This window comes from Alligator mississippiensis, chromosome 4, assembly GCF_030867095.1.
Source record: "Alligator mississippiensis isolate rAllMis1 chromosome 4, rAllMis1, whole genome shotgun sequence".
NCBI classification, from domain to species: Eukaryota; Metazoa; Chordata; order Crocodylia; family Alligatoridae; genus Alligator; species Alligator mississippiensis.
Genome location: NC_081827.1, coordinates 248,944,434 through 249,015,920, shown reverse-complemented (window position 1 = coordinate 249,015,920; position 71,487 = coordinate 248,944,434). Strand labels below are relative to the sequence as shown.

The 71,487-nt window shown below is 47.5% G+C and overlaps 1 protein-coding gene across 1 annotated transcript; it reads left to right on the top strand.

Annotated features, from left to right (window-relative positions):
- The first annotated feature begins 16,569 nt into the window (after positions 1-16,569).
- On the top strand, positions 16,570-69,432 carry MRAS (muscle RAS oncogene homolog). Its single transcript, XM_006269943.4, has 6 exons — positions 16,570-16,664; positions 43,361-43,571; positions 56,029-56,182; positions 60,589-60,688; positions 62,147-62,226; positions 68,528-69,432. Exons 2-6 carry the CDS (start codon positions 43,379-43,381, stop codon positions 68,625-68,627), a joined length of 627 nt encoding a protein of 208 aa, XP_006270005.1. The 5' UTR covers positions 16,570-16,664; positions 43,361-43,378; the 3' UTR covers positions 68,628-69,432.
- Positions 69,433-71,487: the final 2,055 nt, after the last annotated feature.

Below are 71,487 nucleotides of genomic sequence, written 5' to 3'. Positions count from 1 at the left end.
CAGGTGCCCATTTTTAACTCAATCTAATCTCCCCCTAACCTCCCCGAATGTCTGTATGCAGCCTTATACAAATATTTTTTTCCTTCCTTTTTCAAGGGGGTCAAAGCAGCCCACTAACTCTTCTGTGGAAGCTCCCAGGGAAAAGCTGAAGTTAACGTGCATAATCCCCATGGAAGCTGAGTTTATTGGGGATGGAGGATTTTCCCAGCTGTTGGCTATTGGGCCTCCAAGAACATCCATCAACTGAAAATGAAGCTTGGCGGGCTCCTACATCAGCACTTAATAGCTGACAGACGGGGATTTGAGAACAATGCTTTTCTAGGACTACCAGAGCTGGTATTTATCGGGCCCTAGCCATCTCAACCCTTTGAACTTATATGCGTTTACAGTGTGCATATGGGCACTCCCACAGAGTTCAAGGAGTGTATGCATAAGGCAGTCCTTAGGCCTTTAATCTGAAAGGAAAGAGGCTTGTCTTGCTCGTTCTTAAATCTAAATCCCGTGCTAGTTTAATTTCCTAAGAGAGGGCATAACATCCAGTTTCCATATAACTCCCAGCAGGAGGTTCTGTTTGGTTTTCCACTTGCAGTTGCACTGTTTCACTTGCGACCCGCATTTTAAGATGATGTTCCTTTTCCAATCACAGAATTCATTGTGCAGCATCTCAGTTTAGCAAATCCCTCCGGTTTGCTGTTTTCCAGTCTCCAGACTTTTCAGTGCTGTTTTTTCAGTCAGGTATAGCATTTTTGTCCTCGGTTTTTCTCCTCGCTCAGTTTGGAGCGGATGTTTCGGAAGCTGTGCTTAGACGTTGTTGCATCAGGACAGATCCTTGCAATATTTGGGCCCTGAGAGTCAGTGCACCGTCACCTTTTTCCATCCTTGCAATACAACGGGGCCGTTCTGCAATGCTACATCAACAGAGGAGAGCTTAGAAATTCTTCTCTTATGTTAGAGACCCTCATTTTTTAATTTTTTTTTTAATCCTGAAAAACGATATCCAATTTTCCTCGCATCTCATTGCATTGCTGATGCATCTGGTAAATGCTGTTTGTGCCTAGAAATGCCCAAACTGGTTTTGATCCATCTAAATTCTTGAGAACTGGTTTGCTCCAAGGATCGGTTGAGGGCTACAAGGCCTTTTATTTCTGCAGAGCCTGATTCTCATCTAGACTGGCATCTGAGGAAAAACCATCGCTCCGTGACATTGCTTGGAGCTGTGTTTAAAATGAGTCAGCGGCCTCCATCTGCTTCCTAGTGGGGCAGCGATGCTATGGGTGAGACTGGGAGTGTTGGTGGCAGGCCCAGCAAGAATAGAAGCCAAGAACCGAACGAGCCTAGAGCCTGAATGACTGGCTATAGTATGTGACATAGGGTTAATGGATGCCAGTGAACTCAGGGATTTAATACGCTGGTAAAATCTAGTGTAAAAACTCCCATGTGTTTGTTTACGAATGCAAACATTTGTCCTTTCCCCTTTGTGAAGCTTGACTATGGCCAGGGTTCAAAGGATTGAATCAGAAGAACATCACTTTATAGGCAAGCACTGCCCTCTATCCAGATGGATCCCAAAGTATTTTCTACTCTGTCAGCTAAACTAGACTGCAGGGGGTTTGGGGGGCCCAGACTGCCCCATGCACATCACACAGTCGCAGAGGTGGAGACCTTTATAATATTGGGGGTTGGGGCTTAGGTTGGGAGTGTTCAATAGACGGGAGACTACTACTTAGATAAGGATATGGGCAAAACTAATCAGCACCTACACTCTCAAGAAAATGCATTTAATGCACACAAGTGACTTATATTTCACATACCATCTCCCCAAGTGGATCAGCAAAACAAATAGCACACCATAGCCCTGGCTGTAAAAGCCACCTGATTTTTGTCATTCCTGCTGTAAGGTGCACTCTGGAGAGACAAGAACCGCTTCTTCAGACAGCGCTGTATTTCATTGTGGGTGAATGGAGTGGGTGGAAATGATTTGGGTCAATGCGAAAGGGTCGGTGTTTTCTCTTGAGCTGCAAAAAAGTGACGTGGAAGTTGTCTGATGAACCAGAAAGAAAGGTTGCCGTGCGAATGGACTCGGTGCGTGTTTTGCAAAAAATGAGGAAAACAGTAAGCTCTCGGTGAGTAATGACAGCAAGTAAGCATTGCAATAGTTAAAACAGGAAGAGGTTTCATTTCATTTTTGGTGGAATTTTAGTTTCTTTAGTGAATTAAGAGCAGGTGAAAGCTGGCAGGTGGACAAGCCCAAGAGGCTGTGCTCGCGCTAGGAGTCAGCAGATGGCGGTGTCCTACACGTTCTCTTATTTAATGTGCGAGCAAGGTGCACCCTTTGAAGCCTTGTGTATTGTTGTTGTTTGCATGATGACCGTGTTCCCAGGAAGGGCTGTTGCAAACAGCAGAGACTGTATAGTCTGTCTTGATCGGCATGTGGGGCAACGTCTACTTCCAAGGAACACTCATGTTGGCTGTAATTTCCAACAGCGGCAATGCCTACATGTCACATCAGGGCGCTTCCTCAAGCATGAGTGTGAAATATAAGTAAGCTGCTTGTTCTAAGACTATAAAATACAGAAAGTATGCCCAGAGTCCACAGCGCTGCTGCCTTCTCCAACCAGAGGTTGATTTGCAAGGTCCTGATATCTGCTAGGAGTTGGCAGAGGGCTGCCAAAATGCACAGAGTACGTAAAGATTAAAAAGTAGCACCGTGAGTTCCTCCATTGCAAATTTTTCCCTTACCCTGGATGTCAGTGACTATGTGGGATAAAGGGCTTTTTCCAACTTTACAACCGTTCCAAACTTTCTGAGAACAGGAAAAAAGGGCTTAATTTGTGCCGAGGAGGGGAACAGTTTTGGTGACTGAGAGACCCTGTTTCTTTCAGCGAGGAACAATCGTTCTTTTAAGACCTGGTGCAACTTCCAGTGACCGTTGGTTGAGCTCATAGATGAGGCACTGAAGTGGCAGCTGCTGCATCTATGACCTTATGCCCAATTCACTTTAAAACCTTGGTGAATGGAAATCTCTGTGCCTCATTGTGCCCTCGATAAAATTGTCGTCGCTGTCTTTACAGAGGTGCCGTGACAAGGCTTGGCTCATTAATGTTTGTAAAAGACTTCAAGATGCATAGGTAGAAATCTCTCAGGGCCAGTTTCTTAGCAGGTACCACTCTGCTGACTTCAGCTGAAGCTATGAACCGGGGCTGAATCCAGCTGTGTAAATGATGCCGGCAGCTGCAAAGTGCTATTATCACCTCCTTTCATTTGGGCCACAAGGGTAGGATTTGAATCCCTGACTTTGTGTTTGAAAGGCTCTCTGCCCTGTAATTAAGCGTAAGCGCCGTGGCATCCACATTTTCAGTCTCCCTTAAACTCCTCTTACATTAGGAATGAGTGTGTCTTTGCTAATGCCAGACTCCTATTCTCTAGCCCTCCATTTGAACCTTTCCAGAATTTTTATTTAAAAATTAAACTACGATTTAACCACCGCAGTCATGATCTCTGCTGTTTCTTACTAAATTTTCCCGTTATATTAAATGTCATTCCCTGAGACGAGTAGAGAATGTAACGACCCTAACCTGATGCAAATTTATGTGCAGCAGGGATTTAAGGAGGACGTGTCTGAGTATGTCTGCCGATTCTCTGACACCAAGCATGGCGTCTTGATTGACTTGGTGATGCTGTAATAATTCAGATACAAAAGGAGGAGGGTGTGTGCTTGTGTGGCCTTGCTGGAAGAGCTTCATATCAGAAATCAAAACTGGGTTCTGCTTCTCCCTCCCAGCAGACCGTCTCTGCAGAAAGTGGTAATGTGACCTGACTAGGTCTCGGGTTAGGCCCGAATTGTAGTAGTAGTCACAGTACCCTAGTTGTGGTATTAGTCACCAACCTCACAAACATGTTGTTTCAGTAGTTCGCATTGGTAAGATGCTTTCAGATTCTCCAAAGGCAATGAGGAGTCCTCATTGAATCCCAGGACAGGACTCCCATTGATTTCCCTGGACATAGCATCCCAGGGCAAGCAAATTATAAGTAAACTTTCTGGCTGCCTGTTGGAGTCCTTCAGTAAAGACACAGGACCGGTGTTTGGCGTTACCTTGATTATGAAGTAGAAGTCAGAAAGGAAATACCGGAGACATTTGGAAGAGCAGTAAGGGGCGGGCTCGGCTGTGGGTTGGGTTACGGGAAGTGAGGTGTTTCACACGATGCATGCAAGTTTTTAGGAGAGCTGATCTAGAGGGGAACATGCAAGACCAAACTACCTGTGTTACATAGGGTCCTGTAGGGGCTTTTTAAAACCCTGTCCTCCCTGTCTAAGCTCTTCCTCTTTATAATAATACTGATTTTTCTCCCACACTTTATCTACTTACATAATGGATACTTGAAGGCAGGGACTGCCTCTCATTATGGGACCGGTTCTTTTCTTCTTACTTTTGTTGAGTAATAGCAGGCTCTGCAAAAGTCCCACTGATACCTTACGGCACAAAGAAATATTCAGTGTAAAAAAACAAATAGCAACATCTTATGCTACACTTCTGTACAGCTGCTACCATGCTGGGGACTGATCCTGCTTGAGGGCACTTACGGCTAGTGTAATGCGAGTAGAAAATCACAGAAAATGAGGGTTGAAGGGACCTCAGGAGGTCACATCTAGTCCAACTCCCTGATCCAAGCAGGACCAACCCCAACTACATCATCCCAGCCAAGGCTTTGTTGACCTCCAAGGATGGAGATCCCACCACCTCTCTGAGTAACCCGTTCCACTGCTTTACCACCTTCCTAGTGAGAGAGTTTGTCCTAATATCCAACCTCAACTTCCCTTTCTGCAATTGGGGCCCATCGCTCCTTGTCCCGTCATCTGCCCCCACTGAGAACAGCCCAGCTCCATCCTCTTTGCAACCCCCTGCAGATAATTGAAGGCTGCTGTTCAATCTTCTCTTCTGCAGACAAGGGTACTATATATATACTTTCTTTGGGGTGTGCCTCATAATCCAAAATCAGAACAATGTTACAGAGACAGCAAAGACCATTGCAGCAATAGTCTATGACTCCATCTCATTTTCTTTGAATGTTGTTCATGAAAATAGAGGAGCAATTACTTGGTTCTGGTTTCAAACCATTATTATTACAGGTTATTTGTGTTATAGTGCCGATCAGGGACTCTAACCGAGGCTAGCTTTGTTGTACCAGATGCTGCACGAACATGGAAGATCTCTGAAAACATGATAATCTGGACATGACAGACTGAAAGGGATGTGACACAGGAGCAGAGTGAACCCTGTGAGGGGCTGCAAATGGGGTGGTATCGCAGCCAGTTGTTGGTGGTTTGTTTCTTTTCCTTATTGATTTTTCAGGTGGGTTTGACTGTGAGAGAGCTGGCAAATCAGAGAGGCGGATGGAGGGAGCGGCGATACGGGAAGAGGGGGATGGAGGAGGAAGAGCAGAAAGGGAGTGTGGAGCAGTAGACGCACGCTGGTCCTGGCATCTCTGGGTAAAGGACCATCCCGTCTCTTGGTGCCTGCTCTATTCATTATTTGTACACATACGCAGAGGGGGCATTGCATTGACACCCCTGCATAGTTTGGGGAAGGCAGGGGCAGGCTCCCCAGCTTTCCTCGCACCCTCCTGAGAATTGAACACAAGCTAAGTGCTTGCTCTTTTGGAGCTGTTATTGGTAACCAGTGCAAAGCAGCCTCTTCATCACAAGTTAATAGACCTGGAAAGGACTAGCTGTCAGCATTCAAGCCATGTTTTCTGCTCTGCTAATCGGCTGCCTGACACGGACTTCACCTGCCAGGCCTCTCTTAAAGGAAATGGGAGTAGCTACCTGAGCTGGCATCTGCATGTTCCCCTCCCCACTCCCTTCCCAGCGTGAGGTTACCAGGTTAGATCACAACCATGGCCCGTCTTCAGGATCAGCTGTAAAAGGACTGAGCAGACCACAGGCAGGCAGGTTCCCCAGGTGTCTCCATCAGACCCTGAGTGGCCTTGCTAAAGTGTAGATCTGCTCCCAGCTCCTGCCCGGATTCATATTAAGCCTTTTCTGTGCTGCCGACCAGACATGGCAGAGCCAGAAACTGTTAAAGGATTTGTGAGAATCACTAAGAGACTGAAAAGGAAACCAGAAATTTTCCACAGGAGAAAAGATACCATGCAGATTCCCTTTGCATCTGGCTTCATGAGGCACATGCAGAGAGGCACAGACATTTGACCCTGCTTGTCTTTCCTGCCTAGTGCAGCGGAGCTGGACCTGATGATCTTGCAAGGTCCCTTCCAGCCCCTTCCGATCTATGAGCGGTCAGGCAGAGGAGGAAATGATGCCACTGACACCAGGACTAGGAGACAGACCAATAGTGATGAGGTTCACATATGGTGTAAATCCAACACCTACTGCTGTCAATAGAAGGCTTTCCATAGACTACTATAGTCACTGGGCCCAGCTTTTTGTTCAACAGCAGACCGTGCCTGTAGAGGTGAGGCACGAGGGACCTTTGGGAAGCTGAAAGAAGCATGCGCCTTAGAAATGTGATCAGTTTGCACAGGAATTTTACAAGGTTTTGTAGACCTTACCTTAAAAGTGTGAAGAACCAGTATCTGGGGGAACGTTTGTTCACCAGAGCGCCCCAAGGGATGACGAGGTTGAATGGTCACAAACTACTACAAGATCGTTTCAGGCTGGACATAAGGAAGAATTTCTTTACTATCCGAGCCCCCAAGGCCTGGAACAGCCTGCCACCGGAGGTCGTTCAAGCGCCTTCATTGAACACCTTCAAGATGAAACTGGATGCTTATCTTGCTGGGATCCTATGACCCCAGCTGACGTCCTGCCCTTTGGGCGGGGGGCTGGACTCGATGATCTTCCGAGGTCCCTTCCAGCCCAAATGTCTATGAAATCTATGAAATCTATGAACTTCCTAGGAATGACATTCCTTCTGCGTAACACCCCCACCCCTTTTAGGATCCTCTTCCTGTGCCTGTGCCTGTGCCTAAGGTAGGTTTGAGAATCAGCTGTGAACGCAGTCCTTTCTCAATGCACTTCTGTGGGACTCTTCTGCAAAGAGGATGGAGGGGGTGACAGGACAGAGGTTGCACACCCCTGAAGGGAGTCTGTGATCCGATTCTGCCATCTTCATGCTGGCAAAGGTCCCTGTTAGGCTGTTGAGAGTATATCTCGCATAAAGAGTTTTGCACCCGATAGGAAAAAGAGTAAAACCTCATGCAGAAGCAGCAGTGGGGCAAGCTGGAGATGGGGCAGGGTACGATGCATAGGAACCATAGCCCAGTTGTCACTGGTGGTCCTTCCCATGGGTTCATTGGGTAGCTGATGCTTAGCCTGATTATTAGGCCTGCATACAGGTAGTGCACTACATTTGGAGGGAATCAAGATTGACACAGAGGACAGTTCTCTGATGTGGCTTGGCAGACCAATGCCTTTGCAGGTAAATACACGTGCCTCTTCATTACACCTGCTTATCCTCATCCAGCAGGCACTTCCAGGCTCAGGATCCAGCATGCCCTGTTGAATCACTCATGCCGGGCCTCACTGAATCTGTCCCTGCTTTTGTCTCTGCTTGTGCCCAGCACAGTCTAGCAGCACTTAGCCCTGCTTCCTTCCCAGATGCAGAGGATGTCAAGGCGCTGCACTGCTAAACGTCCCTGCCTTCAGGGGGCTGCATGATAAGCTTGGTTTCTGGAGTGCCTGCCTGGAAGTGACTGCCTAGATTCATAGATTTTTAAAGCCAGAAGGAACCATTATGATAATCTGCTCTGATCTCCTGCATACACAGGACATAGCACTTCACCCAGCTATTATTTATAGCTCTGTCGGGCGCACAGCAGACTGCAACAAGCAAACGATGCCAAGTGAATAACAGGGTCCCAGCCCTATTAAAGGGAGGTTGATATTCATTACAGGCTCAATTGCTCTGTTCAGGTGGTGGTTTTAACACATGTGCAGGGGCAGTTGTGCCACCTTAGGGACACCTCCGGAGTATCCTCAGAGCTCCCAGCCTGGCATATGAGCCAACAGGGTGGTCTTGTTGCCAAAAAGGCTAACGGCATCCTGGGCTGCATTGGTAGGAGCATTGCCAGCAGGTCAAGGGAAGTGATTATTCCCCTCTATTCAGCACTGGGGAGGCCACATCTGGAGTCCTGTGTCTAGTTTTGGGCCCCCCACTACACAAAGGATGTGGCCAAATTGGGGAGAGTCCAGTGGAGGGCAACAAAAATGGTTGTGGGGCTAGGGTACATGACTTGTGAGGAGAAGCTGAAGGAACTGGGCTGATTTAGTCTGAAGAAGAGAAGACTGAGAGAGGATTGAATAGCAGCCTTCAGCTCCCTGCAGGGGGTTGCAAAGAGGATGGAGCTGGGCTAGTCTCAGTGGGGGCAGATGACAGGACAAGGAGCAAAAATGGGCTCAAGTTGCAGCAAGGGAAGTTGAGGTTGGATATTAGGAAAAATGTTCTCACTGGGAAGGTAGTAAAACACTGGAACAGGTCACCCAGAGAGGTGGTGGCATCTCCATCCTTGGAGGTTTTTAATTCCCAGGTAGACAAAGCCTTGGCTGGGATGATGTAGGTGGGGCTGGTCCTGCTTGGAGCAGGGGATTGGACTAGATGTGAGCTCCTGAGGTCCCTTCCACCCTCATTTTCTATGATTCTGTGATTTTATGATAGGTTGCATTGTGCCTTCTCTTGAGGAGTCATAGCTGGTCACCTTAAGGTGGCTCACACCAGGCCGGGTGCTTACGGGAGCATTCCCTACACTCAGGAGTGTACAGGGAAGGGAAATACAAAAGGCTTTTGAGCAGTGAGTGTGAGAGAAGTGGTGAAAGTTGCTTGCAGCTTAGCGTGCTCTGTGACACCCATGCAAAGCCCATTCACAATCTACCCCTGTTTGGGTAACTGTTCCAAGTGCAAAGGGTTGCATAAAGAAGCCCACAAAGCCACAAGTATAGTTGAAGCAAGATAAAGATGTATCAGCTAAGGTGTCTGGGTGCAGCACTGAGCCCAGCCAGCCCTAGACAGAGCTGCCAGGCTGCTCTCTGCTGCTGTTATCCCAGCTCTCCCTGCCGTAACATTTCTGCATTTCCCTCCTCTTGGAACCGTTACACAAAATAAAGTTTTTGGCTATTGGATTTGAAGTTTAACCTGGATTCTCCAATGGCTTTTTCAAAGCAACACTCAAGAACCTAACATCTGGCCTAGGAATTTCTGTAAATCCCTAACATTCAAATCAACTTAACGACATTTCATTTCCCCTTTGCCTCTTCCAATGTCAGTGTTACTTTTTTCATTTTATTTGCTTCCATACATATATGCCCCTTGGATCTCTCCTGATAGGCAGCCGTGGCAGATTCAAAGCCAGCCCACTGTAACGAGATTAGTCAAATTTGTTTCCTGTTTCTAGCCAGTTTCCTTTGCGTTCGCACAATACAGTTGGGCTTGGATTGCCAGCACAGCAGGAAAAAGGTAATGAAAAATCTCTGTCTCTGAATATGTAAAAACCTATCTTAGCAGAAGTTGAATGTGGGGCATCCTCTGTTTTTGCAGTGTCCCTTCAGATTTAAATCCAAGTGTTTTTTTCTCCTGTGCATATCTGTAAAATGAACTTTTCACTCTCTGCCATGTCCCTTGTTGCTCCAAATTCCTGAGACAAATTTTATGCTGAATCCTTCGCTCTCAGAAACGATGAACTCAGACAGATCCGATTCCTCACTAGTTAAGTGACGCTGTCATTAAGATTTCTTGCGTGGCAACAACACAGCCACAGAGACCCTTGCAACTATATAGCACCCAGTCACACTCCTAGGTGAAATAGCTGCAGTCCTTTTTAATCTGTCCCATCTCTCCACATGCGGCTCATTGAACAGAGCGTGAGCAAACTGCCTGGAAATGTCGTCAATCGGCTTTGTCTGGCATTATCTCCCGTGCTCCCCGGGTCATTGATTTCCTCGTCTCCTTTGCCTTAAAACCCACATCGTCTATTAATGCACGACTCCTCGGTGCAGTGCACTCTGTGACGAGCTGAAGCAGATCCGTTGTGCTCTCAGTGCTCAACCCGGGGAGTTTCCAGCTGCTGCGGTATCCTTTCTTGCTGCTCGCATGAAGTCCTCCTGGATGCATCTCAAGTGTCCTCACAGCCCGAGCCTGCTAAATAGCAGCATTTGCTCTGCCAGCTTTTGTTTCATCATGAGAAAGAGCACAGCAACTCTTCTGCTTCTGGAAATTGGGCAAGAGTCAATCTCCTTCCTACAATGACTCAGCCTGCTAGCAAAATTGGCTCCAGATTTCTGTGCACAATGATAGCACCTTATAAAGCCACAACAAAACTGTGCCTGCTTTTACGGATGAGCAGATCCCGGTCTGGAGCGCTTTCACTCACCAGACCACTCTGGACACTTCAGACCTTTGTCTTGCGATTGCTAAATTGTTGGCTGGAACTGCCCAAGATACGCCGGCTTGCAGAAGACCCACATTGAAAAGCTCTCCACCAGCACAGCAAGTCTTTCCGAAAGCCACCTCCATGCTCCACCCACCATTTCAGCTATTGTGCCCTTTTCTGCCTTTTGTTTGCTCATGAGTTTTTGGCCTTTTTTGTGCTGCTTTCTGAATGTGGAACAGTCACTTCTGTCCGTGGGCTTACCCTTGTCAAAGTGCTATCCTTGTCGGGGCTTCCCAGATCAGGCCTTCAAAGAGAAATTCTACCTTGTACCTATTACAGGGTGGAATAAGATTGCACCTAAACAATGGTTGTTCTTGCATGCTATGGACAACAGTACCTCCGTCCATGTATACACCAAATAGGTGGGACAGAATCTGTCCTGTAGTTACCATGCTCCATTTCCCCCCATTTGTGTAACAGAGGTGATCGTGCCTAACGTGAGTCTGTCGTTTGGAAAGAAAGCAGCCTAAATCAGGCTAATGTCAAAAAGACACAAAAGATCCCCATTGGGTGAATCTTCATGAGCGCCTACTTCCAGGCAGTTTGCTGTTAAAATGCAAGCGAGGGTGTTGGCCAGCAGTATCACTTCAAAAGAGCATGATCTGCCCCTCTTCCCCTGCAGGGCACGAAGGACTATTGACTAAAAGGGTATTTAATAACTGCTTCTCCAGTCTTTGCATCAAATTTGATCCTTCAATTTGTTACCAAATCAGTCCCTTGGGGCATTCCTTCCTGATCTTGGAAGGGTCCTGCTTGAGTGTCTTGTCCTAACCCTTTGCAAACAGTGCCATTTAACCTCTTCTGCTCCACTGCCCCCATTGCATCTCTTTACCAGCTTTGTGTAAAGCTCCTCTACACAAGCGCAGTTCCAGCTGCACGTCGGTAGGTGTCCTTTATCCCATACTAGCCCCACAGCTGTGCCAGGCACCGAACACCAGTTTTTATCAAGATGAGACCGTTCGAGCTGTCCTTTTTATAGCTCAGCTTCATAGTTCCCATGCTACCTAAACAATGATTGCTCTTACGTGCTATGGACAAGGGACCATCTATTAGCTGGAAGGCAAACCCTTCTTGCACGGATAATGCTTTCGGTGTCAGCCAAGCCATTTCACTGACTTGATGCAGATTCTGGTGTGGGCGATTTCAGTCTTTCACTTTCTTTTTCTTTCAATTAAAATAATGTAGATTGTTTTCAAAGCACTTCTCAGTCACTTCAAGGCAGATATGTCTCTGGGCTTTGTTCCTTAGTGCTATTCTCAAGGCAGTTCATGCTTAATAATACTGGGCTTGATTCTCCACTGGGCTTGATCCTCCACTGGGGCAAAGCAGTGCTCAGCACAGGGTGCTGCATGTATGGAGGTGGGGGGAGATACACCAGAGAGTCTGTCACAGTTCCCTCTTTTTGTACAACCCAGCTGGCCCCAAAGGAAGGATGCTGATAAAGGACTAAGCTCTATCACATGCTGTCATGACCCCTGCCTCACCTTCGTCCTCTTCCGAAATACTCTGTCTTGCTATGGAAACCGGAACGAAAGCATGCAAGTTGTCTGACTAGAAACTACCCATTTCTAGTTAGAAGAATATTCTATTATATAATTACCTACCCACAGCACACTTCAGAGGCAATCCCACACACCTACCCTCGCTCCCATACACACTGAAGAGGTAATGCCAGTTTAATGAGCCTTAGGCAACAGAGGGTGCATATACACCTATAAGGTGACTTAACTAAGTCAACTTAAGTTAAGCCACATCAGCGTGTACACATGTACAAGTCCTTGACATGGTAGCAGCCATCTTGTGATACTTGGCAATATTCACGAACACGATTCAAGATAATATACCTCGGAGCTGTTTTATCTTGCGTCGCATTTAAGTCGACTCCGTTCCACATACGTCTGTACGCTCTGACCGTTAAGTTGACTTTAAAAAGGTCAATCGGCTTAACCGCCAGAAGGTTAGTTAGTATGTGTGTACACACCCAGGAGTCTCTTCAATAGTTAGAAAATGGACTGCGTTAGTTGGTAACTTAACAGACAGAGCATCAAGCAGAATCCAAATATCATCTTGGGCTATCACTTCACAATATGTCCCACATTATTATATGGCCCCATTGGGAGTCCTCAAAAGGCTACAGGGCTAAAGTCAGTCTCCAAGTGAATGAGGAAGCACAGTGGGAGTTTTGTCTGAGTGCAAACGTCACTGTTCAGCCCACTGTTGCGTTTTTTAAGTGATTTTTTAATTGATCCAATTAACCACTCAGAACCAAAATGCCATTTTCGTAGTGAAACTTTTTCCAGTTTCTTGTTATTGTGATTAGTAGCGATGGTACAGGCACTAGTTTAATAGAACTGGGAAGCAGTCACAGCTGTTGAGTGGTTTATGTGAGCTGAGTTGACGAGTCTCTGAGCAGTAGGCTAGATGCAACCGGTGTCCAAGAAGTTACGCTTTCTGTAGTGTACTTCTAGCCCCAAGCCCTGTAGCCACGCTCGAAACACCTGGTTGATACTGCACGCAGACAGTTTGCTTGTGCAACAGACTGAGGTCTGTACGTGGCCACCAATAGATACGGGGCCACTGGTATCCTTCACAACAACATTCATATGGTCCTAATAGTGGAAGAATGTGCTATACAAATAATGGCTATAGAAAATCCATTTGATGAGCAACCCCCAACCTATGAGATTTTCTTGCCACTTTTATCCACCCCATGCCCCCATGGAAGCCCATCGTTAGAGCTGGGTGAATGAGAGAAAACAAACATTTCATAAAAAGTGCCCTCCAAACTTTTCCTTTCATTTTTGTTATTGTATTGCAGCAGTCACCTTTTTATAAAATATGTGAAATTTTGACCAGTTTTATCCAGGCTTACCCTAGCTGGAGAGTGAGCGAGCAGTGGGTCTCTCTCATTAATACAATGTTTGTTGTTGACTAGAGCATCTTTAGGCTCATTTGACTGTCAATAAATCAGATTTTGGAGCTTTCTCAAAATAGGGGTCATTCAGTCTTTGAAAATATCTCTTTGTATCCCATTCTTTAGCTGATATTTTTTATAAATAGTCTGCTACTGCTCCAGGCAGAAATTCGAGAAAGTTGAGGCTGTCAGTTTGCATATTTTCCTGCTTACATTTATTTTTACTTTATGTGGGTGATGTGACTCGAGGGAGGTGTATATTCTCATTAGAAGTGCAGCTAACACGGAGGAGTTAAGAAAGAACTTGCATTTCTTGACTCTTGCATTAGCTGGTGCGTCCTATGAAGCCAACTTTTTCCAACTGACCTGTGAAATCGAAGCGGCCAGATTTGCAGAGCAAGGAGACAGCTGGTGTCTGCGAAGGTCCCAAGTCCTCAGCACCTCTGAGCATCAGGCTTTGTTCGGTGCCTACGTCTGAATGCAGGTGCCTGGATTCATGAGTTGGCCTGCCCTCTTTGTACGGTTGTTTCCTCGTCTTAAAGGGGGACCATCATTTCCTGTCTTTGCAGAGCTAAATGTTTGCAGTGTGCTTTGAGTGCTTCAGATACTGCCATACCCTCAAGGCAACCAGTCTTACGTGTACATTTTGTAGCACGAGAGTTCGGACCGTTTCCATGCTAGGAAATTTTATCATTAAAACTTTTGTCGGTTTATTGCTGGCGACACTGTTATGCCACTAGGGCGTGTGCATGCACCCCTTTAACCCGCGCCATGCAGCTCACTGCAAGAGGCTGTGTCAGCGGAAAACAGGCTGCGCTGTGCGCAGGTCCCCACCGCTCGCAGCAGCCAGCAGTGCCGTTCCTGGAGCACAGCCATGTTGGCGTTTTGCCAGCGGCTGTAAATCAGCTGAGGCCTTGGGTCATTCAGGAGGGGTGATTCTATTCAGGCGACAGACAGGCTGGACTTTGCTTGCCTTTACATTAATTTTTTGGGCAAACACGTGCAAACTTGTTGCAGCAAGAGTGAGTGCTGCATTGTGTCATCCATGCCTCAGGTCTGCATGTGGAGAAATGTCCAGTGGTCAAAAGCACGGGGTGAGGGTGACAAAAATCTGGACTCGTCTCCTCGCTCTGTGGGACAGGTGCAGTGGTCCCATCTGTAAAATGGAGACAGTAACGGGTTGTTTCTCCCTCTGCGTGCCCAGACAATAAACACTGGGTGTGGGCCAGCTCTTATGTGCACGTAAAACATACCCCGGTGGATCCCTCCAACGGCTAAGTCACCCGGGGAGCACTGGGGTATATTAATCTGGGAGGGGAAGGGGTTGGGAGCATTAGCTTTCCTGCATCATCCCAGCAATGTCTGCACCAGTCATTCTCAACCAAGGGGCTCGAGACAGTCCAGGGGTGTTGCAGGATGTCACACAACGTTAGGTGCACAAACATGATTTCCAAGATATCCCCAGTTTTCAAGCAGGAGTCCACAGTGTTAAAAGCTGACTGCTTGTGGGCTTTGACTTCTTTACAACAACAGAATTGCTCTGCTACGTTTCTGTAGTCAAAAATCAAGTGGAAACCAGGCCACCTTCCTGAACCTAAAGCGGTGTAGCACTGGGTGCTCAGTGGTGCTGGTTGGCTAATTAGCCTGGGCAGGGTAGTTAGAAGCAGGCCCAATTAGGTCTCATGCAGGGGAGCCGTCGCCAGGCCTGATCCTGCAACCCCTCCGTCACACATAGGGTCTTGCCTCAGCGTCTTTGCTGGGCTTAGCCGTGTTAAAAGCACTGGACCAGGGGGAAGGGAGTTTATTGGGCTGGGATTTTGGCTCCCCTCCGCAGCTGGGGGAGCTGGCATGGGTGCGAAACACGAAAGAGAGGTAACTAGCCGTGTTCATCTGAAGTCAGGATAAAGAAGGGCTGACACACACATCAACTCAAATTTGTCTAATAAAAAATACCACATTTACCCAAAGAACCTTGCCTGTGTCCTTAAACCAACGTGGCTACAACCTACTCCTGTGACACGTGACACTTATGACACGATGAACCGCTTCATCACTCTTTAAGTCAGGGGTTTCCAACCCCCGGTGCCTGGCTGCGAAGGGTTAGCTGCCAGACCAGAAGTGAGCACAGTCCGGCAAACTGCGGACTGGAAATGACCAGTATACTGCGGACTGGCAGCCAACCCTTTGCTCATACTGTGCTCAATACTGTATTCAGTACAGACAGTCCTCAGACTTACGACACAATCGGTTCCTGAAACCCGTGTCTTAAGTCGAAACATAACTCAGAACCGATTTTCCCATAGGAAACAATGTTATAAATGGGGGGGGATTGGTTCCTACTACCCTATTTTCACCAAAAATAACCCAGAATTTTGTACTCAATCAATTATAGATGAGTAATATAGCTACATGAATGTACTTATATTGTAAATAGCAATTAGATTGATTTGGAAGAACTTCTTTGAGGTGACTTTCGGGACTTTCTGAAAGGCTCTTGGTTGGACTTTTCGAAGGGCTCTTGACTGGAGGATTTTCTGGAGTCTGGTCGGCTTTCTTAAAGAAAGCGTCCCAGGAAGTTTGCACAGATGCTGTCCAGGGAGATGGGCGACGCAGCCGACTTGTTCGCTGGCGTGGCGTTGGATCAAGCATTGTCAAGTTGAAACTGATGTCGGAAAGCTGAAGCAGGGTGTCAATTTAAAACGTCGTAAGTGCAAAATGCTGTAACTTGAAACGCTGGACGTCGAGGACTGCCTGTATAAAAAAGGGTTTCCGGTCCTCAGTCCCTTGGTTTGCCGGTCCATGGTGACCTCCAGCCCACGGTTTGCTGGTCCTTGGCATCCAAAGGTTGAAACCCCCTGCCTGAAGCACCGCCCTGGCCTCATGCCGGCTCAAGGAAGGGTGCGAGAAAACCAGGCATCCATTACATCACACAAAAGACACGTGATAACTTTGTCCCGCGTTGCCTGCAGCTGACCCAGCGCTGCCTGCGCTCCCCGCGGTGCCCGTGCCCCGGATCAGACCCGCGGGAGCCGCAGGGGCTCGGGGCGCGGCTCGCGCGCTCCGCGGAACGTGTGTCCGCGCCGGAATCGCCCCAGGGACGCGCGGGACGAGCCCATTGCGGGCAGGGGTGCCATCCCGCACCCCCTTAAGCCTGTGGGCGGTCCGCAGCGCGCCTGGCCCCGCCCCCCAGCCGAGCCGTGCTATTAATAGCACCGCCGCGGCCATATAAAGCGGGCGCAGCGCGAGCACCGGCAGAGGGGCGGCTCTGCTCCGCCTTGGAGGGTCTTAAAGGGGCAGCGCGCGCCGCGGGGTGAGTGCAGCGCCGTGCGGGCGAGGGGCAGGCGGGTGGGCGGGAGGGAAAAGTTTCTGCTCAGGGGACTTGGTGGCATTTCCACCCGTGCTAAAGCCTGGCTGGGGTGGGCACAACCAGGGGCTGCCCCACGCCCCCCAGCTGGGCACGGAGGGTCTGCGTGGCATTGTAGGGATAGGGCTGCAGGGAGAGAGGAACAGGGGGACCCTGCTTGCAGCTGTTGGGCGTATGGGTGATCCCTCGGGGCAATGTAGTGGGGGGGGTTGGACTAGATGGGTCCCCACCACCCTCGGTATACCAAACAGCAAAGGTCGTGGGCTGGCACGGTGCCCACTGGCCCTCCGAGGAGACGGGAGACGCTGCCCGGTGAAGCTCTGCTTGGGGACGTGAACCCCCCAGCCGGAGCGTCCTTCCTAGTCCGGGAGATCCCGAGTATAGACCCGCTGGAGGAGGCTGAGCCGGAGGTCCCGGGACTTGGATGGACCTGGGTCTGGCCCGGGAAAGAGCTGCGATTCTGTCGGAGGGGTTTAACGCACGACTAGCTGGCGAAGCAAAAGTCCACGGGGGTTTTAGTATCAACTCTCTCACCAGGCAAGGACTAGGGGTCACGCATGAAGCAAGCAGGCAGGCAGTTGACAAAAATGACCCCCAGGAAGTTTTTTCACTCGGTGGGTCATTTCAAGTGAAAAGATGCTGAGAGTTTAGCCAGATCCCCAAAGGGTTTGGACGTATTCCTGGAAGAAAGGAGCGTCCCTAGCAATTGAGCCTGGGAGTGAGGGGCGCTGACTCTGAGCCCGAGTTTTTGAGACGTTCAAAGCTGGAGGCTGCAAGTGAGACAGGAACGGTGGAAATAAACCTGGGTCGTATCCTGCTCGATCTCTCTTCCAGCACCCGCTCTCCGCCCCCGTGTGATGCAGTACACCGGGCTGGATGAGCTTACTCAGTAAATGGCAATTCTTATATTTGTACACTGCTGTTGCACCCCTGGGTGCCTTGAGATCCTTTCGAGGGTGCCACAGGATGCCACGCTGTTCGGCGCGCGAGCAAGACTTGCAAGATAAACCTGGAGACTTCACATAGGAATCCCCAGTGTTTAAAAGCCACCCTTCCCGCTCACGGGCTTCCTGAGATCTTTGCAACACAAGAATCGCTCTGTTTACTTTCTGGAGTTAAAAATCGAGTGGAAACTAAGAGCTGGCATTTTCCAGTCTAAAAAGGTTGAGAACCATTGTCCTTAAGCCTGAAAGTAAAGAGTCTGTGTCTCTGTAGCAAGGATGAACTATTAGTCCCAAGCATTGATTTCCTTTTTTTCAGCAGATCTGGCTGTCCAGAAATCATTAACTCTAATAGCCTGTGGGTGTCCTGGGCTCTGAATTCGCAGCTTCAGTGCTGTGCGTTTCAGCTGGCGTTTGGACGATGGCAGACTTTGGAAAGCTGCTTGCTTTACGGGGTCTTTCATGCAATTGTTCTGAAGCCCAGCGTGGCTTGCCAGACTGCAAGGGAGCTGGAGAGAGAGAAAAAGGTTTTGTCTTGGAGGGAATGGAAAGTGTTCTTATCAAAGAGGTCGGCTTTATTTAATAGTACAGTTAATTGGCTTCAATTCCTGTTTGCCTTGTGACAAAAGTATTAGAAACCTGAGATGGAGAGGAAAATTCCTCTGGTCCTTTGGGTGATTTTTCTTGAGTCCTTCGTGTTTGTGAGCTAGCTGTGCTGCTTTCTGTTCAGAGCTCTTAAAGCACCTCAGGGAAGACTGCAAACCATAACAGCCGCCACACAACACGTACGGAAATCGAGGCTCTGAGAAGCTAAAGTGACCGGCATAAGGTGAGGCAGGAAGGGTTAGAGATGGGGCTAGACACTAAGCCAGCTCCGTGACCTCACTGGGTGCCATCAGATCATACCGTGCAATGTAGTGATTCCCCACCCCACTGTAACCAGCAGATCATACCGTGCAATGTAGTGATCCCCCACCCCACTGTAACCATCAGATCATACTGTGACATGTAGTGATCCCCCACCCCACTGTAACCATCAGATCATACTGTGACATGTAGTGATCCCCCACCCCACTGTAACCATCAGATCATACTGTGCAATGTAGTGATCCCCCATCCCACTGTAACCATCAGATCATACCGTGCAATGTAGTGATCCCCCCCCACTGTAACCATCAGATCATACTGTGACATGTAGTGATCCCCCACCCCACTGTAACCATCAGATCATACCGTGCAATGTAGTGATCCCCCCCCACTGTAACCATCAGATCATACTGTGACATGTAGTGATCCCCCACCCCACTGTAACCATCAGATCATACCGTGCAATGTAGTGATCCCCCCCCACTGTAACCATCAGATCATACTGTGACATGTAGTGATCCCCCACCCCACTGTAACCATCAGATCATACCGTGCAATGTAGTGATCCCCCACCCCACTGTAACCATCAGATCATACTGTGACATGTAGTGATCCCCCACCCCACTGTAACCATCAGATCATACTGTGACATGTAGTGATCCCCCACCCCACTGTAACCATCAGATCATACTGTGCAATGTAGTGATCCCCCACCCCACTGTAACCATCGGATCATACCGTGCAATGTAGTGATCCCCCACCCCACTGTAACCATCAGATCATACCGTGCAATGTAGTGATCCCCCACCCCACTGTAACCAGATCGTACTATGACATGTAGTGATCCCCCACCCCACTGTAACCAGCAGATCATATTGTGCAATATAGTGATCCCCCACCCAGTGCTGTAACCATTGGATCACACTGTGCAATAAAACAAGCCTGTTGTAGTAACGGTGATGATTTCTCAACATTTGTCTGATAGTTGCAGGAAAACTTAGTCTGTGACCTCCTTGGGGCAGAGACTGCCTCATACCTGGACGCAGTGCCTGAGAACCAAGTCTGGTTCGGCTCAGAAGGCCTGGCCCTGATGCAAATAATATCCTAAGAGCATCACTCTGGGCAAAGTCCGCTGGCCGTGATAATCACCTTTTTTGTTTTGTTTTGTTACTGTGAACCATTCTGTACCAAGTCTCATTTCAAGTTAGGATTATTGCATCCTTACATGGATACCATCCGCTAGAAAATCCCATGTCTGTCACCTGACTCAGTCACTTTCTCCCTTGAGATACAGATCCTTTGGAAGATGCAAACCAGATAGCGGAAATGTAAAAGGACTCTTAAAAACAATTTGGCCCTGCTGTTTAACTGGCCGTCTACCAGAAATTGTGTTTCTTCATCTGTTACTCGGTTCCCAAAACTGAAAGTTGTCAGCGTCCCTTTCAATAGCGGTGCAAAGTGGGGAAACGGGGCCTCCTTAACACCAGATATGAATAGCCCTCTTCCTGATATTACTTTAATTTTCTTCCTCTATTCAAGTGAATCCCGCAGAATACAGCGCAGAGCCTGGTTGTGCAGAAGGGGCCGAGTTCATTTCTGGTGTGAGAGGTGTCATGTGAGAGAGATGCCAGTGTAGCCCAAGTATTTACAGCTGGGATGAAGTTGGCCCAGCGTCTGTTTTCTAGAGCTATGTGAAAGGCAGTTTCTATTTATTGAAGTCTTTGTGGGTGTTTTCACAAGGTCAAGATTTTTTTTTTTTTTTGCAGAGGAGCTGAATATTGCAGAAACAAAGCCTTCCTTTTCCAGCAGGGGTTGTTGAACAGGGGCTGAGCCTCACAAAAGGAGGTGGGGAGAAAAACTGGATCGTTCAGCACTGAGACAAAAGGACTTTTCTCCTGTTGGCACAAAGACACATTGGCACATTGGGGCTGGCAGGAAGAGAGGCCTATACCTGAGCTTTTGCTGCAGTTGGCAGAGCAGCATTGGATGCAAGTGTAAATGGATGCAGGGTAATGAATCACTATGATAACTAGCAGCGTGTCAGAAACTCCCTGGCTTTCTCCATGGTATTTATAAACCAGAGACTGTTTCCCCTTTGCTTGAGAATATGGTGCAGTTTGGGAATAAGGGCTAGACCTGGCGGTATCGCCTCCAAAGACGAACCTCTAAACCAGCAGTTCTCAGCTGGGGTACCACAGCATCCTGGGCTGTCTTGAGATCCCTCCTGACATGAGGTGTTAGCATGGTTAGGTGTGCAAACCTGATGCCCAAGAGAGCCCCAAAGATTTTGGATAGGAATCCATAGTGTCAGAAGCATTGTGACCTGTTGTGATCCAAGTTACTTGCAACAGAAGCATTGCTATATTAGTTTTCTGCAGTCAAAAAAGTGAAAATGAAGAGCTGGCATGTCCCGAGGGGGCCTCAAGGCTATTGAGGAATGGCTAAAGGCTAAAAAGATTGAGAAGCACTGCTCCAAACTTTCAGAGCAGGTCCACTGAAGAGAGGCCAGTTCCAGGCTTGGTATCAAGCCTCAGGCTGCAATATTCTTTCTCAGTGGATTTAATTGTCCCAGCCTGATTTTTGGCCTGCTGGTGTGATTCTGTCTCCCTCGGTTCCCCCTTGCACCTCTTCTCCAGTCTGCCCAGCTACCTCGTATGCAAGACCTCTGCCATCCTTAGGGAAAGCAGGGTGCAGGAAGGTTAAAGTTGTGGATTATGACTCCGGTGCCCTGGGTCACCTTTTGCATCTGCCACTGGCTTCCTTGGGGATGTTGATGAAGTCCCTTGATTCCTCTGGGCCTTGACTTGTGCTGGGTCCCAATGTCTGCATGAATCCTGTTTCTCCCTGTAAGTGGAAGGGATTGTCTCTTGCTCCGGGTATGTGCAGCCCCTAGCACAGTGATGATTCTAGCTCTATTGCAAGGCAGAGGAGCCTGCACAATAACAGGGACTTAATTGAGACTGAGGTTCTTGGAAACCAGCCTGTAATAATGAAGTGAGGAGGGGAATAAGGGAGAAAATGGAAGGGTTTCCCGTTCAAGTCTCCAAGGTGGTGCTAAAAACAGTGCTGAAGTAGAGGAATGATATCCCTAAGTCACACAGGGGTACCTCGAAAGGGACCTTTCAAAGATCAAAGACTTTCTTGGTGTCTCAGATACCAAAAAGTTAAGGAAACGTGGATTGTGAGGAATTCAGTCTAAGTCAAACCAGAAGTGGGAAGCAATTGGCAGCGGGAGAGGGATAGCAGTCCCTGGGTTTGGGGGTGATGGCACTTCTTGTAACTGGGGCTGTTGAGAAAGGAGAGAGATCAGAGATGATCTTGGGATGGAGAGCGGGGAACCGAACTTGTCTGCCTGCCTCGAATATCCCCACAACGGCCTGGATGGAGAGAGCTGCAGCCTAGGGGGAAATTAAAGCAACCAACAGCTCAGTGGATCCAATTCTGCTCTATTGTACTAGTAACTCCCTTGCATTCAGCAGCTTTTGCAGTAAGCATGACTGTGGGGCTCTTTCAGACCAGACAGGAGCAATCATAAGCGTAACTACAGATGATGGATGCATTGGCCTGCCTGGTTTTTAATGATTTATGGCTCCCTAATTAGCTGTTTCAGATTCCAGTGAAGTGGTCACTGATCTGTGTGTGTCTGTGTGAGCGAGTGCTGCTGAGAGAGTCGGTGGAGACTCCACGCGGGGATACGACCCACGGTGTGCAGACAGACAGCGGTGAGGTAATGACGATGGGGGCAGCATTATCCAGTGAGGTCATTCTTGAGAGGGATGGGAGCTACGTTTGCAAGGGGAGCTGGGGTTGAGGGGGAAGTTGTTGACCATGTTTTATGGTTTCAGACACTCTGAAGCTTTATACCTGGTCTTCAGTAAGTGCTGGTTAGCCATGTCATGAACTGGCAGCTCTCCATTGAGCAGGCAGATTGCCCAGTGGTTAGGCCTAGCTTCACCCATGCTGCACCGCAGACTTTCTGGGTGACTTCACTAATATCCTGATACCTTTGTGGATCTGGCCTCTAGACGTGCTTTGTGCCTTGATTTCCCCCAGCTATCAAATGTGAACTACAGAATTTTTCTCTCTTTCAGGGTTTCCAAAAATAAATATACTTGAATTGTATGAGACCCTCGGATATTGCAGTTAAGACCATACTAGCAAAGGAAAACCTCACCTTGATCCCAGGCAATTTAAATGTAGCTCCCGAAGAAACTCATTTAAAGCCATATCATCCTTTGTGCATGTATTACTGACTCCGGGGGCATGCACATCTTGAAGGCTTTGTGTCCTGGAGCTGTTGATCGTATTGGGATTTGAGTGGGTGGAAGGCGCCTGGGAACTGGAGCAGGAGCCCTGCGTGCTGGGGCAGGAGTCGCCTGGCTGCAGCTTCGCCCCTCTGCTCAAAGCAGTGCGGCAGGGACGGGATGGGGAGCCAGTGGAGGCAGGGGGAGCCGAGCAGTGCCACGGTGCAGCCCTGCCAGGAAGCTGTGTGCACTGCCAGGGCTGGGGCAGTGCCATCGGCAGGTGTGGAGCAGGAGCAGGTGGGCTCGGCACCGTGCAGGCAGCTGTAGGCACCACCTGGGTGAGCTCTGCTGCACATGCCCCCTGTCCTCCCCTCCCTCTTTTCCCCCAACCCTGCACCCCCCCCCACATACACTTACATACACCCCCACACACACAACATACACAATTAAGACTTTAATTTGAGCTGTGATGCAAGTGCCTCTATATGCACGACTCAAAACATCAATCGGGACAACATTTTTGGAAATTAAATTCAAGAACGTTATAGTAGATGTTTGATTTTTTTTTTTAGTATACGATTGGGGGGGGTTGATCTATAATTCATTAAAATGATATCTTTTGAAAGATTTTGTGTGCGGCCCTCGAAGCTCACCAAAACTCATTTAAGCGGCCCTCCAGCTGAAATAATTGCGCCTCCCGTCCCGTTCTAGAGGCTGTTGAAACATCTTATCCTGCAAGATAACCGTAGCTGCATTCCCTACCCTACAGTCCCCTGTGTGCTGAATGGGTACTTGGCTAGGAGAGAGCCACTCTTGCGTTGTGACGGTCAGCGCTCTTGGAAATTAGGTCCCCATTAGCTTTTGGCCAAGTTCTGCCATCCTTAATATCTGTGGGCTGCTGGGAGGCTTCCTGGATTCCCAGTTGGGTTACTCCAACTGCCCTCTGGAGTTATCGCTTCATACAGGGATAGCTTGTTCCCCACAGATCGTGGCTTATTGACTTCACAAGCACGCCATTTAGAAAGCTCCTCTGATGCATCCCTGCAGGGTGCTGGCTCTCCCCCAGCGCAGACAAAGCCCGCGCAGCCTGGTCGCGGCAACAGCCGCCGTTCTGTTTGTTAGGGACAGAAATGGTCTGACTCTTAACTGACCTGCAGGTTCAGGTTTTGGTCTCTGGCAGCAAAAAATTGTTGGTGACTATTCTGGAATGAGAACCACATTTCCAAAGCAGATACTGTGTCTTAAGCTCTGAAAAGTCTGATTTGCATTCCTTCCAAATAGTTGAGGTGTAACTTAATATAGTAGGGTAATAGGTGGGGGGGGGGGGGGGGGCGTCATTGTGCAAGCCTTTGTATTGCTGCAAACTCTGTGACTGCTGTATCGTTCTGTGGCTCACTTTCAAATAGCCTCGTTACCCTTTAACATGCTATTCCAGGATTTCACAGCCATAGGGAGAAACATGCCCGGCAGATAACCAGGATCAGTCCGTGCCCTGATAACTTGTTCCCCACCCCTCCGCTGACCAGACTCGGAGGAGAGGCAGATCCTCCCTCTCCTTATCAGGTTACCTGGAGATTAGACTCCAACTAGATCAAGCTGAGCAGACCTTCAGCTAGTGTGAACTGCTGTAGGTCTATTCAAGCCAAAAGAGCTGTACTAATTTACAGCAATGGGGCTGAAACTGGTGCAGAGAGGGGTAGGGCTCAGTTGGATTATGCTGCCTTGCAGCAAGGATCAGACCCATCATGTAGTTATCACTACCTCTATGTTGCTTGGGTCCAATTTTGATACACCCGTGTGATTGCAGTTTGGGGACTCCAGCTACAGAAAGGATGTGGACAAATTGGAGGGTCCAGCGGAGGGCAATGAAAACAGTTCAGAGTTTGGGACACAGGACTTCTGAGGACAGGCCGTGGGAACTGGGCTGATTTAGTCTGCAGAAGAGACGACTAAGGGGGGATTGAATAGCAGCCTTCAGTTCCCTGCAGGATGGAGCTGGGCTGTTCTCAGTGGGGGAGATGACAAAAGAAGGAGCAATGGGCGCAAGCTGCAGCAAGGAAAGTTGAGGTTAGATATTAGGAAAAACTTTCTCATGAGGTGGGTAGTAAAGCACTGGAACTGGCTACCCAAAGAGACATTAGATCTGAAAACAAGCTCATGGTTTATCAAGCAGTCGTGATCCCCACCCTACTGTACGAAGCTGAGACGTGTACAACATCCAGGACACACCTCAAGCTGTTGGACAAGTACCGCCAACGCTGCTTGCGGAAAATCCTTCACATCCAGTGGGAAGACAGACCCACCATTAGCGTCCTTTTGTAAGCAAACACTGCAAGCATTGAGATGATGATCAATCAGTTAAATTAGGGCTAATTTAAGAGGAGGGGGTGGGTGCATGTGTACATACTTAAATATTACACTCAAGCCAACGCTACAAGACTGCTTAAGCATGAAAATGAAGCACTCAGAAGTTAGAATATGCTCAAATTACATTACCCATGCAACCTTAATTGTGCCTCTTGTGTATGTGCATTATCATGCAAGCTTTAATTATGTGATTGCACATTAGATGCTGCATTGCTCATCAGCAGGATTTGAACTTGTGTTCTTGAAAGGTACTTCTGCCTTTATGAATTTTAAGTCCTACCAAAGTACAGTATGAACCTCTTGCCTTTGAACTTGCATATGGAAATGGGAGCAGAAGGGGGTGTTTTCCTTTGCATTGCGTTCCTGCTGAGATGCACATTGATGCCTACTTTGCCTGTGGGTTATGCAGTTGGTTTGTGAGACAACAGGGCAATGTCAGGTTTCCTGAGCGCTGGCTCTGGGAGCAGCATTGGTGGAGTTGTTGGAGCAGTGGTTAGACAAGTATGTCTAGCATATTCACTCTGAAAGACTCGGTTTGTGTCACTGGTGTCTGGTGCATTGGAGACTTGAATCCTGTTCCCAGTCGTGCCTGAAATGACATTGTGTTATCTCGGTGACCTTGTTGGTAAAATGGGTGGAGGATGCAAGCTGCCTGGGGTAGGGAGTGTACGGGCTGCAGCCTGCTGTGAGCAAAAGGTTGAACTCAACTGAGAGTCCCTTGGGTTCAAAACCAGTGCATCTTCCCGTGGGCTGCAGGGTAAGTGTGGAAGTGGTGTGGGCTGGAAGACCCCTTCAGCCCTCCCTCTCACGCGTGCATATACCTGAGACTTTACCTGTTAGACAGGAACGCATGACCTGTGACACTTGGCAGGCCTAGGAAGCTAAGCTTTTCAGGACTGAGCCCAAAACTGAGGGTTTTGGGAACTCTGAAATACTTTTTTAAGCATCTCCTTCCCTTGATGGGTTCTGCAGCATGTCCCTGTTACTGAACGCTGTAGAAAGGTTCTGATAAGATATTGTATTACTGCTATTCTATAATCTTAAAGTATTTTGCTGCATATGTCGTATCTAGTCCCTTTGCAAAAGCATGCTTTGCACTGAATGGATGTGGAAAACTTGCTGCAGGTGTATCATTTCTTATGCTTTTAGTAGTACAGCAAACCCATTTTAATTAAGCATTTGGGATTTGAATTATTTAATAACAAAACAAGTTTTTATCTAGTTGCACATGAGTGAAGTTTCTGGCAACCCATTCTCCCCCAGATTTGAAGTTGTGAAAATGAGTTATCCTATTGTCTAGGAGGATACACCAGAAACCTCCAGTGGACTTCTTCTATAGGCTGCCTTGAACACAAACTGTGACTACCACTTATTTAATTACCAGCTCCTTTTGTAGAGAGCGTTGAGACAGAAGTGGAGGAAAGCAGTACGTTCAGACTTAGCATGGAGGAAGGGTCTGTTCTCACTCGTCCTGGAGGATCCTACCGCTGGGTGCAATTCTCTTGCTCGCATTATGTTTTAATCGGAGTAGATGATATGTACATCTCGGCCTTCTCGATTGCAGAGTGGCTGTTCCCGGAGATGCGAGCTGGAGGAGACTTGCAAGAAAAGATGAGTTGAAGGCCTTGTAGTCTGAGTGACCTTGTAAAGGGGTTTTAAATGCAAGGGTTGGATGAAGTGGAGTCAGTGTATACATGTGTAATATAAAACAATAAAATTGCAAATAGATGAAGGCCTAATGCTGATCTAGATTTTGAAACTCTGTTGGAATTTGAGATCTGGGGCTGCTGTATGTTACTCTGGTACAAACGGTAATGGAGCTGACCAGTACACAATATGACCACAACACAAGTTAGTTATCCATATAGTGTGCAAATCACAGTTTGTGACCACGCCTACACACACACACACACACACACACACGGTATCTAACAGTTGTGACTGCAGCTGAAAATAGACTATGCATTGCATCAAATTAGTGCACTGCAGCCTGTGGGTAAATACTGCCTAAGAACCAGTGATTACAACGCTTTGTTCTTGGTATCAAACATGGGGAAAACTGGCAAGGCAGGGAGAACTGACTAAATGAACTAATTTTCCCCCTTCCTTAAGGCTGGGTATATGCTGAATTGAGAGGGTGCCTACATGGGGTAGAAGATCATGACCCTCCCCACCCCCTCCACCAAAAAAGGAGGCCGAGGTGCAGTGGTTAAACTGAAACAAGCCGTGGCAGGATGAAACTAATCCTGTCCCTGAGCAGCCCTGGATGTTTTTAAAGACAGCTGGAATCTATTGTGCTTTTAACAGAGCATATTTTTATATCCAGAAACTTGTTGAGACAGTGTCAGGTCAAACTGTCTCCTGTTGTTATGGCTCACATGGTCAAGGTAAAATGTAGCACTACCTAAAGTCGTTTCTTGTCTTGATTTTATAGTACATAAAGGCAGGTATTGGTGGTGTCCTTCACTTGTCCTTTGATAGTCTCTGTGTTGAGTGGGGGGGCCTTGCAATTCAACCCTCCTCCTCCAAAATCCTGATTTCACTGAATTTGGCATCAGTCTCATGGCCTTTAGTGAGACTGGGACTTGGCATCTTGTGCATTGTGGGGTTTTTTGGCTAAGACATTGATTGTCTTCATTGCAGAAAAGGTGTGTGTGGCTTTTTAACTGCAGGTTAGCTGTCCAGCTTAAACCCGAATGGAAGCAAAATGGAGAGTCTTGCTGTAACACACTCAAGTCCTGCCCAGGCTTGACCTTTCCAACATGCTTTCTGGTAAAACTATCCTGCTTTATCTCCACTAGCCTTTTACAGCAGGATATCTACCAGGCATTAGCTGGCCAGTAGTACAAGCGCACCTCTACTTGGCAAATGAAGTCAAAGCTTATACCATATTCTCTTGCATAAAATGCATCGTTTTCCCCTAAACACTAGTTGCTGGAAATTGTAATGCAACTTATATGTGAGAAATGGTAAGATGTTTTGGGCAAAAGTGAAAGTAAATCAGAAACTGGTCTAAACTTCTAACAGAACAGAAGTCCTGCACACATAGACCGGTTTAAAAATGGCAGAACCTGGACTAAGATGGGCAACCTGTGTATCCCCTGCACCACACCACCCGAGGGTGTACGCGTGTCCTGTTTGCTACCAATCTAAACTGCTCCACTTGCAGAAAGCAACATAACTTAGGTTCATGAGCGCCTCGTGCCTCCCAAGGCTGGGGGGGCACAGCAACCACCCACAGGCGGTAAGCGGGGAGCTCCCGCAAGTGGCCGCAATGACGTTGGTGGTGAGGCGGGGTCAAGCGGGGACCGCTCACAGGCAGCCGCAGCAGTGTCGGTGGGGGGGTGGCAAGCGCCAACCAGCAGTCAGCAACCACCCGCAGGTGGCAGCGGCCAGCAGCAATCAACAACCGCCCACAGGTGCCACCTGCGGTGTCAGTGGCATGGGGGGGTGGGGGGGGAAGTGGAGGTGGCAAGTGGTGACCACCCACAAGCGCTTCTGGCACCGGCAGCAGCGGCCAATCTCAGGGGGTGCATATGCACCCGCGTGCACCCCTTATGCATCGCCAATCAATGCTTAAGATTGATTTTTGCCTCAGGCTTTTTAAATGTCTGTACCTATCTACAGGGAGCAGAACGGTGCGCAGACCTGTTTCCCTCGGCCTAGCAGTTGCCATTCAGTTACTCCATGGAAAGATTTTTTCTTCTTCATTCTGCCTTTCAAACATAAGGGTGCATATTATATTCCTGGGTGTGTTGTATGAGAAAATATGGAATATTAGTCTGTGAAATATCCAATGGAGGAGACCCTTTCCCTTAAGCCCTTCCCCCCCCCCCCATAAGTACTAAAATTCATAAGAATCGAAGCAGTGAAGCTTGTTGGGAAGAAGAACACTAGCTTGATTGGGAAGCAGGACACCTCGGATGAGCTAATGGAGGATGTGGGCAGTTCTTCTGAAAGAGTAACTTCCAGTTTGACTTCAGTAATCTGATAATATCCATCCACAACATACTACTTGGAGAAGCTGGTTGTATGTTGGGAGGAAGCCCGCGGGACAGTCTTAAATGAGGAGTTCCTTCTGCTTTTGTTCTACTTATCAGTACAATGCAAAGTTACTTTCCCAGTTGCCAAGGAAGTGCAATGTTCCTTCCATTAAATGTATCGAACAGAGCATCCCTGTGAGTTTCACATATTAATAGACTGAGTAGGTAATTGCCAGTGACAGCATCCACTTTTCTGTCTTAGGGAAGTAAATGTGGGCAGGACCAAACCAGAATGACTGTAATGTCTCAAAGTTATATTGCAATAAAGCACTAATAGGAGCACTGTTTGCAAATGGCTTGACCTTTCTATAAAAAGATGCTTTCATAGCTAGTAAGATCCAATTTTTTCCCACTGAAAATAGCATCTTTTTGTAGGGAAAAAAATCAAGACTTTAGGGTTTTGTTTTCAGTGTGTCCCTTAGTAAACTGCATGATATTTTATGCATTTCCCCTAGGAGGGAAAAAGGTGTAGGGTTGTCTTGTATAAGAATTCAGCCAGCAATTTAAAAAAATCTACTTATTTATGCCAACCCTGAGGATTAGACTTGACACAGTATCTCTGCCACAGGACATCTGGGAGGGATGGGCACCTTGGAGACGAATGTTGGAAACAAGAGAAGTTGTTTTGCAGCATGCTGAGCTAATGGAAAAGCCAGAACCTGGACTTGCTTGTAGGGCAAAAGAACTCAGTTGTTCAGTGTGCAAGATGCTGGGGATGGGGGGGGCATTTCAGATGAAAATTAATTTAGTGAACACTGAGGCTATGTACAGATAGTCAAAAAGCCCAAGGCTGAATTGATTCAGTCTTTGCAGGTTAGTCTAAGCTGCAGAGATTAAACTGAGAAACAACTGGACAGACATTTACTTTTGATTCAGATTCTGGAAATGCAGCCACATACCTGCAGTGGCTCAGGCCAGAAGCCGGGAGGCGCTAGAGAGTAGCTCTCTGGCATGTAGCCAGCGTGGGCTGTGTGTTTGCTTCCTCTTCCTGCTGCCCGCGAGGTCTCTGGGATTTGCAGTCCAGATTCACATCAGCAGGACTCTGCAGGGTTGCTCATCACTTCCTACTTCCAGGTGCCTCTGGGATTTGTAGTCCACAGTGGCAGCCAGCAGTAAGTTTTTAGCAGGGCAGGGCAGCTCTGTACTCGGGGGAAGAGGAATTTAACCCTCCTTCCTGGCCCCAGACCCCAGCCAGGGTTTGCCTGGGGGGAGCAGTCCTTGCCTCCCCACACCCAGTCCTTCTCTGCTGGAGCAGACAGCACAGCCCAGCCCAGGGCTGGAAAGCATGCTGGGATGCTGGGGGACTGTGATTTAACTTGAACCAGGAAGGAGTCTGGGACAGAAGTTTCATAAGCCAGTTTGACCCAAATCAGTTAAGTCTGATACTACATTCAGCCAGGTTTATCCTAAACTAGCTTCAGCCACTTTGAAACTGGTTTATGTGCACTGAACTTCTGTTCTGTTACAGATTTAAACTAGTTTCTGATGCTGTAAATCAGTTTAAGTGTAACTTCTGTCCCTAGCCCAGCGTGTCCCTGTGATGCCCTTACTAAGTGGTGCTGTTTGGAAACATGCTGCTGCTCCTGGGCTCATGTATATCCCAGGCAAAGTCTGGAATGTAGGTGGTGTTTTAGGTGAATGTGAGAGGCTTTTATTGTATTAAGAAAAATGATGCCCAAAATAACTCGTCCAATGAAAGGCTTCTATTAAACTCACTCACTGCTTGTGCTAAATCTATGTTGCAGCACTGCCTGCCAAACCGCAGAGGATAATGAAAGTGTTAACCAACGTATATTAAAATTGATGGGATGTTGGGAAGTGATTTTAAGTGATTCCACTTGCAACACATGGGACATAAGTAACATAGTGGGTGTGGGGTCATGGCAAGTTGGAAAGACGTCTCTGGTGGAAATCCTTAACGCAGCGCTCTCCTTAAAATGTATCCGGTACACATCAAACCTAAAATGTATTTCTAAGGTGCATTAATCTTTGACTCTCTTTTTCTAGTCTGTCATGACACATCGTTTAAACATAAAACCTCAGTATCCAATGGCAAGGCCCAAGCGCTAAGAAGTTTATAATAAAGTGAAGTGTGTCACTGGCTTCCCTAAACGGATGCAAAACTGTCTATGCTACGCTGACCCTTAAACTCGTAAGCAGCTTCTTCCAAGCATCATTCATGTTAGTGCAGTAGAGACTTGGGTCGTTGCATTTCAAGCTCGAGGGTTAAGGTAGTTGTGGCAATGGAGGTCTCGTTTGCATTAGCAATTGCTTCAGTGGCTGAGCATCAAGGTGTGTCTCTGCTTCCCAGCCTGGAAAGCTGAGAGCAGCGCGGGAGCTGCAGTGGTCCTGGCAGAGGACAGGATGGAGCGGAGTTTGGAGGAGGAAGAAGCACTGGTTGCAAGAGAGGAGCATTTAGAGGAGGCACAAATCATCAGCTTGTTGGCACGTGGCTGAAATGCGAGCTGCAAGTGCAGCATGGCTATAAACATATAAAAATAAAAACTGAAGCAATTTAACAGGAGAGGGCTCGGTAAAATGATTTCCCAGCATGTTGTCCCTAAGAAGGCACATGCTGTTTTGCAGGGCTTAACGTGAGACTGGAAAAATTGTCGATCGAGATTCTAGCCCTGAGCCAGGATTAGATGCTGGGATCCCAAAAAATTATACCGAAGTGGCATATAATAAAGAGATTGAGCAGATGCTTAGAAAATAAATCCTAGAACTGGATGCTGCACCCCCCCGGGAGTCAGACTCCATGAAGAAGAGCCATGCACATACCTAGGAGATGAGGAAACTTCCTTCTCCTAAAATCACCATTTGAACTAAGGTGCACAGCTCAACCTTGCATCATGTCTCACATTTGGCTGTCATGGGTTTATAAAGCACGGGGCTGATTCTGTACCCTGCTCCAGCTCTCCCAGGGCTCCAGCAGTATAGGGACGTTTAAAAAGATCTGCAAGCTACTAGGAACATCTGCTCGTTTGGGAGCTGTGCACAGTTGACATTGGTGGTCCTCTGCTTCCATCCGTCCCCACACACCAGGGGCTACAAGGACAGGGAATAGTATAGCTGCACTTTACACTGCCCTGTAGCTTGTAGGTAGCCCTGGGAGGTGCTCAAGCTGCACAGTAAGGAGCAAGTAGAGAGGAATTGTGCAGAAAGGAACAGAACGAAGAATTTGGGCGAAGACGTGGGAATGTGCTGGGACACACAGTTTCCCTTTGGCAATGACGTTCCTGGCACGTAGGCGTGTGTTATTAAATCAGGCTGTGAGAAGCTGTGAGCCAGGAAGGAAGGTCCTGAAACTCCTCTTGCAAACTCCCCTCTCTTGCCCCATCCACCACCAAATACCTCCAAGTCCTCCCGGTTCACCCATCCCGAATGCAATGGCATAATCCAAGCAAGGCGAATAACTCTTGCCAAGCAATAAACATCAGACTAATAACTCTGCGTGCTTTAATAACTCTTTGCACCTGGGAACCAGGGCATAAAACCAGCACAGAAAAGCCACTTATAAAAGCCCAGGGCTGGCTACTAGCAGCTCGGCAGAGGTGCCGGAAGCACATGGCTTCCAATTTAATCCGATGGCAACACACGAGGGAATGGCTTTTAGAGGGAGATGGCCTTGCCCTTCATCCTGTGAGATGAAGCACGGGCCCTTGCTAGGGTTACCCTGTGACTACTGTGCAGCGGCCCAGCAAAGGCCCGTCAAGGAGCTGAACAAAACTAGGATTGCAGTGCAGCCAGGTTGGCATCCAGCAAGCCCTGCCCACGGTCGTCATGATGGGAATGTCTCTGCTGCTAGGAAAGCAGCATTGGGTAACAACAGCCTAGATGGGGCAGTTTTGGAGATAGCTCCCATAAATAACCACGGGCTTTATAAAAGGTCCCTTTGCACCCCTTGCTGATCATTGCTATTGTATGAATTCCCCAGCTCTGAGGAAGAGTAATGGCCTCGAGATCGGCTCTGCCCTTTTTATAGTTAATGCCAACCTGGTTCTCCGTTGGTAGTCATCCTTTTTATCACTTCATTGTTGGCTTCCCCTCGTGATCCAGAATCCTGGTTTGGGCATTCACCTTCCCATGTATCCAAGAGTCATACATGATTCCCATCGCCGTTGCAGGTGCAAGACCGGAGGAAGCAAAAGCCATGATATTCCACAAGGCAGAGATTTGGGCTCTATAGAAAGTCATGTCGATGGGGAATTTTGCCATGAGTATGGCTGGGATCTAACCCTGAGCCTCTGGGGTGCCCTTTTTTTTTTTTTTTAAAGTTCAAAGTTGTCCATATAGGATTGGGGGAATTTGAGGTCAACATGCAAAAGTACACCCACCACCACACATGAACATTTGGCATAATTGCTAGCCAGCTGCTCTTACTCAGAACAACACACGTGCCTCTTTCAGTCAGGAGTTTTGGCGCTTAGCGCCACTTAAACTTCAGAAGGCTAAAATTATCCTCCGAGGCTATGACCTTTGCTTGTGTTCATCTTCTGTAATCCTCACTGGGAAATCTTCACAGAGTCTCTCTCTTTATTTTGTATTTTTCCAGTCCTAGTTGTACCGATTGCTCCATGCAGCCTAAGGACTGGATCCAACGTCCGCGGGAAAGACTCCAGTTGACTTCAGTGGGTTTCATAGGAGCAAGGAGCTGTGCACATAGTCAGTGCTCATGGACACAAGGTGTTTTGTGCTTTCTCTCTTAGGCTGTGCTTTGGGAGGGCAAGAGGGGACTAAACTGAACACCGAGGATATGGGGCACTATAGAGTCCCACCTCTCTGGCCAGGAAATCGGCACAACGTGCAGAGCAGTACACATCAGATGCACATGGGCAATGCCCTGTAGGACCCATCGGGACACCACTCGCTACTCTCTTCCCTAGCACCGACTTCCATCTCTTACAAAGCCGCCGTATCTCCCACCACCTCTGCCTCCATGAAACCCCGCTCTCCTGCTGTCAAGCAATCCCGCCTTGTCCATCACGTGTTGGCCAGAGGTCTACTGGAGCACCTCCTTTTGGGGATGCCAGACCTGATGCAGGGCTCTCCAGCTGATTGTGGCTGTTGCTTTAGAGTCTCGTGGATGCATTTCGAGGACTATATGGAGTAATCGAGGGTGGTGAATTTGGGGGCTTTTATTGGCGTGTCGGTGAGCTCTGATGTGTCAGAGGGAAGCTGCCCATTTCCAGGGATTGTGCTCGCAGGAAGGGCAGCTATTGGAATTTCAAGCCATTTCCTCCTGCGCCTATTTGTTCCCTTGCTGTTATCTCTGTTTGGGCAGGGTGGGCGAGCATCTCGGGTAGCTGAGTGCTTTCTCCAGCACATTTAGTTCGGTTTTGCGGTTTCCATGAGAACCGAGGAGAAGCATTCTTGGCTTCTCTGCTAAAAGACTTGTTTTAAGAGCGATTCAGCACTTGGCCTTGTCCTGCGACCTCTCCCAGGAGCGGAAATGAATGAGTGAGGAAAGGGATTTCCGACGTCGCGTCCAAGCGCGGGAGAAGTGATGGCATGGACAGTAATAAACCTATCGGTTCCCGCCAATGCATTTGAACCCTAGTGCGCACGGACGTTTTCCTTCCCTCTCTGATGTGGAGTTTGGAGCTATTCCTAACAGAGACAAATGAGAAGTCGTCTAGGTTTAAGCAAGACCTAATTTATGCAAGGAGAGGGTAGCCTTCCAGTCTGCACAGGCACGTTCCTGCAAAGCAAAACTGTGACTTAAGTGCCTGAAAATGCCAGCATCCTCCTGTAACGACCTTGGCCTGTTTGCCTGCGACTTAGCACATTTTCCCTATTTTCATAGGTCACTAGTCTATGCTGAAAACCCACGGCACAGAGAGGAAATTGCTGGAGAGGGAAAAAATAGAGCTTTGGGGGGAGCTGATTTCAGCTGACATGTGTCAGGATGACGACTGACACTTGCTGTCTGCATTGCACATCTACTAGGCATAGGAAACAGTGAGCGTTCAAATCCACCGTAGCCTAGAGACTTCTTCAGCCACTTCGTATAGCTCACGAATAGGGACTCCCACTATTATCACTTCAGACTTTGCAGGGGGGGAACCAAACCACCCACCCAAGTCATTTTCAGTGATGTGATTTTTTTTTTTTTTATTTTATTTTTTGGTATGTGTTCAAGCTATAATTTTGTGTTTCCTGAAATAACTACTAAGTACTCAAGCGGTGACTGCCTTTAACTGCCTTTTATGTGAATCTCAAGTGCTTCATTACACGCCTGGTGAGTTTTTCCCTTTCTTTAACAGTAAATTTGGTGGTAAGTGCATGATTGGTGCAGGGGGGTGAAGGAAGATATTATGATCTCTTGTCTGACCTGCCACAAAAAGCAAGTGCAAACTGGGGACGGCACCACCACCAGCACAAGGCATTGAATGTTTAGCATCAGATGGGGACTTGAAAGGGCAGCTCGTTTCCTCCACCGAAGCGACGGTGCCAGGAGCTGGTTCAGTCCCAGCAATTTGTAATTGCATCCTGCTGGAGGGTTTTAAACCCATCCCACTGCTCAGTGAGAACTTCTTATTTTTAAATGCTGATTGTTTTATGGTCTTAGATCAAAAGTAGCCTGTGCTAATTCTGGTTTTGCTCTAGTCCTGGCATGATTTTTCTCCATTAGGAACCTGTGAGCATTAAATATCTATTCTGAAGCTGGAAGGGAAGAGCTTTTGGTGTTGGTTTCTTAGAGCAGGAATCATTTCTGTCTTGACAGCTTGCAGAAGATTTGATGGTCCACCTTTTGCTCGGCATGCCCTTGTTGGGGTAGGTGGACTACTAAATGGGAGCAGAAAGCCCCAAAATCTAGCAAATCATAGTTCTCAGAGGTAGCTGCTGATTAGCCTGCTTAGGTAACTAGATGATAGTGGTGCACGTGCATCACCTGAACAGGAAAAGGTATCTGAAAGGCCTAGGCAATGATCTTGCAAACTGATGAGCGGGTCATTCTTGGCCTCTGTGTAATTTTGATTGCTCCGACTTTTGGGAAGCGGCCACCTCCTGGAAGGTCTCTGTGCTCCATAGCTGCTTCCGGTCTTCCAGTTCACTTCTGGGTCTGATTCAAGCATACAAAGACCTGACTCGTTTGGTCGAAGCGATGGTGACAACCACATCGGGGCAGGTCCGCCACGGTGACGGCGGCAGAACCGGAGGCGAAGCGCTGGTGGAAAGGAAGCACGGGGGAAGTTCAGCCTTCGGGCAAGCCCCAGGGCTCGTTGGTTTTGTGGCGTGGCCGAGAGAAGAGAAGAGCGTGTGCTGTGGGTGGAGGAAGGGTTATTAGTCAAGATCGTAGGAGAAGTTGACAGGTCTTGGCAGATGGGGCTTGGTTTAACTCGGGGGAGGGAGGGGAGTGTATCCTTATTATAATCATTCGCGTCCTAGCTGCATGTTACAGGAGATTTCTGTGAGTGCCAGCAAGCCCACAGTAAATACATAAATAAAGGAGCCCCCTTGACTGCTCAAACAGGACTGCTGTCGAAGCACAGCGAGGAGCGAGCTATAGCTATAAATAAGCAGCTCAAATGCACTGCGGTGGCTCCGGCGATGGGTTCATTCAGCGCGGGTGCTGTGTCTGCTCCAGGGACTGAGCGGCCAGGACGGTAGCGCGCAGACCCTGCTGCAGCTTTCTCAAGGTTTCGCAACGGGATTAAGGAATTTCAATGCCACCCGTTGCTATGGAGACTGTAAATCATTGTCATGCAAGGCCTCTCCGTCGGGGTTTCTTTGCCTCTAATTGCAGCAACTTTAACGGGAAGGCGAGGGGCTTGGTCCTGATCGCTGGTGCAGCAAAACTCTTCCTCTGGGAGTCCCAAATTGTGAGGTGCGCGTGCGAGAGACGACGCAGCAAGTGCCGGGACCGGCTCCTTCAGTCCTGCAAACAGATGGCGCTTTGAAAGCAGTGGGATTATGGGGCGCCTATCCATGCATGGGTCAGAGCAGACTCAGTTAATTGAATTTACTGGAGGGTGCTAATTAGCACAGTCCAGCCGCCTCCGTGTCATGTGTATCCATTGTTTCAAAATGCTGGTGGGGGCGCTTCAATTAGAGCGGCTCCGAGAGACGTGCTTTAGTTAAAGTGCCTCCACCCCGGAGCATGTGTATAGGTACCCATGCTTGGTATCACCTGAGGATTTGGCCCGCGTGTGCACAGGGCAGGTCTTGCAACGGCAGCTGGGGATAGGCACAGAAACGTGTCTTGGAGCACTGTCCCGTTGGGGTTCGGTGACCAGCTGGCACATGCCGTCTTGCCCCCGTCTGTCTTGCTTTCAGCTAACGTGTGGTTTAGCTCCTTGCTTATTTTAATGGGATGTTTCGGACTTCCGTCTCACCCTTTCTTGCCCTCCAGTCCATAAACCGCACTCCAAAAAAGTTCACACGTCTCCTTCAAGAGATCCAGGCTCTTCTTAAATGAGGTCTGTCTGTCTGCTGATGGCCTCGGACAACGTGGTAACGTGGACTCGCGCTTGCTGCACGTCAGCCCAGAAGTGGCTACGTTTGCATCGCAAGCCATGCTGATTGAAGAACGAGATTTTAGATGGCCCGCATGAATCGTGCCAGCTCCACTAAAGTCGGGGCAGGCCCACTGCTTTACTCCAGTTGAGGATATGGATAGCTGTACTGTTGTTTTGGATCCTTTGACAACGAATAGCAGCATAAGTGTATTTTAAGACCTCTTCCTCCAAGCTGATTAGCTTATTACTGTGTGCTGCTTTATATGCAGATAGGAGGGTGAAAAATGTCTGCCTTTCATTTCTCTCAGTCAAGCTTATTGCAGGTCCTTTCTTCTTTGCAAGCCGACGTGCCTTATGGCGCTCTCTCACTTCCCGGTCCAAGCCCTCGGTCCGTGCTTTGCCGAAGACAGGACTCGGTCTGTACCTTTATGCACTTGGCTGAACAACAGGAGCAGCTCACATGCAAATTCCCTGTGCCTGTGGGAGCATGTGACTGGCTTCCTGGTCCAAAATGCTTTCTTTTGAGAGCTTGCCCTACTTTGATTGTAAGCTCTTCCAAGCACCGGGGAGGTGGGGGCAGCGGGGTTAGACCCCGTGCAGCACTGTGCTATAGTCTGCTGGATGGTCATAGCTCCTTCCACACTATGAACAACTTTGTAATGATTTATTTGTCTTTAGGCTGCCTGACTGTGTCTGAATCTTCTTATTAATGGGATAGATCAAGCTGTGAGTGCATGTGCACGGTCCCAGGGCGGTTGGAAGACAACGGTTGCCCGTTGCACAGCCGAACAGAGGGTCAGGTTGTCTCTGTGCACCCACAATGTGGAACAAGCCCACGTCCAAGTGGCCACACGCGGCCTTTACTCTGGACCAGCCCACCACATGTTTGGTCGAAGGCTGCAACCACAGAAGGGATGTGCTATGAGAAACGTTCGGTCTAAGCAGCACGTGGCGCATTGAGCTCGGTTTCCAGTGGTGCGCGTGCTCGTTGAGAAGGCTGGGGCTTTCCCACTGTCCAATTCTGCTTAACTCATGCAACTCATCTCTAACTCTCTCTCTTGCTTTTCAGGGCCCAATATGCCTTTTTCGTACCCTCTGAGCTGACGACATTTTAAAAGACTTGCAATATATGTTTCCTCCATGCAAACTGGTTTTTATAAAATGTGAATTTACAGTTCAGTTGTCTGGAGGTAGATGTAGGCACAAGCTTCATAGACTGGAAACAAATGCCTCCCTATCTGCGTAGCTGGTTTTTGTGTTGTTTTATGTGCACACAGGCTGTAGTCGCAGTTTACGCAATGGGCTAATTATTATCATAGAAATTGGGTAAATGTTTCACAGGAGTCGAGCTTGGGGCATCCGAGACCAGGCAAAGGGCTGAGTGCTAAAACCCTGCTGAAAATGTAACACTGGTTCCCCAAGCAGTAGCTTGTGGTTTACGATGAGGTCAACAGCTTTAAACGAGCAGAGTATGTTGTTTCGCATCGCTCCCCTACCAGATGAGTCACAATTAAGCATTCATAAAAAAAATATATTTCTTGCAAAAATCTTGTTGGTCTAATAAAAAAGATCATCTCGACTATGAGTCCTGATTGCCTTTTCCTCTAGACCAATACGGCTACAACCTGGATACCTGACATAATTAAGCATCCATAGAGCCCATCCAGAAATATCGCCCAGTTTTTCATAGTGCGAATAAAGATGGGATGAATTACTGGCCGTATTGACATCCTTTGAAGTCTTGCCAGTTTTTTTCTGCGGGTCCAGGATTTCCCCAAGGTCTCTACCCTGAAGAAGGGCTTTGATGGCTGAAATTAGATTGCACTGATACAAAGGAAAGAAGAGTTTGGCCTCTTATAACATGCCAAAGCAAGCAGTCTCATCCACATCGTGAGCTGCCTCCAAAGCATCAGCAAAGCACAGCGCTCCTTGACATGACGCCCTTGTGCATCGAGCACTGGACTGACATTTGGGAGGTGGGAAGCCGGGTCAGAGGAGTCTCTCCAGTTCTCTTTAAAAAGCAGAGCCGTGTCTTTAAATGGAAAATATTTCATTGCTTATAACACTGGCAGCGGCTCCAACATTTCTTTTTCCTCTGAGACCGTCAACTCTATTCTCAGCTCAGATGAGACAGACCCGCTTGTCTCTTTACTTTGCAGTCCTTATAGTTTCCAGTGAGCCCATTTCTATGGCAACACTGTCATGTTTCTCCATTATTTATTTTTTTTATGCACAGATTGCTATAAAAAGAGAAAGGGGAAAAATGCAGATTGCATGAACTCGATTCCAGAATAGAAGGAGAAGTTTCCACTGCCTGATTTCAGAGGTGGTTCAAGGCAGGATCTGAAATTATTTCCTATGAAGACAGGTTATTTTCTACCTTCAATATTATTGGGGCAGGGGAGGGGGGAAGGGATGGGGGAATGCCCTTTTTGAAAATCTCCATTCACCTCTTAGCACTTGGGAAGGACACATCCACCCACATGGTCCCAATCAAGAGTTCAGTGTTAACAGGATGATCAGAGGCAAGAAATGACAACTGGAAGGCATCGGCACATTTTCCCTTGTGCCCACCCAAAACGCACGTCCCAGCGCGGTGAATCATTTTTGCTTCCCTTAGCGTGTAAGGGGAGGGGGCAGATCAAGAGGCACATGCACACACATGCATGCATGTGCACGCACGCAGGGTTGTTTTGTTTGGCTCACTCACCAGATTTAAACACCAAGGGGAAAAAATCTGTCCTGGCCAAACTAAAAGGCAAATTTTTCAGGGCTTATGGGGGAAAGGGGGAATTCTTTTCTTTCTGAGTTTTACGTTTTGTTTTCAGCCTGTTAAGCCCTTTGGAAATGAAAAAGGGAAATGTCTGGTTTTGATCTCCTCAAAACATTTGGCTTTTCGAAATGGGAAAACGTTATTCTGAAAAGGTGGAGGTGAAATGTCTTTCGCCCCTTCCCATGCACAAATATATACTATGCCGGATTCAACCTAACATGCCAAACAGACGTTGCTTTGTGGGGAGAGAGTTTGAGGGGATGTGCATTTTTTCTGCAAATTATCTATTAAAAGCCAAGTTGGCCCAGCTCTGTTGGGCAGTTCCTTTCTCCCTGTGCTTCCACTACATTGTTGGAGGGCACAACTGGGGCATAACCAAAAGGACCCATCCAGGGAGGGCATTCAAATGGAAACCACTCTGAGCTTGTGCCAAGTGGAAACCCAGTTGATGTACTTCCCGGGACCGATGGCCTTGTGCCCTGTGCTCTGCATCACCCTGGGTTTAGCAGCGGGCATTTGCAGGCAGTAGCATGTCGTTCTCTTTTGTACAGTCAGCAGGGGATTCTTGGGCTGCTTTGTTCTCGCTCATATAGGACATAAAATATTTTTCTTGGACACAAATACAGCAGGTCTTGAGCCTGGTAAGATGCGCTTTCATCTGTGGCTGGGCATCTCTGCCGGAATGGGTGCTAGCTGGAAGTATAGTGCCCAAAGTGACCGTCTAGCCCCTAGAAAGTCCCTGGTCCTTTCCCTCCTGGCATGCGACTGCTCCCTTGATAGTGCTCGCATGTGGTCGTCTTCATGGATGCTCTTGAACACCAGGGCAATGGGAAGAGCGTGCTTTCCCTCTGCCCGTTGATCCTGCTCCTGTAGGCTGTAGAAATACCCAGCCCTCATCAGGGAAACACTTTCTAGCAATAAATTCAGGGGTATTTTGGAAAGCAAAATCAGTGGCCGGAGGCAAACACTATGGTGGGGACAGCCAGCTGCCGTCCTTGCTCATGCCAGGGCTGTACACAGCCGTATGATTTGCTGGTATCCCTATCCAACCCCTCCGGGGTTCTCCAATATTTCAGCTTTCATATTTAAAATAAATGATGGGTCTTTGGCTGCTGAGGGTGCAAAGGAAACAACAAAAGGAGTTGTTTGTTCCCAGCAGAAAAGCCACCGCCACCAAGGTATGGACTGCCCTGTTGTTTTTCCCTGGAGGGTTAACTCTGGTTCCCAGCCAGGGAGATTTAAGCGTCACTATAGGACTGTTTCATCCTTCACATAGGAAAAAAGGGAGTCACAGCCTTGCAGTGAGTGTCTTCTCATTTTAGCTATCCAGGTTGTAGCCAGATTGGTCTAGAGGCAAAAGGAAATCACTTCTGCCATAAGTTTTGATTATTTTTTTTCTCATTTTAGCAGCACGTGTGGGTGGGTCCCAGTTTGAGCGGAGGGTCATGACCTGGCCCTGTCCTGCTGTCTTAGTGGACACCAGCCTGGTGTGAGAAGCGAAGGTCCTGAGCCTCAAATGTGCATCTACATTGTCCACCTTATTTTTGTTGGCAGTTGCTGCAAATGCACGTGCAGACAGCACGGCCGATGTTTGGCACGCAGTGATTTGATTTGCATGCTAAGCTGAGGTCATGCCGACATCATTGCATGTACCATTTCAACACTCACTTTTTTTAAAGACTCGGTCCCCAAGTGTCTGACTCGAGTCTTCAGGAGATCTGTTACCATTCTTGGGAATGGAAAGCACCGCTCCTGCCTCTCGCTGCTGCCGTTAACCACAAAACAAACCTTCCTGCCAGCGTTATGAAACACAGCTGTGATTCTCCGTCCCTGGAAAAGCTTGCACAGAAGCAGCCGGGCTTTCTAGTGGGAGAGGAGAAACCTAGGGAAAGTGCTCCTGTATGCCAGCTGAACCGGGAGCACAACTCGAACTCATGGCATCTTCCCATGCACCCTTTGAACGTTTGCTAGCATTCAACAGTCAAGCTCCAAATTGGGGCTGATCAATATATGCTGTATGTAAAATAGCTGAGGATATAAGAGCTTGCTATTCCTCGTGAGATTCAGCTCGTGCTGCACTCCAGCTAATGACTGTGAGTGACTGCAAATTGCTTGCAACTTAACAGCTGTTTGATCTGTGAGTGAATTATTATTTGGCTTTCCCAGGCTCGTTCCTATTTGGAGGGATGTCCACATCGCAAAATTTTCCCGCCCATTTGGCTCAAACAGACGGTCCCTGTAGCAAGGGGATAAATGAGACGAGTGGTAGAGATGGGGCCACTTGTATTCCTTTAAGAGTGATCCATCTGGGTCAAGGTTGGGAAGGGTCAGGGTAGGGGGTTGGTTGGTTTGCTGCTCTGCCCTGTTGAAAAGTAGGTGTTTGTCTTTTATTATAGTACTTATCATAGTACTTAGGGTCGGAAGGGGTCTAAACAAATCATCAGGTCCGACCCCCAATTTTCAGTCTGACACTGAGCCACTGTCAAGCCAGTGCTGAAACCGAAATAAAGAGTCCGGATTATGCGCAGCTCCTTGGTAAGCAAGGGGAGTACATAGGTTTCATGCTCCCCTCTCTGCCAGTCCGTGGGGGATATGAACTGGTATAGGTCCCTCACACTAAATTTTAGCTCCGACTATAACTGTTCATGCTTCTTTTCTCCGCAGGTCACAGGTTCAGTTCCTGGAAAAATGGACCTGGTCACTGGTTCAGTTCAGGCAAAATAGCAGGCATCACCCAAGGGTTGCCCAACCACTTTGCACCATCGCCTGCTCATAATAGCACTTTCCCTCACTTTGGAGAGCCCAAATTGCATGCTTCCACTGCAAAATGACAGCTCTCCCTCCCCTGGAGAGCCCCAGCCCTGAGTCCTGTACTGGATCAAGGTAGAGAAACCTGCTTTTTACTATTTTAGCATGGTCTGAGTCAACCTCTCTTTCTCCTTCAGGTCCAGCCGGCTGGGAACATGGCTACGAGCGCCGTTCCAAGTGATAACCTCCCCACATACAAGCTGGTGGTGGTCGGAGATGGTGGTGTGGGAAAGAGCGCTCTCACCATTCAGTTTTTCCAGAAGATTTTTGTGCCAGACTATGATCCAACCATTGAGGATTCCTACCTGAAACACACGGAAATAGACGGGCAGTGGGCTATTCTGGACGGTGAGCAAACTACTTCCACTCTGTTTGATCGTTCTTCAGTTGTTCAGGAGGAATCCAAGGGCAGCTCTGTCCTGAAACTTTCCATATCTTGTTGTGCTTTTATGGATTTTCGGCTTTACTGTCACTTATGTGTGGTTTTGGCACAAATCATCGTATGCACTGTTTGTGCACGCTAAGCAATAGGCCTCTTGTCAAGTTGAAACTGTGGCTTGCATTGTGCCACAATAATCTACTGTATCAATGGCTCATTGTCCAGCTGGAAGGATGCATCGAGGGGGGTTCCTCAGGGGTCTGTCTAGAGTCTGCTCCTAGTTAATATTTTTATTGATGACTAGGGAGAGAGAGCAAGGTCCGCTTCTTAGGTTTGCAGATCATCCTATGCTGAGTGAGACTGCATGCTCTTTGGAGGACAGGATTCAAATGTAAAGCCATCTTGATAAATTGGAGAAGTTGTTTGAAATAAGTAGGATGGCGTTTGCAGGAGGGAGTTCAGTAAGGAAAAGTGCAAAGGGAGTGCACTTAGGTGACAGCTATCGACTGGATAGAAACAAGAGCGGGGCAGGTAGGAGCGCTGCAAAAAAAAAGGATCTGGATTATAGTGGATGACAAACTGATCCCAGGCAACACAATACTGGGATGTATAAAGGAGAGCGTCATATGTAAGGCATCTGAAGTAATTGTTCCCCTCCAGTCAGTACTGGTCTCAGCCTGGAGCAGTGTTCAGTTTGGGATGCTACACTTCAAGGAAAATAGTCCAATTAGCAAGAGCCTAGAGGAGAGCAAAAAAAAATACTCTGAGAACTAGCAAAAATGACCATCTGTGAGGAAAGATTGAGGGGAGACATAACGGTCTTCAGCTATGTAAAGGGTTGCTGCAAAGAGGAAGGTTATAAACTGCTTTCCCTGCATGTAGGACAAGAAGTTATGGGCTTCATTTTTAGCAAGGGAGATTTAGGTTAGGCCCTAACTGTAGGGATAGCTAAGCATTGGAATAAATTACCCAGGGAAGCTGGGCAATTTGTCACCGGAGGTTTTTAAGGACAGGTTGCATAAGCATCTGTCAGGGTTGGTTTAGGTAGAGTTGATTCTGCCTGGGAGCACTGGGGGAAGGCACTTGATGGCTCTCAAGGTCATTTCCAGCTCTTAGTTTTAAGTAATTCTTGCATTAGCAGAAGAACCTGTTTGTCATGTAGAAAGCTGCTAGGGCACGTGCCCTTCGTTTTATGGCCCTGTTTACATGCCACCTTGTTTCTGGCTCCATCTGTGCTTCTTCCTTTTGAGCAGGGTTGAGTTTTCCTCATTGTGATGCTCTTCTGAGCTGCCTTCCTTGCCCTCCTGCTCTCCCGTTGATAAAAATCCCCATCGGTCGTTGTTCTGAAGACTTGACAAACCTCCCCGTCCCAAGCAATTGGCATCTTGTCCCAGTACACGACAGGGCCTAAAATATTAACACAGGCTGCAATAACCACACGTGCCATTTGGAGTCATCATCCAAATTGAGCAGAATTACGGTGCTGATTATGAAGCATCCATTGCGATTAAATAGCGCTGTAGTTAATTGTGTACTCTGGAAGAGGCCCTGCCTAAGTAGCGCGCGCTGTTACAACAGTGCACGTGTATCTGAACGAAGACTGGACTCAGAATGAAATGCTCGCTCCAGGAGACATTATCCTCTCATCACTGAAGAAGCATGTTACCACTTACTTACATAAGAGGAGGGAGTTTCTGTGACTGGTTCGATACCCTTTTCACATACTGGTGAAACGCCAGTCTCTGAAGGACTGGTTGCATTTGAGGCGTACACACTTCCTCTTACGATTTTTTTTGTGGGGGGGAGGTCAAACCAGAAAAAAACTCATTAAAATATGTAGATTATTGGTTAAAGTAGACAGAGACTAGAACCTCTTCAGAAGAGTTTACTGTCCACATTCAAAAAGTTGGCCTTTTGTTGAGGTTGTGTATAGTAGACAGCATTCGCACGTGTACTTGACCAAGGAATCCACATGTGATGCGCGTACCCCAGTAAGAGCAGTCACTGCATGCAAATCCCAGGTAATCGAAGGTTAAGGAAACCATTCTCCCAACTTAAAAAAAAACAAGAAAAATGCTCTTTAAAACATTAGCATGCAGCTCCGCCATCCACCAAAACTCCTCGAAACACCCACGCAGACCCCTGGCTCTTGCATGCAGCCACTCTCCGTGCAGGCACCCACTCCTCACGAACAAACCCGCTCCAGCCCTGCCTTGTTTGTTGTCGCGGTGCCCAAGAAGCCCTGGCATTGCGTAGGTATGAAGCTGGACATTGGTATGTGTGCGTGCTTTTTTCTTTTTAATTACGGAAAGGAAGGAATGTGAAAACGTCAGCACGGGGTCTTCAGAAGGGGCAGTTGTGTGTACAGCGTATCGTTTTAATCTTCAAAGACTTCTGTTCTTTTTCCCCTGTTAGACATAAATTCATTTATTGAGAACTCAGCTGCATTCCTGGGAGCATTTTAAAGGCTTAAAATTTAGTGAAGAAATCAGTCCCTGAAGCGCATTAAACCTACTTTAAGGTCTCAATCCTGCAAATAAATACCTTGTGTGTTTAGTTGTTGATCACTTTTATGAACTTATGCACTTTTATGCTTTGTGCTGTTTTATGCACACGAATGAGTGCAGAATCAGACCTAAATATACATACATAAATATATATTTAGCAGCATTAAAACAAGGCCAGCTTTTAACAGCTATAATGTTTTTACTTCGGCTTTGCTATAGAGGGAAACCAAACCCTGCTGTAAGTGGAAGCATGTCGCTGTCTGACCTGGTCCCTGCATCCGGAAATGAGTGACCTTTGCCTTCTGTGGTCTGGCACAATAGCGGCTGTTACATATTAGAACCGACTGAAACTTGGATTACATTTTAGCTAAACTTGATTCTTTTCACTGAACTTGGGGATTTGGGGGTGTTTTGGTGAAGAACATTTCTTTGTTCTTCAGTTTTCAATAAATGGAATTTTTTTCCTCTCAAATTTCTGTTTTAATCAAAAAGCGATGCATAATAAATAAATGAACCTAGCTCTAGACAGTGCATATTTGAATGTTGGATTCACCTGTATCCTGGAACAGCATTCTGGGTTTCGAGTTCCCCTGACCCCTGCGATCCTGCTGCCATGAAGGTAGCATTGCAACAGCCTCTCCTTCCCTCTTCACCCCTCCCTGCCTCCTTCCTGCCATGCATAAGCTATTGGATCATTAGCCTAGTTAGTGAGAAAGAAAAGGACCCTCTTATTTGGAGCAGCATGTGGCCCTTGCCATCTGCCTGGGGGAAACAAATGCATAAAGACTGCCTTTTTCACATTTCCTTTGCCACTGTTCTTTAAGGACTTGAAGTAAAGCCCATTGAGTCAATGGATATGTTTCCATTAACTTCTCTAGGCTTTGGATCAGGTCCCAATATTGCAGAACAGCACATCCTCAGACAGCTGCTCTTGGGGTAGCTACACACTGGAGCATGAGTGATTCATCAATAAAGTCAGGGACAAGCGTAACGGAAGTGAAAAGATGCATCATGATGATAAACTTCAGCCTTGCCAGATTTCCTTGAATGCTTCGTGGGTGGGTAGAGTCTTGGCCGAGCGACATTTCATCCAAAGCATTGGCAAAGAAGAACGGAGACTGTCTGCAAAGGACATGATTGCCAAGCAAAGACCTAAGATGAGCAGGCTCCATGAATCTTGTGATGCCGAAGGAAAAGGAAGCTGGAATGGATTGGCATTGAACACGCTCTTGCTTTCTTTCCCAACAGGCTGTTGACAGCGTAGCTCCATGCAAAGCCTCTGCAGCAGATATTGCCCATAATAATGTTCCAGCATTGCATTTAAAATTTTACTAACTGGAAAGTTAGTATTAAAAGTTTATTAGTATATTAAAACTTCAGCTCCTCTTGAAGCAAAACCTGATCCCACCCTCATTTTATAACAGAGTAACTGGCAACGTGATGAGACCTATCGGAGCTGTGTAATTTTTTCCCCCTGCCTTCACTTCCTCTTACTTGAACTCTGTTCAGATTCATCTGCTTTTATTTCAGCCTTTTGGCCTTGGAGTCGAACACGAGTTCTCATGCATCTGTCAAGAATTTGCTTCCCAACATCAGTCAGGTCTTCTTACTCAGTTTACCTAATTGCTAAAGTAGGTAAATATTATCGCCCTTTCTTCACAGAGGTGTGCGTGAGATGCATTAAGCTTTTAAAGCAGGTTGTAGGTGGGAAAGTACTGTACAAGTGAAAAAATAACCATTAATGGTCCTAATCGATCCAGCTTGTAGGACTTGTTGCTGCAGCGTTCGGGAGCACATGTCTAGAGAGTATGATTGGAAGCCTTATGAAATAAGGGAAGCTCATATAAAAGCAAGTACTAACCGTGAATTATAGGATGCTGTTTCCCTGGGGAGGTTTTATGAGAGCTGCTTCCATTTTCTCTGCACTCAGCTATTTTCATTATTTCCTGCTGTCCCCACGGAGGTCAGAGTGGTTGTACTCTGCTGGGTTAAATGCATTCAGACGCCTACAACGTATACATGCATGTTGCAGGTCAGAATTAAACGGATCCCAGAGTTAATCTAATTTGGCTAGCTTTAGCCTTAATTTGAGTTTCAGTCATCAGTCTTATACACCTCTTCCTTTGAGAGAGATGAATCAGTGATTGGCAAAGGGTTTCTTTTGCTAATGTGACTGTTAAATGCCAAGATGGAATTATTATTCTGGACAGGAAGCCTTGCTCTAGCCAGGCACAAATTCCTACCAGCTTAAAACCCACCCACAGGGAGAGGTGATGCGGGTTGGGAGATAAAGAAACAAAACGTCCCTTAAAATAGGCCACACTGAGTTAGTTATCACATTACTGAACTCGGCACGTTTGACCTGCCTCCATCCTTCGCATGCATCCTTCCCTGGTGAACATCAGCGTGGTGGAGGTGTGACAATGGGACTGGTCACGCGTGGCAGCTGCCACACATGGGGACAGCAGCCACTTCTGTGCCACTCGTTTGGCTTTTTCCATGCCCGGGGTGACTGTCTCGGTCACTTTGCCGTAGTCACACTTCTACCGTAGGTGCATTCACTTCCAGGGAGCTATGCCAATTTACACCTGCTGAGGCTGTAATGGGGTAAACCTCAATGCAAGGGCCCTCTCGTTAGGGGTGTCTGCTTTTTCGCTAGGATTTAAGGACACGTGGGAATTTTCTGACCAGAAGGCAAAGGGTGTCACAGTGCCCTGGGGTGTTATGAGATCCTTTTAAGGCTGCCACAGGGTGCCGTGCAACATTAGCACCATTAGGTGTGCAGGCACCTACACAGGATTCCCAAAATAAACCCAGGGGTTTCAAATAGGGATCCATGCTCTTTAAAAACATCCTGCCCTGCTGTGGTCTTTCTTTGCAACAGAAGAATTGATCTACTGTTTTTCTATAGACCAAGGGAAGACTATGATCAGGGTGCCCTGAGTCTAATGAGGAGCTCGTTGTGTCTAATGACTCTAAAAAGGTTGAGGACCACTTCTGAACCTCCTGGTGTAAAATCCCAGGCGAGCAGGTAGGAGATGCTAGGGACTGTAGCCTCCACCGGTTGTGTTAAGAGGCTACTGTGCCTGAGAATTAGGGTTACACGCTCGTGTGTCAGTTCCCAAGGAGCCACATAAGCTCATACTCGGTCTTAGTTTCTTCAAAGAATTGAAAGTCTCCGTTACCCAGAGGCCAGCGGTGCCATGTGTGCTGCTTTGTGCAGTCACTGAGTTTAAGTGCCTCCGATCTTAGACCTCCTACTCCAGAAGCTGGTTTGTTGTTTTTTTCCTTGAAGATCTCACCTTTTCCCTAATAATTAATCTCTAATTTACCATGTTAGGGAAAAAGAGGCCTAATTCAGCAACCCTTTTTGAGATCAATGGTGAGACTCCCATAGACACTGATGAGTTTTGGATCAGGCTGTTTGTAATCCCTATTCTCTCTGTCCATCCCGGGGCTTTTACCCCTGAAATAATGGCAAGCAGTTATCCTCCCCCTGCACATATACACACCCACGGCCTCTCTCTTTCCTCCCTCCCCAACTTCTGACTTGGTTTGCTTTTCTCGCTGGGAAGCGGGGTGCTGGGGCTGGTCCTAAGGTGCCTCATTTTTGGACCATCTGTGTTTTCACCGGGCATTAAGGAGCCTCGGGGGTTTTCTGGCCAGAGGTACGGGGATTGCAGGTCCCCATCGATCCCTTCAGACTGGAGCGGTGACAGCTGTGCGGTCTCTCTCTCTCCCCCAACTCCATTGCATTAAATGAAGTACATTTCAAGTGACGCTCCTGCTGTTATTTTTCTGGTGTGCGTGGTGGTTTCTCTTTAATTACTTGAATTTTGCGATCTTCTAAAAGGATTTCTTTCCCTTTTTTGCCAGGAAAATGTTGATGTTGCAACATGGAAAACACAAGGCTTTGAATTCTTGCCCTTAGGAGAAAAGACTCTTTAAAGACTCGGATGTCTCTCGCTGTTGAAGCGGAGGCTGCTCTCTGGAGGGCTCCTCTTTCTCTCTTTATTTTTCCTCCCTAAAGAAAGGGCAAGAAACGAAGCACTTGTGCTTTCCATGTTATGACATCTGTGTATTTAGTTAGGGCCCAGTTCAGGGGCACACAAAGCCCTAGTGTTTAATGTTGCATGGTTTCCCCTTGCAAGAGGACTGTCACATGATGGGATGGGAGCAGTGCAGAGCTGATTAGGCCAGAAGCATATCCATCGCAAAATCTTGGGACAATGCACTAGTCTTTCCTAGAAATGGTCCCAAGCTGTGAAGGGTCAGATCCAGACCTGAGCCCTCCCAGAGCCTGCGGGAGCTCAGATCTTATTATCCTCTGTGCCAGATCCATGTTTTACCAAAGAGGGAATATTGGGTAATTCTGAAGATGAAGGATAATGTCCATTCGGCACGCAGTGTAATGCCTCCCTAGATAGGACATGCAAACCGTTTCAAAAATGTTCATCCATGCTATCTGACTAGTGAGTCAAATGCTGACCAGTTAAGCGTGGTAGGTTGAATATTTCCTTCCGTGACTTGCTGAGCTAATTTTCTCCCAGTGCAGCTCCACTGAAGTCAGTGGAGTCCAGCAAGGAAGAAGGTGGGTCTGTCTTGCACATCGTGTAACCAAGATGAAACCATGAACCTGTCACAGGTCTGCCAGCTGACTTCGGCCCAGAAGAGCCGCATGTCATACAAGCTTAGAATTGGAAACTTCCCATTTGTTCATCTCGACCTTCAGCTGGTAAAGGCTGGTGGGCAACTTGACTCACAGAAGGAGCTGCATTGTGGGCCCTGTGGTTATATAAGCAAATAAAGCTAAATAAGTGTATAAGAGTGTGTGGGACAAAACAAGAACCCTGGTCTATCCTGCAGCTGATGTGCAATAATCTCTGCATCCTGGTGCTCTTACCATGTCTACTGAATGACTTCTCCTGTAATCGATGTTGTCGTAGGGTGAGCTCTTCTTGCCATTCACCCCAAAGCTTTCCTTAATGTATCCCCTGTAGCCATTGGCAACGTGTAGGGGGTGCATGCAGGTGCACATGCACCCCCTGAGATCAGCCATGCACCCCCTGGAAGTGCCAGCTGTGAAACCAGAAGTGCAATTCTGGTTTTGCTGTTGCTCCGGCTGGAGAGCAGAGCGGTGGGCTCAGCCCTGCTCTCTGGAGCAGACAGCACAGCCCAGCCCCAGGTTGCAAAGCATGCTGGGATGCTGGGGGACTCTGGTTGAACTTAAACCAGGAAGGGGTGTAGGACAGAAGTTCTATAAACCAGTTTGACCCAAATAAGTCTATTACTACATTCTGCCAGGTTTATCTTAAACCAGTTTGGACCATTTTGAAACTGGTTTCTGTGCACTGAATTTATGTTCTGTTAAAGGTTAAACCAGTTTTTGATCACTTAAACCAGTTTATGTGTATCTTCTGTCTATAGCCCACTAGACTGAGGAGTCATTTAATAACCAGCATATTCTCCCCAGGAAGCTACTTTTCCACTGTAATCAAGTCACCGCTCAATCTTCTTTTTGACGAGCTAAACAGATTGAACTCGGAGTCTCGCACTGGTTGGCATTTTCTTCAGACCTGTAATCAATGTTGTGGCTCCTTTCTACAGTCTCTCCAATTTTTTAATGTTTCTTTTCAATGTAGATGTCAAAACTGTTTACGGTATCGGTCCCACCACAGCTGTAAACAGAGGTTAAATTGTCTCTCTACTCCTACCCACTAATCCCCTGCTTTTACCTCCAAGCCCTTTGTGCCGCAACATCCCACCAGCAATTCATGTCGGTGTGTTCATCCCCTCTGACCCCCTAAGTCCTTCCCGGCATTTAGTCCATCGATTTTTGTAGGTGTAGCCTACACCATGCTACACGTGTGCCGAGACGTCTGACTTTGCATTGGGCTGCATCCAAATGCATTTTATTGGAATGGGCCCAACTTATCGATGGCTCTGCTCCCACCTTCCCGTCATGGGGCAAGTCCAGCTGGAATTTTAAATCAGGTGGAAATTAACCCCGGGGCCTCTTCCTCACCGATTTCATACTCCTTAACTTTGTGCCAACAGCCTCTCAGAGATGAGCCTGTTTGCATAAAGTATGGCCGTGCCCGCTACAACCCTGTGACTGGAGTGCTCCCTCACCTTTCTGTGAACACCGTGACCGAAATCCCTTCAACTAGAAGCTGCTGTCCCAGCAGTTCCCTGCATGCTTTCCTTACGGCACGATGGCAAAGGTCCAAGTAAGATAGGAGTGGCAGGAGCTGAGCCCCATGATGTCAGAGTCTGGCATGCTGTGTGGCCCCTAAGGGAGCAGGAACTAATGCTCATATAACGAGGGAAGAGAGAGTGCTAACGGGGGTGCGCAGAGGGGTCTGTGATGCAGGAAGGGGGAGCTAGGCCTTCTGCATATCTCGGGAAAGGGCAATGCAAGCAGATCTCTAAAGCAATGAGTCTGTAGAAACAGCAGCGTGCAGCAGAAGAGGGTGGAGGAGGTGAGGGGCATCTGCAGGCATGCACACGTGTGTGCGCACACACCCCACATCCCTGCATGGAAGTGCTTACACTGAACCGCATGCACTACACAGGCAAATGAAAGCTTAGCAAGCACCAGGGCAGGGGAGGAATTCCTCAGGAGGAACCAGAGGATGAGGCAGGCGGCAGCAGGTGAGACGTAGGTGGAGGCACCAGCTAGCAATACATGGGGCTGAGACTGCTGGTTTTTGAAGATGCAGAGGAATGGGACAGGCGTAGTTAGAAAGCCGCCGGGCGCTAGGTCCAGTGAGCGCTGGCTACTCATTGTCTAGTCCGTGGCTGTATTCTGTAACCCCGGGCCAGTCCAAGAGAGCAAAGGGGACGTGCCCAGTCAGACTGGGACAGGTTGCTGCAGCGAGGCGAAGTTTTAAAGTGTCTCCCACCATGATAAAGTGCTCTCCAGCTGGGCTCGTGCTGGGACTTAGTAACTCCTCCTTTACCCACAGGGTCAATCAGCAGGGGTGAAAGTGGAGACTGCTGCTATGTGCAGTATGTTCGACATGTCGGTGCGGCTGCCTGCCCACGCCAGCTCAGCAGGTAGCAGCAGATGGAAAGTGACTCTGCAGTGCTTCATCCTTGCCCGTGTCTAAACCATGCCAGCCCCAGTGCCTGATGCAAACAAGGAGCATCTCATTAGGGTTACAGCCCTGCACAGCTGAGAAAAACCATGTCACACCCCTCTGGCTCTTCTGTACTGCAAGGCGTTATATTTGCAGTACAAAGAGAAGAGGTATGCCTCCGGTTGAGCCATCGGTTGCCGACCCCAATCCCAAACTGCTCATATTTTATGTAATAATTACATATTTCTTGGGTCTCGGAAGGAGAGAGAGACTGCATATAGCCCATGGGAGAAGAGGCTGTTCTGGGAAGTGGGAGACCCGGAGTTTCAATGCATGCTCTGAATCAAGCAGAGCAGATATTTGAACCAGGGGCTCCCTGGTGAGTGCTTCAGCTTAAACTACAAGATCGGAGTTGGATTTTAGGATGAACTTTGTGATGACGAGGATTGCTAAGCACTGGAGGAGATTCATAGATTCATAGACGCTAGGGCTGCAAGGGACCTCGGAAGATCATCGAGTCCAGCCCCCTGCCCCAGGGGCAGGAAGTCAACTAGGGTTCAAAGGATCCCAGCAAGATAAATTATCTAGGGATGTTGTAAAAGCATTGGAAGTTTTTAAGTGACAGTGAGACAGATGCTTGGCTGGCATGGTTTAGACCGAGACTAGAAGACGTCTGGAGGTCCCTTCCAGCCCACTAGTTCATTGGTTCTCCAACCTGGCTATTTGCTGTTCTGGAGCGGGAATCTTTCTCACGTTGTGACTAGAAGTTGCATCCTGGACCTAAGAACTCCTTCCGATTTAAAGGTTTGGGGAAACCACTGCATTTTCAAGAAAAAATACATGTCACTAGAAAACTTCCAGCCTCTGTAGTGTTTAGTTGGTCCAGTTCTCAGCTGACCTTCCTTACCCAGCCTTTAGTATGCAAACAGCCAGCATTATGCATCACCCTGTTCCCTTTTTTGTTGTTTATTTGGAGAATCCTGTGTTAGTGGTTGCATTTCGGCTCCTTCTCATGCACTGCAACCTGAAAAGCTGCTATTTGGAGAATCCCCGCTCCCTCTGGAAATAGGCCTGGGTCAAAGGAATTGCCTGTTGTGTTATGCCCAAGGCCAAGCTACCCACCCAGTACTTTGTTTCCACCAGTGTTCAGACTCAAAGAAAAGTGTAAGTACCCTGCGGTGGGATAATCTTCTGCCCCTACAGAAGTGCCTTTCTGATTTCTACTTGTGATTAAGGACGTGCTTGGGATGCCCTTTTTATCCATGTCAGTGCCAAGTCTTGTTACGTGCTCGGTCTCAGCATCTTCCTCTGCCCCTCCTTCCCTGTACATCTTCCACTCCTGTTCCTCCCCGTGCATGGGTGTATTTGGCAAGCTAAGACAGAGACACAGTGACTGTAATGTAGAGCTACTCCGGGCAGCTTTTGTGCCCGTGCTGATTCAGCTAGACCAGCTATTCATACAGTCTAATGTCCTGTGCTTCTCAGCCAGATCCTAACTTAGGTGGACTGCCCCATCCGACTGCAGCATAGACTTGTTGTCAATGCTGGCGTTTTAAAATAAAACCTTAAGGACTTCCAGTGTTTTAGTAGGAAATGGGTGATGCAGAAATGCTGTGATAAAGCACAGGATTGAGATTCAGTCTTAAATGCTCTCCTAATCCTGCAGTTTTAGGACATATCAGTTATATGGGATAGGTCCATAATCCCAAGCAAGGAGCTTAATGCTCTGTCCTGAGATGAAATACTTCCAGAGTCCTTTCATGGTGTTGTAGGATACTTTCCTCATCCAACCTGATACCTGTCTATTAATCTTGTGGCCAAGAATCACCATTCTTGTTAGGCATCTTTACTCAGTATTTATCTACTCTACTTATACAGACTTAAGGGGGTTTTTTTCTGGAGCCTGTATTTGTATAGGCCTAAGGGTGTGGGTTGTTGGGTTTTTTTGGCAGGGGCTGTATTTTGGCTGGGATGATCTATTTGGGGATGGTCCTGCTTTGAGCAGGAGGTTGGACTAGATGTGACCTCTTGAGGTCCCTTCCACCTTCATTTTCTGTGATTCGATTAGCCAAAATCCCAGCCAAGCGGAGTGACAACCACTGAATGAATTAAGGACATGGTAAAGATGAGACTGTACTATTGGTGCCTTCATAGATGTGGAGTCACAGCCATTGCTGATTGCCAGTCAGATCTGGGCTTGCTGTGATGTGTGAGATTGGTAAGTGGTGTCACGGATGGGTACAGGACATAAGGGCACCATAAGGGCATAAGGGCATGGGAAGACGGCAGGCCATGCCTTAGACACGGAGGCCACTTAAAACTGCTCTTTCTTTTCTAGTCACCCGGGTGTTTGGAGAACAGTGTATTTATACTGTGGGATGACCTTGAGACTCTCCTGTCTTGGTTTGGAGGAGAAAAATGGTGAAAAAAATACCTTGGCTTTGAGGAAAGTCCTGAGACATGGTTTATGGAGCAACCCAGTCATCTGAACTGGTGTCTGCTTAGCCTTCTGGTCATGGGCTTTTTCCCACGTGAGGAACAAAAGCTGCCAGGGGGAAGGTCACAGATTAAAATATGGTTTAGACATAATTGGTCAGAGGAGCAAATTGCTGAGCTCTCTCTCCTGCTTCTGGCAACTACTGCCGCTTGATGCTTTGAAGGAAAGTAGACCTCGCTTCCTCCCAGGCCAGGTGAAAGAGGTGGGTAGAGGGAAAGGGATGTTGCAGTCAAGCTTGGGTATTGGGTATTTACTTCTTGCTCTCGTATCTTGTGTATCCAGTGCCAGTTGCTAATAGAATGACAAGCAACCTCCTTTTTATCTTCTCTCTCGTTTTTAGTGCTAGACACCGCAGGGCAAGAGGAGTTCAGCGCCATGCGGGAGCAATACATGCGGACAGGAGACGGGTTCCTGATAGTGTATTCAGTCACGGACAAAGCCAGCTTCGAACATGTGGACCGGTTCCACCAGCTCATCCTCAGGGTCAAAGACAGGTGAGTGCTTCAGAAGGAAGAGGTCCCTTCATTCACATCCTTGCACCTTTGGAGGCATATAGCAGGACTTGGGAGATCTGGGTTCAATCACGACTGCCATCTCGCAGCATTTCCGTCTTCCGCTGAGCTGCACTGAAGCCCCGATGTAATGTCTCTGTGTCTAGTATTGCTTCTCTAATTTTGGGTGAGTACTCACCTCGGTACTAGAGAGAGGAAACAGGCCTAGGAGGTAGCTGCTGCCCTGTTGCATGTTACGTTTATTGTGCAATGAAGTGGTTCATTGCACCAACATTTCGACATGCTGCACAGGCAGACTATGTATCACTCAATAAAAATGGCCAAGCAGCCACAAATATCTGACTTGAAAAATGTAGAACATTTTTAAAGCTGGTTTCTATCAAGCTTTAATTTGAACGTGGGGCATGTCACTATAGGGCAGGCAGATGTTAGTCCAATTTTCATTGTCCAGCAGTCTCCCTGCCCCTCTCTGCCAACTTGCCACGTCCCTAGTTTCTCGAGGCTTGTGCCTCTCCCAAACAAACCTGGAAGGTCTCGAGTCTTGTGGCAATATGAGACTGTAAGCAAATGTCAAAACCCACTAAAATCAGGGAGAGGATTTTTATTAACATTAATGAACTTTGAAACCACTGATCTTATTCCACTTGTAACCAAAGCCCCAAGTCCGTGAAAGCTCACCATAGGGGAAACGCTGATTCTTCACAGCGGTGCATTTGCTGTCAGCGACCTGTAATCTGCCGTGTATATTTTTAGTGTACTTACTTTTACGTGGCTGGGAACGAATAGTCGATGGAAGACTGCAGGGGATGGTTTCATGGTTGTTTGGGGCTGGAAGGGACCTTGCAGATCATCGGGTCCAGCCCCGCTGCACTTACGCAGGAAAGACAGCTGGGATCAGATGACCCCAGCAGCAAGATGGGTGTCAAGGCACTTTTTGAAGATGGTTTTTCCTTATGTCTAGCCTGAAGCGGTCTTCAATCAGTTTGTGCCCATTATTTCTTGTCCTCCCCCGGGGGACCTTGGTGAACAGATGCTCCCCCAAGCCCTGATGTACTTGTAGGCTGCCACCAAGTCCCCTCTGAGTCTTCTCTTCTCCAGGCTGAACAGTCCCAAGCCTTTCAGCCTCTCCTTGCATGACCTGCTCTCTAGGCCTCTAATCATGCGCGTGGCCCTCCTTTGGACTCTCTCAAGTTTCTCCATTTCCTTGCTAAAGTGCGGCGCCCAGGACCGGACGCAGATCTCCAGCTGCGGTCTCGCCAAGGCCGAGTAGAGCAGGAGGATGACGTCCTTAGCCCTGCTCGAGATGCCTCGGTAGATGCATGCCAGTGTTCGATGAGCTCTGCCAGCTACAGCATCGCATCGGTGGCTCACGTTCATTTTGTTGCCTATCACAATACCCAGGTCTTGTTCAGTAGTGGTGCTGGCAAGTGTAGCACTGCCAAGCCTGGAAGTGTGTTGTGGATTATTTCTCCTATAATTAAATCCTGTAATCTGTGTGAAGAAAAATGGTAAAGCAATGCTGAAGTTTTAGCCTTGTGGTAAGCTAAGATATAGCAAAAGATCAAAGGAAGTTCCTAAGGTTTTATCTGCTCATAATTTTGCTGTGCCCCATCCCTCTGCACACGTGAATGTCTCTCCCAGAAGTTTTAAAATACTTTATTTTTTCCATTCAGAAAGGTTTCTAATCATTAGATGCATCAAGAGAAGCTGCCAGAGGATTGAGTCCTCGTTGCTGACTTCCTTCCAGTTCTGAATAGCGTCCTTGAAGGAAGGGTGGGCTTTATCATGTGCTGTGCACTGCCGAGTGGCTTTTCTGTGAAAGTGTCAACACACAAAGGGGAAACAAAGTGAACGTCACCCTTTGCATCTAGGTGTATGTGTACGTCAGTCATTTTAACTTGCCTCCGACCTACAGAAGTGACATTCTCTGAGTATCTGTAATATGCTCTTCGCTGGGCCTGTCTGCACGTGCGCTTTAATGCGCAGTAGATTATTTTACTGCACATTAAAGCCTCACGTAAAAACCGCGACATTATACGAATGTCTACAGTAAAATAGTCTGCTGTGCATTAAGTGTCACTAAAAAAGCATGCTGCTGTACACTGGGCATTTATACACGTCCCTTTTTGTCCCGTGACATGCTGGAAATCCACCACATTAGAGGTACTATAATTTAATGTCCATTAGAAAAGGTGCATAAATGTACGTGTAGACATGCCCAGCATCAATTTAGCTTCGGCCCAAAGTTAATCCCTTGTAAACTAACATTGAGAAGTGTTATGTAACCTGACGTGAACAGGGATGAGTTTTATCTCATTCAGTTCAGTGAAATTAGGTCTGTTTTTTCCTCTCCCGGTCAGTGCTGTAAACCCAAACACCACATGTAGCAGATGAAAACCAGGAAATGTTACAGTGAAAAGATTCCATTTTTCCAGCCTAATATGATTGAAACACATAAAGCAAGCAATCTAAAAGGATGCAAAATAAATGTAGTTCATTTAAAAATTGAAATAATTGAAATAGGCCAAAACGCTAATAGCAGCAAGGATAAAAGAGTTACTCTTGGCACTGAAATCTTCGCTAAATATGGAGTAGTTTTAATCTACGTTTCCACCAGGGTAGCAGGCCAAAATGTGTTTGCAGAATGTGTTTGCATTTTGACAGTAACCCCTTAGGCTTTTAGTTTTGGAAATTTGAAATCCAAACGAGTTTGGTTGCCTCTTTGGCATAGTTGTTTATGACACGGTGCTTTTTCTTCCTTACATTTAATTACTGTGAAGTCTTCAGCTGCAGTTGCCCTTGTCCACCTAGTAATCATACAGCTCCAGGGAACGATGTCCCCACAGAGCTTTAGTACAGCTGTAAACACGGGAAATGACAGTCTGTCTAATTGCAGCCGATTTCTACCACTAGCCCGCACGCCAGAGGAGGGAGGGCAGGCCAGCAAAGCAAGCACTTTTTGCAGTGTGGTCACAAAATCAAGATGCTCAGGTATTCAAACTAAATCCAAATCACATTAACATGATTCATTTGAGGAGCAAACTTCAAACAGAAAGAGTGATGTACAGTGCATCTTTAGCCTGGGCAACGGAGACGTATGCCACAGACGTTCAGATACTCAGAGTAACGCAGTCGACGGCGTTCTCCACAAGTAAGCAGGGCTGGCGACTTGTCCTGACAAACATCACGGCTTTGTCCAAGTCCAAAAATATCAAATTGATTTTAAAGGTTTTCTTTTAATTAAAAAAAAAAAAAGTCAAGGGAAACCATGGTATGCTGCGTTTTATCATTTCCAAGGGAAATTTATAAAGAGTCCCTTTATCCTCTGCTTTTGTTTTTGCAATACCATAGTTTTAAAACTATTTAATATTAATCCACATTTTCAAAATGATTTAAATCCACCCCATACCCTATCCCACTGGGCTTTCATCAAGTAAGATGGGTACGAATCCAAGGCAGAAAGCTTCCAGTAACAGACCGCAAATACAAAGGGCAATTTGGGAGAAGCTTCCCAGATGCACGGCCGGGTCCACAGTGGGTTCCTTGGACATCAGTGGAGTGACTCAGGATTGAGCCCACTATTTTTATCCTGTATGCTATAGACATGATCCACCAACAGCCTTGTAAGGAAGCATCTCTGCCTTCAGTCAAGGTCTGTAAAGTATTTTCAAGTGCAGGAAACTTTCAGCATTATTTTTAGTTCCTAAAGAGACTGTGTCTGGTTCTTACCCACCCAGTCCCGAGTAAGGAGTAGCCTAAAGAGCCTTTCAGCATCCTAGCAGTTTGTTGTCAGCCACCAAAGTAGTCTCCATTTGTTTCTTTATTCACTCCAAGTACCGCTACCATATAGACATAGCATTTCCCTCCCTTCTTCGTTTATGAGTGAGGCTTCGAGACTTCGGACTCATGAAGCCTATGAGACGTCTTAACCCAAACGGTTATAAATGATACCATTTTTGTTTGCTCAAAATGTCTTTGGATGCTGACACTCCTTCCCTTCCGTACGTACAGACTGGCCTTGAAGTATCTAAAGTGACAGGGATCTTGGATCGCAGCTCATCTAATTTGGTTATAATCAAATAGCAATCTTGGACTTCCAAGCACAGCCGCTACTTGCGGAGGGTGGAGGATGCACACACATCATGTACAACTTGTCTGGAATAGCCGGGAAAATGTTATCACCTAGATAACATACGAACGCACATCGAAGTTCTGTTTTAGGATAATGCTCCATGGTTTGTTGCTGCCTAAAACTATGCTACTAAACACCTACATGTTGTATCTGTCAAGATGAAAATGCTCTGAAGCATCTGCATTTGCAAATGAACCTTACATTAAACATTTTTTGCATTTAAAATCTCCTAATAATGTTTTTTTTTCCCCCCCAGAGAATCATTTCCAATGATTTTGGTGGCCAACAAAGTTGATTTAATGCATTTACGAAAAATCACCAGGGAACAAGGAAGAGAAATGGCAACCAAACATAATGTAAGTTGAGGAGGAGGTCTTTGTTTCCTTGTTGCTTTGGCATTTGTGCTGCTTTTTAAGTTTCATTATGCACATTCAGAATGGGACTCATTCCCTATTGGAGTTTAATTAGCTCACTTCTCTGATAATGAAGCATTTGCACAATTACATTTTCAGATAAAATGCAAATTAGTAGGTGCAGAGGTAACTCCCCGTGCATCACTGAAACGGTGCCATTCCTGTGCTGCAGCAGGGCTGGGAAGATCCTAGTTGTGTCGTACGAGTTGTTTGAAGATGGGTGAGTCGTGAGCATTCAAAGTAGGTGTCACCTTTGACCATGGCACCATGATCCACCAAATGTGAAGATTTGGGAAGACACACATTATTCATGCAGAAGTGAAAAGGTAGACCAAGGAACTGGTGGATACAAAGAACTAGATTCTGCTTTTGGAGGTGGAAGGGCAGGAAGCCAGTCTGCCAACACGCGGCTCTTTGTGCAGCGCACAGTTTCAGTGATTTAGAAGGTGTTGTGTGCACAAATGTAGACTCTGCACTTGTAGTATCAGCAGCCAGTTTTCCTACACTGGATGAAGAAATACGCACACACACACACACACGCACACTCCTCCATCATCTGAGCAGAAGTTTTTAAAGTTGGAAAGGAAATGATTGAAATCACTCTTCTGTGGCCTTAATACAATGGAGCATGCAAGGAATTTCTGGCTAGTGTTAAGTCTTTTAGCAACTTCCAGCAAACGTCTGGCAGGCATATAACATAGCTTGTCTTTATTTGTACAGCCTTCCTGTCTGCAGGTACAACTTGCTGACAAAGAACGTTTATCCTCACATGCTCTGTAGCCTCCCCGAGCTGGAACTTGGTCCGACCAGTTGTTTTGCATGCTGCCTCTTACATAAAGTGAGGTGTCTTTTGTAAGCACTCAGTGCCCCTTGTGCAAGAATCAAAGTGTTGACACTGATATCACGGCAGCATTTCACAGACCTGCATTTCTCCGTATTAATGTTATCTTCACTTTTTGCCTGGCTTAGCGCTGCTGTGCCCTGGTAAGCAGCTACTATATTACACCTTTGCACAAAAAGATCACTCTATTCACTGCTGAAACCAGAGTGAAAGCATCGCTCCCGTGAGCCAGTGGCAAAACTCCCATTAACTTGAATGGGGCTAGGATTTTACCCATAGTGATTAAATCAGTTCAAGTTAACAACGGGCTGTGAGAAATCACATATGAATGGTGCCATACTGTGAATTCCAGGTTAGAAAATGTCCTTGTTTTAACAGGGCCTTACCTAAGAGACAGACCAAAAGTGGATATTCAGTACAATCTGTTACAGCTGTTTGTTCTAACATGGCCTCTGTTATGCATCCAATTTTTCCAGTCCTTTGCATTGTCATTTAAGATGGATTTTGCTGTAAACATGTAAGCTTTGACTTACATTTCTTGCACGGGGCTTTTCTTTCAGATTCCATACATCGAGACGAGTGCCAAGGACCCGCCTCTAAATGTGGACAAGGCCTTCCATGATCTCGTTAGAGTAATAAGGTGAGCGGTGAAACACTGTCTATTAGTATTCATTAGTGTGAGGTTCACAAGTCCTAACACACAGAGCCAAAAAGCCCCTTCTTTTGTGTTCTTTATTAGGGTTTCTCGGTCCATATCTGCACACAAGACAGGTTTGTGTGTTTGTGTTAAACCTTTATTCCTATTGCTGAGCAGTTGCAAAAACCAACTGTTCACTTAAAAAAACAATTCAAAGCTAATGAACTCGTCTATGATCTGTCCAACTACTGCTACAGGGACCAGCATCTAAAAAGACAGCAGCATTTTCCATACAGTATGGGCCCAGTCCTCAGCTAACGTAAAGCAGCATAACTCCCGTGCAGTCCGTGGCATTACACCAATTGCACCAGATAAGAGCCTGCCCCTTTAGAGAGTTCCTGATAACCACTTAAGGTTGCTAAGGAACAAAAAATGCAGAAATCTGAAAATAAACCACATGCCCACTTTGTCGTCTGCTCGCACAACCTCAGATGCAGCCACGCTGTTCACTTCCCCTAGCCAGTAACCCTGCGCCACCATCATCACCAGGGGCCACATCTGGACACACTTAACTCTGACATCTGCTGGAAACCAGTGGTTTTTGAGAGTTGCTCGCACTTTAACTTTTCCTGTAACATTTGGAAATGGATGATTTCCATAACTTCACTACAGGCTTCACCCGGGTCCAGGCTTCGGTCCCCAAAATATAGCTCGTAAAACATTCTTGGTTTATCCTGCCTTGTTACTTTTTGTACATGTATATCTTATCGCTTGTGATAGGGAGGCCTGCCAAAGGACCGAGATGGTGAGTGGAATAATGTTTTTACTAGAGCCAGGCAGGAAATTGTTTTCCCATCCTGCAAAACAGTGCAGGGGTTCGCTCCTTTTCCTGTCCACGTCAGGATAAAACCAGGAACTTCAGGAGATTTTCATGCTTATCAAGAGCAAGGCCCAGTGCAGAGCACCCGTGGCCCAGTGTCTAGGGCTCTCACCTGGAATATATATGATGCAGGGATTTGAGTAAATTTAGCCATTTGCGCTTCTGAGCCTTTTCCCTTCCTACTCTCTGCTTTTGAGCACAAGGTCCATCCTGGAGCTGACAAACGTCTCTCCCATGAAATACTTATCAAATCCTCTGCACTTCCAGAGAGGGTTTGTTGTTGTTGATTGGGTGTTTTTCCAATTAAAAAAAAAACCCTTTTGTCTAAAAATTCCTGAGCAACTCATGCAGTTACACCAATTGCCAATCCAGAGTGGTGCTGCTACAGCCTCATGCACATCTGTCCAAGCTGTAGCCCAGCAGATTCTCACGCCAAATGTCCTAAATAAGGTGAACAGAGTCATTGCTTTCAGTTGATCTCAGTTACAGGATTTGGCAGTGTACCTAACAAATAAAATCCTGCGTTGCTGAAATGAAGCCATCTTAATGAAATGCAGGTATGTATTTTTAGCAGCACACATATGCATCCTACTCGCCAGCTTTTAAATTCAGGAAGTGAATAACACGACTAAAACTCCCAGGGAGAATTTCCAGTACATGGGGTTGTTTGCTTAAAAAAACAACATATTTTGAGAAAAATGCAACAGGATCTTGCAAAATTATGAGTGCTCGAGGCCTCCGTTTTCATGTGTAGTCGGTAAGATGCCGTGACTTGCAGCAGCCCACACCGGCCGAGCAGTTTTGTGCAAGGGCGGTGAGACCTATTGTATTATGCAGAACAGTCGTAAAGCTCTGCCTGCCGCCGCGCTTCTGCTTGTTGGCTTCCTGATTCGGGGCCTGTGCGTGGAGACAGCACTGTTTAGGTTTCCACAATGCTGTAACTCCAGTTGCAACATCTGGCTGTCCTCTGGTTGACAGAAACTGAAAAGATTGGCTGGGGATTTTCTTGCATTGGTAGGCGACTTTGCCCTTTTTTTCTGCCCACACAGTAGATGCATTTTGAGTCTTTTTATGCGTGGGGTGACATCAGGCCATGGATTTTCTACCTCGGCAAGTAGTTGTTTCTTGTCTTGCTACAGGTTTCCTCTGCTATGATGGCACATTGCTCAAACCCCTGGGTGAATCCCAGGCCTAACTGATATCAGTAAGCTGTTGCCTTTCAATTTTGGCTTGTAGTTTCCTAATCTGACAATGTTTTCCCTCCCACCAGGGGTAATTTTCCTGAAAAGATTTGGAACAACATTTAATGACCTGACATTTGAATGTCATTTTTCACTTGGTCAGTGCCCCACGTTGTTGCAAACGGGCATCTCTTCTACTAATGCTATCAGCTGAAAGTAGAGGAAAGTTTTCTCTCTTTCTCGGCAGTGAAACAGTCATTTATTCACAATTCATCTCTGCTAGCTCTTATCTGAACGCAGCTCCTAGTCAGCATCCGTCTAAAGCAGATGGCACTACCCACTCGAACCAAATCAGTTTTGAAATGGGCAGAAGCCACGGGTGGGTGGAAAATTACTGGCAAATTAAAGATCCATGTTGGAACCGTCCCAAGTTATTTCCGGTCTGTTCCATGTTTTCCCGTTCGTACTCTTGGAGTTAGCATTTATTACACTGAGCTCTTTTCCTATGTGCTTTTACTCTGAAAAGTACTGATGCAGAGAAGCTGCTGAGGGTTTGCTGTGTTGTCCAGGCGTGACTCCTGTCAAATATGTATAGTATGCACATTACACCGTGTGTGTGTGTATTTTATATAGTGTGTGTGCTTGTATTTATATATGTGTATGCATATGTGTGTGTGCACAATACATGTGTGTGTACACACACACACACACACACACAAATATATGATATTTAGTAAGTCGCATTGCACCTGGAAGCCTTACAGTCCTGGCTGACTACTTCCCTTCCTTTACATGAACAGCAGTAATAAGGTTTCCACCAGCCAAACGAGACGTTCCCTGACACCCGACACAAAAGCCAACAAGATTGTACAGAGAATATTTGCATTCATGAAGCCAGAAAAGTGAAAAGGTGCCCTAGGACTTAGCTGGCCTATCACCATCAGCTAAACTTGCTAAACTGTGTTTTGAGAGAGAGCTTGAAAGGCAATTATGGGTGATCCACCACCAGAAAGATGATAAAATCATCTGTGAATTGCCACAGCATCTTCCGTGAGTTCAGTTCGGGTACTTGAAATGATATTGTACTGATTGACTAGCTGGATTGCTTTACACAGAGCAACAAAGATGATCGAGGTATGGATCGGCTGCTGTACACAAGAAACTAAAAATCTCTAGGCCCCTTCAGTTCAGAAAGAAGGGTGATGGGGTCTATATAAGAGAGGTCTATAAAATCATGAAGGGTGTGGATAAAGTCAACAGGCAACTGGTATTCCCCAAGCCCCAAATATAGGACCCTAGGAGCAGCCAGTCACATGAGTAGGGGGCAGGTTTAAAAAAACAAGAGGAAACATTTTTTATGCAGTGTCCCGTTAACTTAGGCAGCTTGCTGCCACAAGAAGCAGGCAGTATCGCCGGGCTCGAAAGGGATTAGACCGCTTCGTGGAGGACAAGTGCATTGAGAGCTGTTAAATAGAAGAGTCGTGGATGTGTCCTCTGACCTCCCGAAACCCGTGGCGGTGGATAGCAGGGAGGATGCACCACACGGGATACGCTTCAAAGCATCTGCTACTTGCCGGTGTCAGAGACAGGCCACTCGGCTAGGTGGATCCCTGGTGTGATCCAGCATGGCATTTCTTATGCATGTTCAGGTGCTCAAATGTACAAGGTTGGCTCTCAACAGACCATCCTGCCTTGCAGGTTGGGACCAAGTTGCACGCTCGCAGTTTCTGGTGCAACTGCCAGCCTTGTTATGCGGGGAGTTTTCCTACAGTGGCTGCAGGCAGTCTTAGAAAGCAACCTAGCAAATGAGTCGGGAAGATGGTAGTAGCCCTGTGCTCCATACCGCGTACGGCTGTAACCCTTGACTAGCGCTCTTCCATTATAAAAGCACGGCCGGGCATGCAGGACCCAGCTCTAAGGATCACTGGGGTTGCCTTGCTGCATGCCTCCCCGGGCAGCCGTCTCGCAGCAGCGCGCTTACCCTTTTTTTTCCTTTCAAACAAGCATCTGGCTTGTGGCCTGGTTCCTATTAACGCTTTCCAAACATGAGATTTTTGCCTGGTCACTTCTCTAAAGAGTTAACAGTCTGGAAGGGCCGTGCTGAACACGTGTCTCAAACCACTATCTCTGCAGTGCCTGGTGAGGGTGAAGGGGAGAAGTCAAGGACAGATCCTGTATATTTAGCCATGGCGTGTTGCCAATCCCAAGCATTCAACAATCCTGACTCAGGCCTCAAATATGCATGAGATTTGACTTGTAAAAAAAGATGGGATTTCGTACTTTTTCCTTCTAGTTTAATGAGCATTTCTGGTCTAGGTTTTGTGCTGGTCTCTGCACGAGCATGAGGGTGAGACGCACGGAGGGATGGGAGTTCAAAGCTCCACTTTTCACTCGTTGCAGCCCCCCAGGAGCTGAGGCTTTAAGAAAAACACCAGCTAGCAGGAGTCTGGTTACCAAACTGTGAGCACTAGCAATGCTGGCTGCATCCCACAGCTGGTGCAGCTCCCTTCCCCTAAGCATTTCATGCTCAGCCTGTAACGTGGAGAGGAGACAGTTTTTAAAGCATAGGGCAATTACAGAGACCGGCGTGGCCTGCCCAGGAACACACCACTGGGCTATGCAATGAAATCCTCTAGCTCCTCCACCAGTGCTGAACTACACAACTTGCCTTTCTTGCCTGTTTCCTCTGCCAGTCTAGATCAGCTTTTCAGCTGGTGCCAACTGGTGCAGCTCTGGGGAGGTCATTACTGCGTGGGGAGGAACGTGTGCATCCGGGTGTCTGCAAAGGTCTGCTGATCTACGTCTGCCGAGGCTCTGACATATTATTTAGCCAGCTAAGGGATATGACTAGGGATAGTGCGTGCTGTCCTTAACAAGGGACTGGTGCAAAGTGAACCAGACACTGCTCAGGCAATGCAGAGGGGCTGAGCAGAGTGAGGAGATGGGGGGCTACCGTGGATGGCAGTAATGAAGTGACCTCGGCTCTGCGATCCTGATGCCCTAGATTTCTTGTTGCCTGCAGTGTCTTCCAAAGGATAGCCCAGGGCATTTTTACCAAACCCCAGGTGATTTGCCTGGAAAGTTTGATTCATGCCTGCAACCAGCAATGTGCAGGACAGAGCCCATTCGAGCAACATATTGCAAATGGGGTGGGCAGTGGGGCGGACCCTGCCCACAGATGCCAAATCAGTCCCTTTGGCTGGAGCAAAATCCCAGCCAGAAGTAAATCTTCCAAGAGGGTTTAATTCTCCTAAATCCTTCTTTTCTGCAGCCTCTTTCAGTGCTCAAGCACGCGGCCGTAGCCTGGCCGTAGACGATGAAAGGTGTCGTTCTGTCCCGGGGGCTGGGGCCCAGCCTGCAGGCAGGGCAAGGGGTGGGATTTAAGTCACAAGACCTGGGAAGATACTGCCCCCTCCGTATGCGAATGCTGACTGCCGATAGAGCACCCTCGTGCAGGCATCCTGCCTTGAATGGGTGTGTGCAGTGGTAGGCCATCCGACGGGGGCCGGGTGCGTGACTCGCACCCCCGGTGGCACACGGAAATCTCAAAAACGTGGCTTTGCAAGGCAGTGCCATGGCAACATGCCCCTGGAGGCCTGCCCTGAGAAAAAGCACCAGCCCTCCCTGTGTCTAGCAGCTGCTGCTGCCACAGCCTCCCTCCTCCCACCTGGTCCCAGACGGGAGCTATTCTTCACTCGCTCCTAACTTCATTAACTTCGGCTCCTCCCGTCTAAGGAGGCAGCTGGCAGGGCCAGGATGAATTATGGCCATCGTGGTATTGCAGGAAGGCCTCGGATGTGCAAGGGACCGGTCAGGTAGATGCACAGGCTCCGTGTCTGACTCAACGGGCGAGTCGCTGGGGAAACCGTGGCCCGAAACCCCATGCAAGCCTGTGAGAGAAGGTGCATTAATCAAGGTGTCATCCTAGATCGGCCTGGTGCCCAGGTCGTTCCTGACCTGTAGTCCCTTCCCAATGCACATGTTTTCCCTCTGCGTAGTGACTGTATGGATGGGCTGCCCCTCAGATGGGCTGCTGTCACCCCTTCTTTCTTTCTGCTGCTTGCCTCCTGCTGGAAAGGAGAAAAGGGGAGACCCACATTACAGCAGCCATCGCCGTTGCACTCCAGACGTCTCTTCCGAGACCCCCCAGCCCTGGGTGAGGTTTGCATCTCTGCCCTTCACGTAAAGAGCGTCGCCGTTTCACTGCCTTTTTTTTTCTCTCCCTTTTCTTTGCTCCAAACAGGCAGCAGATCCCCGAGAAAAGCCAGAGGAAGAAGAAAAAAACCAAATGGCGAGGAGACAGAGCGACAGGCTCCCACAGAGCGCAATGTGCCATTTTGTGACGGGGGGAAGGGGACTCTGGGTGTCCCCCGTGCACCCCGAGGTGAACTAAAAAGCACTAGCGACGACGCGCTGTCCTGCCTAACTGCACCGTACTGCTTCTAACAGAGGAACTTGACGGGGGGGATCGGACTTTCAGGCTTGACCGGCAGCCAGACCACACGGGCCTGGCCTGGGTTGCAAGCAGCACCGAGTGCATTGCAAGCACGAGGAGGAGGAGGGGGCAGCAAGGACCTGGACTCGCAAACATCCACAATCCCCAGCTCCTTCCAGAGGCCTCCACGATGTTTATTTAAATAGGAAAAAAAAAAAAAAAAAGTGTTGGTTTTATCTGCAAATGTTTCTCCATGTGACCCATTTCGACACGGCCGTGAATGCCCCCCTGTTAGGTACAGTCAGTTGTGTGTGTATGTGTGGGGGGGAGGGACGGGAAAGGAAGGGAAGGGGGGTTTGTTTGCTCAGTAAGTGCTGGGCTGGAAAGAAACACCGCTGGGGTTAGTTTCTTTTGCACTGAACGCTTCATGGCGGTGCCAGAACACAACTTCATAGGAAAGTGCAGAGATTTGGAGGAGGAAAATGAATTCCAGCTGCTCTCGGCACTCCAGACATTGTGTCAGACCCTGGAGAGCAGCCAGCTCGCCGACCAGAAACTCCAGCTGAGACAAGACGGTTTGGGGGTGATTTTTTTTACCCTGCGTCGGGCGGTTTTGTTTCTCTGTTTTGTATTTTGGGGGCATGTCGGACTCGCAAAGACATTTTGTTCAGCTGGAAGTATTTAAATTAAAGTCATTTACAAATGGAAAGAAACGGGATGGGTTTTTGTGCGCGCTTTGGGGGGTGGTTGTTGGTTTTTCCCCCCAAGACCAGTCCCCCAATCAATAAATAATTGACTTATTATTTAAGCAAGGGGGTGTTTAGGTGCTGGATTTGCTTCCTCGAGCACTTATAACATAGTGCCTGCATTGCTAGCCACTCCTTGCAGTTCCCTTCCCGCCCCCTTCAAAAGCAATAAGCAGGGTAGGAAGCGTAGTCGGTTCGCTTCTCCTCACCCCCTCGCTTCCAAAACCAAGCCATTAATCGAGAGTTTTGCCTCCATTTTCCTTCACCTCCCCCTTTGGCAGTGTCTGAGCCAAATCCTGCTGACACGGGACCCCAACGGGAGCATTGTCGTGAACTCGAATGCCGTGAACTCGACTTTTGTGAGCGGAGCACGCTGCCACTGCTGTGTTGCTGAAAGCAGTTTCTGGTTTAGTGTCTTGTAGCTGCGTACAAGGCTTTCAAGTGGCAGTTTTGATTAAAAGTGGTGATTTTGGAGAATCCTTGGGCAAACGGTTGTCTGCAAACTCAAAGCACGGGACGCCGTGGCCCAGGAGGCTACTTCCTAGCCCACGTATCTAAAGAACGCGTATGCAGGAAGACCAGCTGCCTTCTGGCGTCACCCTGCATCTGTGTCACCCCCATTTGGGACAGGATGCCTTCTCGAGGTGAGCGAGGAATTAAATAGTCATTCAGGATGCTACTTCTGCCGCTGTCTTCCAGAGGACCGAGACTGCCGTCTTCCTGAACCAGAGCTGCCAACCACTTCCACTGTTCGCCAAGTTGGGTTGGATTTGGTTCTGTTCAGATAGTCGTGCTTAATTCGTGTGATCAGATGTGAAAGTGTTGTCGAAGTGTGAAAAGGCAGCACCCCGAGACTATTAAAGCAGGAGATACTGGGATGAGACATCGGGGGGTCTCTGCAAGCTTGCCCAGCATCTGTTAGTCATTACAGCCCATTTTATGATTCAGGGGCAGACCGAGCATCTTCACACAATTCTTCTTGCCCTATGGGAGATGTTTTGGGGGTTTTTTCCCTGAAGGTGAGTGAAATGAATGACTTTACCATCGTGCATCCTGGATGAAAGCATGCAAGTAGACCCCAGGTTTCGCCTAATAAATGCCTGCAGTCATTTGGCCACGAGGAATACCGTGACGCTACTTCAACCAACTCCTGTCATTTCTCCTGGGATTGTTGGTTTTTCTCCATTGGTTTTAAATGGAAAGTGTATATTTCTGAAAATGTGAGGGAATATTTCCCGTGAGTCTTATATTTTAGGCAGTGGATTCAAAAGGGCCAAATGGATCTATTCCAGCGGAGTTATTCCAGTTTTGCAGCAACAGAGAAACTAGTCCAAAAGGATCTCTCTATTGAAGCACCGTGCTCTTTTATATTTGTTGCTGAACTGATGAACAAGAAGCCTGAGGGGGAAATCCTGACTTTGCTGAAATCAGGAGGAGTTTTGCCCTGGTCTTCAATGGGGCCAGCATTTCCCCCTCCACATTTCTACCTTGCTTGTCATCCTGATAACCTAGTGACCAGGTTGGTATCAGTTATTCACTCTCAACCTACCCAGTCTGCAACGTGCCCTTGAACACCGGGTGTTGACTCTGTCATTGCTTTAAAATCAAACCTAGCTAGAAATCCTTCCCCTTCTGACTACTAGCTAGCTTTTATTTTAAAATCTATTACCATAAGATCTTTTCTGCAAAACCAGAATATTTCCAGAAAATGTCTTCATCTCCTAGGTTCATTCCCGTTTGAAATAATCCAGTTTGCATAACACAAACCCGATTCAGATTTTTGTCTCTACCACTGGGAATATATGTGTAAAAAGAGGATCTCTGTGTCCAGAGTCTCTTCTGGCCCCACTGTTCGTCATACATGTGGAATCATCACCCACTAATTTCTTTCTTTTTTTTGTCTTGGTGGGACATAGAAATCATTTCTTCACCAATCTATTGATAATGCAAAGACTGTCTGGGGACAGACAGGAAGGAAGAGAGAAACTCCAAATGTAAGAATACAAGTAAGGAGACATAAAA

Excerpts from the sequence above, each read along its gene's own strand:
- MRAS (XM_006269943.4), top strand. The coding sequence starts at position 43,379 with ATGGCTACGAGCGCCGTTCCAAGTGATAACCTCCCCACATACAAGCTG. Across the intron at positions 56,183-60,588 it reads ATCCTCAGGGTCAAAGACAG|AGAATCATTTCCAATGATTT; the intron begins GTGAGTGCTTCA and ends TTTCCCCCCCAG. Across the intron at positions 62,227-68,527 it reads GATCTCGTTAGAGTAATAAG|GCAGCAGATCCCCGAGAAAA; the intron begins GTGAGCGGTGAA and ends TGCTCCAAACAG.